The sequence below is a fragment of the Hypanus sabinus genome, chromosome 5 (genome assembly GCF_030144855.1).
Source record: "Hypanus sabinus isolate sHypSab1 chromosome 5, sHypSab1.hap1, whole genome shotgun sequence".
Taxonomy (NCBI): Eukaryota; Metazoa; Chordata; class Chondrichthyes; order Myliobatiformes; family Dasyatidae; genus Hypanus; species Hypanus sabinus.
Genome location: NC_082710.1, coordinates 73,888,196 through 73,960,103, shown reverse-complemented (window position 1 = coordinate 73,960,103; position 71,908 = coordinate 73,888,196).

Sequence of the window (71,908 nt, the reverse complement as noted above, 5' to 3'; positions counted from 1 at the left end):
GAAAATGGGGAACTACAATATTGTTGGGATAACGGAGACATGGCTGCAAGGGGATCAGGGCTGGGAATTGAGTGTACCAGGGTATACGTGCTATTGTAGGCCCTGTTGGTGAGGAATGAGATTCAGTCCTTAGCAAGGGGTGACTTAGGAACAGGGGAAGTAGAGTCTATGTGGATTGAGCTGAGGAACAGTAAGGGTAAAAAGACCCTAATGGGTGTTGTGTACAGGCCCCCAAACAGTAGCGTGGATATTGGGTACAAGTTGATTAGGGAGTTAACATTGGCATGTGCTAAAGATAATGCAGTCATTATGGGAGATTTCAATATGCAGGTGAACTGGGAGAATCAGGTAGGTGCTGGACCCCAGGATAGGGAGTTTGTGGAGTGTCTAAGTGATGTATTTTTGGAACAGCTTGTGCTTGAGCCAACCAGGAACGAGGCTATTTTGGACTTGGTGATGTGTAATGAACAGGAATTGATAAGTGATCTTGAAGTAAAGGAGCCATTAGGAAGTAGTGATCATAACATGAAAAGTTTTTATCTACAATTTGAGAGGGATAAGGCAGATCACAGGTGTCAGTGTGGCAATTAAATAAAGGAGACTACGGAGCCATGAGGGAAGAGCTGGCCAAAGTTAAATGGGCGGATGCCCTGGCAGGAAAGACAGTGGATCAGCAGTGGCAGATATTCTTGGGGATAATACAAAAGATGCAAAAGCAGTTCATTCCAATGAGAAGGAAGGATTCAAAGAGGTGGAAGGGGCCACAATAGTTGACAAAGGAACTCAGAGATTGTATAGCATTAAAGAAAAAGAAGTATGACAGGGCTAAGATGAGTGGGAATACAGATGATTGGGAAAGTTTTAAGGAACAGCAGACCTTAACTAAAAAAGCAATACGGAGAGAAAAAATCAGATATGAGCTCGGTCTAGCCAGGAATATAAAAGGGGATAGCAAAAGCTTTTTTAGCTATGTGAAGAGAAAGAAGATAGTTAAGAACAATGTTGGCCCCTTGAAGAATGAATTGGGAGAAATTGTTATGGGAAACAGGGAAATAGCAACAGAATATAATGCGTACTTTAGATCTGTCTTCACCAGGGAGGACACAAGCAATCTCCCAGATGTATGGATGGGCCAGGGTCATAAGATATCAGAGGAATTGAAACAGATTGACATTAGGAAAGAAACTGTGATGAGTAGACTGATAGGACTGAAGGCTAATAAATCCCCGGGTCCAGATGGTCTGCATCCGAGGGTTCTAAAAGAGGTGGCTCAGGAAATTGCGGATGCATTGGTAATCATTTTCCAATGTTCCTTAGATTCAGGATCAGTTCCTGAAGATTGGAGAGTGGCTAATGTTATCCCACTTTTCAAGAAGGGAGGGAAGGAGAAAACGGAGAACTATCGCCCTGTTCGCCTAACGTCAGTCGTGGGGAAGATGCTTGAGTCCATTATTAAGGACGAAATAGTGGCACATCTTGATGGCAGTAATAGGATTAGGCCGAACCAGCATGGATTTACCAAGGGCAAATTGTGCATGACTAATCTGTTGGAGTTTTTTGAGGGTGTAACAAGGATGTTAGACGAGGGTAAGCCAGTGGATGTAGTATACCTAGATTTTCAGAAGGCATTCGATAAGGTGCCACATAGGAGATTGGTGAGTAAAATCAGAGCTCATGGCATTGGGGCATGATATCAACATGGATAGAAAACTGGTTGGCAGATAGAAAGCAAAGGGTAGCAGTGAATGGGTGTTTCTCGGACTGGCTGGAGGTGACTAGTGGGGTACCACAGGGCTCTGTATTGGGACCACCGCTCTTTACAATTTATGTCAACGATTTAGATGAGGGCATTGAGAACTAAATCAACAAGTTTGCTGACGATACTAAACTGGGTGGCAGTGTGACATGCGAAGAGGACGTTAGGAGAATACAGGGAGACTTGGATAGGCTGGGTGAGTGGGCAGATACTTGGTAGATGTCATTCAATGTGAATAAATGCGAAGTTATCCACTTTGGAAGCAGGAACAAGAGGGCAGAGTATTGTCCGAACGGTGTAGAGTTAGGTAAGGGAGAAATGCAAAGAGACCTAGGAGTCCTAGTTCACCAGTCAATGAAGGTGAATGAGCAAGTGCAACAGGCAATGAAGAGGGCAAATGGAATGTTGGCCTTTATTACAAGGGGAATTGAGAACAAGAGCAAGGATGTCCTTTTGCATTTGTACAGGGCCCTGGTGAGACCACACCTGGAATATTGTGTACAGTTTTGGTCTCCAGGTTTAAGGAAGGACATTCTGGCAATTGAGGAAGTGCAGCGTAGATTCACTAGGTTGATTCCTGGGATGGCAGGGCTGTCTTACGCAGAGAGATTGGAGAGATTGGGCTTGTACACACTGGAATTGAGGAGATTGAGAGGGGATCTGATTGAAACGTTTAAGATAATTAAAGGATTTGATAGGATTGAGGCAGGAAATATGTTCCAGATGTTGGGAGAGTCCAGTACCAGAGGGCATGGATTGAGAATCAGAGGTCAGTTATTTAAAACAGAGTTGAGGAAAAACTTCTTCTCCCAGAGAGTTGTGGAGGTGTGGAATGCACTGCCTCGGAAGATGGTGGAGGCCAATTCTCTGGATGCTTTCAAGAAGGAGCTAGATAGATATCTGATGGATAGGGGAATCAAGGGATATGGGGACAAGGCAGGGACTGGGTATTGATAGTGAATGATCAGCCATGATCTCAGAATGGCGGTGCAGAATCGAGGGGCTGAATGGTCTACATCTGCACCCTTTGTCTATTGTTCAGAAGGATATAGATAAGCAAATCGAAGACTTGGCCAAAAGTTGTTCGGGATGCCAAGAAGTTCAAAATGCACCCCCATAAGCACCGTTACATCCGTGTGAGTAGCCATTGTCAACGTGGCATAGAGTATAGATTGACTTTGATGGGCCATTCATGGACTCCATACTTCTGATTGCTGTGAATGCTCATTCAAAGTGGCTGGAGGTTATACCACTGAAGTCAACCACCTCAGCAAAGACCATCTCCGCTCTGAGAACTACCTCCACCAGAAACGACTTACCAGAACAAATTGTGAGTGACAATTGACCACAATACACATCAGAAGAATTCTGACTGTTCATGAAGAAAAATGGCATCAGACATTTCAAGTTGGCTCCTCACCACCCAGCAATGAATGGGTTAGCTGAAAGATTTATCCAAGCCTTCAAGAAGTCCATTAAAGCTATGGACAAGGAGGACAATTTTCTACAGAACAAGGTGGACAATTTCCTTTTTGTGTATCGGAACACAGTTCATTTGACGACAGATCAAACACCTGCCATGCTGTTCATGAGCAGGAATCTGAGATCTTGCATAGACCTGCTGAAACCAGATCTACAGAGAGAAGTACAGAACAAACAGTTCAGCCAGTTGCCAAGTGAAAAATCAAGATGCTAGCTAGCATGATTACTGAGAAGACAAGTGGACACCCAGTAGGACAGCTACAAGAACTGGATCACTAATGTACACAGTAGATCAAACATGGAGATGTCATGTGGACCAGATACTGGATGCTCAACTGAAGAACACACCAGCATCGATTACATCCAACAAGACGGACACATTACAGTCACCAGGCTTACCTCTCAGTGATGGTGTCACTGAGAACAGCACTACACCAGAAACCAAGAACATTGTTTTAGATAAGACACCTACCAAACCTGATGCCACTCCACAGGTCCAGAGGCATGACAAGAACGTTATCATTGACAAGACACCTGCCAAAGCTGATACCACCCCAAAGGTCCAGAAATGCTATCCTGAAAGAAACAGAGTGCCACCCAAAAGACTGAACCTTTAGAAAAGTAAAGTTAGTCATGGACTGTTATAGTGAAAGCACGTTTATTGGGAATATGGGTTTATGAAAGAGAAATTAAATATTTTGTACATACACAATCTTATATTGCATTAATCTAAAGAGGGAGGAAGTGTACATATGGATCTATTTCTTTTAGAGCAATGACCTCCCCTTTAGCACTATGTATAGATTGTTGTCTATGCACATGTATTAATCTGTCTCCACATGTGTACTGATCTACTGTGTACACATGTCCATTGTTCTCTCTCTCTTTCTGCAATGTGAATGCACCAGTTAAAGCCATCTCCATGTGCACTTTTATTTAATTCATACATAGTTGTGTATAGACACAACAGCAAGTTCTCTTCTATGAGTTTATATTTTAAAGTGAGATTTTGGTGAATGGTGCTTTCTATTTGATTGCGCCTGTGTAACTGATCAGATTGAGTTAAGCAGCTGCACAATCCTGAAATGAGTTAGAGTGTTTCTGATTTCCCTTGGCATTTTCTGCATTTATCATCTTGAATTTGTTTGTCTTTTATTGTGTAATTTTGATCATTTTTCGTGTTAACTACCTGGTCCTGTCTGGTCAGAAGGACCCTCACTGTTTCTGAGAAGAGGTCTCCAACTCTGAGCCAGGTGTTCGATGTTTCCTTGTCAACATCTGGTCTGTTCAGATCATGGGGATGACTTCTGTGGAAGGTCATGCTCTTATTATTTTTCCTTCTTTTTGTACTTGCAGAGTTTGTTGTCTTTTACACAATGGTTGTCTATCCGTCCTGTTGTGTGCAGTCTTTCATTGATTCTATTGTATTCCTTGTATTTACTGTGAATGCCTATAGAAGACAAATCTCAGAATTGTGTATGGTGACAGACATGTACTTTGATAATAAATTTCCATTGAACTTTGAAGTGATCATCTCATCCCAAAATGAGATAACTTTCCTAACAACTTCACCTTGTGTAAGTTAATCCATAAGACCATTAGACGAACAGACATAGGAGCAGAATTAGGCCATTCAACCCACTGAGTCTGCTCCACCATGGCTGATCCTGGATCCCACTCAACCCCATACACCTGCCTTCTGGCTATATCCTTTGATGCCCTAACCCATCAGGAAACCATCAACTTCTGCCTTAAATATACCCATGAACTTGGCCATGCAGTCTGTGGCAGAGCATTCCACAGATTTGCTACTCTGGCTAAAAAATTCCTCCTTTAACTCTGTTCTAAAATGTCACCCCTCAATTTTGAGACTAGGACCTCTAGTTCTGGAGGCCACCACCTTTGGAAATATCCTCTCCACATCCATCCTATCCAGTCCTTCCAGCTTTTGGTAGGTTTCAATGAGATCCTCACACATTCCTAAATTCCAGCAAGTACAGGTCCAAAGCTGCTAGATGCTCCTCATATGTAACCCCTTCATTCTTGGAATCATCCTCGTGAACCTCCTCTGGACTCTCTCCAATGAGAGCACATCCTTTGAGATATGGTGCCCAAAACTTTTGATAACACTCCAAGTGTGGCCAGAGTAGTGCCTTATAAAACCCTAGCATTATTTCCTTGCTTTTATATCCTATTCCCCTTGAAATAAATGCCAACATTGCATTTACCTTCTTTACCACAGACTCAACCTGTCAGTTAACCTTCTGAAGTCTTGCACAAGGACTCCCAAATCCCTCTGCACTTCTGATGTTTGAACCTTCTCCCCAATCAGATAATAGTTCACAATGTTCCTTTACCAAAATGCATCATCATACATTTCCCAACACTGTATTCTATCTGCCACTATTTTGCCCATTCTTAAAATGTGTCTAAATCAGGCTGCAATTGCATTGCTTCCTCAGCACTATCTATCCCTCCACCGATCTTTGTATCATCCGCAATCTTTGTCACAAAACTATCAATCCCATTACTCAAATCATTGACAAACAATGTGAAAAGCAGCGGTCCCAATACTGACCTCTGAGGAACACCACTAGTCACCGGCAGCCAACCAGAAAAGGCTCCTTTTATTCACACTCACTGCCTCCTGCCTGTCAGCCATTTCTCTATCCACGCCAGTATTTTCCCTGTATTGCCATAGGATTTTATCTTGTCAAGCAGCCTCATCTGTGGCAGCTTATCAAACACCTTCTGAAAATCCAAGTAAATGACATCCACTGCCTCTCCTTTGTCCACCCTGCTTGTTACTTCCTCAAAGAATGCTAACAGATTTGTCAGGCAGGATTTCCCTTTACAGAAACCATGCTGATTTCAACTTATTTTATCATTAGTCCCCAAGTGCCCCAAAACCTTATCCTTAGTAATAGACTCCAACATTTTTCCAGCTACTGAGGTTAGGCTAATTGACCCATAATTTCCTTTCTTTAGTCTTCCTCCTTCCTTGGAGTGGAACGACATTTGCACCACAGATGGTCCTGCACTGTTAACCAGTTCACACTTGCATTACCTAAGAACTATTGCCTCTCATTGTATTCTTCCTTTAGAAAAACTTTCCCCACATGTATTGCACCCAAGTAGAACTTATCCTGAAATTGCTTTATCTGCATAGATCCCCTTGTTTCAGTTCCTTCCTTTTGAAGCACCCTACTTGACCTCATCTCCTTTAGCTCATTCACTGTAAGTACAAGGCTGCAGGGAATGGGGTACTTTTCCCTACATTAATCTGATAATGCAAATTTTTGCATGATAATATACAGCAGAAAGCCACAACTGTAATTATCAAGTGCCCAGGTAACCAAATGCAAAATTTGTCTGTTGAAGAACTTGACATCAGTTGTTGGACCAATTTGCCGATCTGAGCTGAGAAGTTACAGGTGGAGATCAACCCAGAAAAGTGTGAAGTGATTCACTTTAGAAGGTCATGGTTGAAGGCAGAGTGCAGGGTTAATGGCATGATTATTAGCACTGTGGAGGAATAGAGGCTTCTTGGGGCCCATATCCATAGGTCCCTCAATTTGCACACAAGTTGATAGGTTTCTTATGAAGGCATATGGTGTGCTGGTCTTTCGTTTGTCAGCAAATTGAGTTCAGAAGCCAAGATATAAAGTTGCAGCTCTATAAAATTCTGATTAGACCTCTCTTGGAACATTGTGTTCAGTTCAGATCACCTACTGATAGGAATGATGTGGAACCTTCGGAGATGGTGCGGAGGAGATTTACTAGAATGGTGCCTGGATTAAAGAATATGTCTTGAGAGTTTAGACTTCTCTCTTTGGAGTGAATGAGGGTAGGAGATGACTTTATAGAGGTGTACAGGAGGTATAAAGAGAATAACCAGAGCTTTTTCCAAGGATGGAAATGGATAAAATGAGGGTCATAATTCCAAAGTGATTGGAGGAAAGAATAGGGGAATGTCAGAGCTAAGATTTTGTTTAAATGCAGAGTGGTGGGTGTTGAACACCATTCTAGGGGTTTTGGTAAAGGCAGATACATTAGGGACATTTAAGAATCTCTTAAAAAAGCACATTGATGTTTGGAAGATGGAGGGTTAAGTCAGAAGTAATGGTTAGATTGATCTTAGAGATGGTTAAAAGATTGGTACAGTATCAACCACTGCAACCGGCTGGTGGTGTAGTGGCATCAGCACTGGACTTCAAAGCAGATGGTCCTGAGTCAGATGGTCCTGAGTTCAATCCCAGCCATGTCCCAAACTGGGCAACAGTATATGCGTGGAAGAAAGGCCTGGCAATCTATTTCTGTATCTTGCCATGTGGACCCTATGGTCCATGAGCTCAATGAGTTGAACTCGACTTAGTGACTGAACAACAAACAGCATCATAGGCTAAAGGTACATGTACTGTTCTGTAATGCTCTATGTTTAATTACCTTTCATCATTACTACAAGTGCCATTAGCTTTCAATTCAGTCCTTTGTTATTAGATCAAAGATGAAAGACATAAATACACAATAAAATGACTTCACTGCTACAGAATGCTGTTCCATCTCCTGCTGCCCAACAAGTCAGAACAGGAGACAATAGTGGACTGACTATAGATGCAGAAAGCTCCACACAGTATTTACTTTATACTCATTGGCTACATGATATACCCTTGTAAGGAAGGATAAAGCGGTATGTACTATGTGATTAACATAAGCAATAGAATATTTTATAGGGAACGTGTAACTTCATACTTCAGACAAGCAATGTCACTTGTAATTTCGTAAATTGAAGGTTAGGTGCAGGTGGCAGAAGCTACCTAGGCCTGTCTTTCCCAGAACAAATTGCAAATCCATTAGCTTGGATTGTCATAAGGTGGGCGTTGGGAATGGACCCAAATGCAAGACACAGACACTGAAGTACTAACGGAGAGAACTAGGTGAATAAAGAAAACAAGGGAAGAAGGGAAGAAGCGACACTGGAGAAGAAACAGGCCCTGGACGAGACTAGGAGACTGGGCATGGGCTAGGACTAGAGTAGGAAAGTGGGACCTGGACAAGGAACTAGGAACTGGGAACTAGGAACCTGGACAAGGACTCCAAGCCAGAGACTGAACACAGACCCGAAACCTGGGTCTTGACTTGGGGTCAGACTCCAGATCCAGGCGAGGACTGGACGTAGGGGCAGGATGCGGGACTCTAGGGCTGGACAAGGATATGAAGCTCAGACTAGGTCTTGGTTGAGGGAGAGAAGGCACACAAAGCTTCAGTCAAGGGAGAGCAAAGCAGAAGCAGGGAGAGGCGTAGCTGGACACAGACACTGGCCCTGGACGAGACCAAGATTCAGTGCCTGGGCTATGACTTGGACATGGACTGGAACCTCCTCAGAGCCTTGGACACAGACTTGTACACAGAATGACAAATAATAACAGTCGAGTGACAGTAAACAGCCTGCCTGTTGAGCTGGATATGAGACAACAAAACAACGACAGTCCATTCGAGTCAGAAGCAGCAAAACTCAGCTGTCCATGAAAATGGCAGAATTCATACCTTTGGCTTGGAGTGGCACAAATGGCAGTCAACTCAGCTGGTCACAAAAATGACCAAATCCACAACACAGCCCCAGGTAGCAAAGCCACTAAGAGTCCACAATGAACAGGGACCCAAATCAGGCACAACAGCACTTGCTCAGGTGCCTGTCCTGCCTGGGAGTTCTGACAGGAGTTACTGTCGAGGTAACAATTAGGGATATGGAACAGACAATCCAGCCGCAGGGTAACAGCAAAGATGGCCTGACTTACTCCACATACATGAGGACAGGGTACTGACAAGACAAGACAACCCCCACAGAGCTGAGGACAGGGTACTGACAAGACAAGACAACCCCCACAGAGCTGAGGATAGGGTACTGACAAGACAAACCAGCACCTACACTCAAACCCAGGGCCACTTATATTCCCGGCCTGTAGACGAGAATCAGGTGCTTATGATTAAGCCCAAATAGAACAAGGGACAACCAGAAGACCTGGAGTCTGGAGTCCACGGACCGGACTGTGAACCAGAATGCGGACTTTATGGACCGGACCATGACATAGGTGGTTCTGAACCAGGGGTTCCCAAACTTTTTTTTATGCCATGGGCCAATACAATTAAGCAACGGTTTGAAACCCTGTTGGAAGTAGATTGATGGAACATCTGAAAATGAATGCATTGAATTGCATGCTTAGACAATTGCAAGCTGAGCAATAAGTTACAAAAAACTTTTCAGGTTCAAGACAAGGTTTTTTAAAGTGAACAAGGCAAGTGTTCAAGGAACTAAATTTCAAACAAGCATTAATGGGAATGGGGAATGGGGAGCCACGGGGCAGAGGAATTTAAGCTAGATCTGTTGTTCAATACATTTATTTCTATAATCATTCCAAAGTGCATTTAGAGGCCAGATTCAATGAAATAGAGATAAAGTGAAAAACATGAGGGGTGTTGAGTGCCAAAATTGCCACAAGCTTAAACTGGGAATCCTAAAGAAGCCTTCAAATATTCACCTTGATTACATTTAATGGATGGCAGTTTACTCTGCAGTTGAAGTAGAGAATGCCAAAATTCACAAGAAGTTCACCTCAATTATGAAGTGAACAACTTTTGCAAAATGATGCTCCATAGATCTAAATATCTCCACTGGAAAATATCCTCAGTGTCTGCTTGTTAATCACTTCAGTAATACAGACCAAATCCACTTACATTAGTATCCAATTAGTAACTTAGTCTGGACTGCCTCTGATACAAGCAAATCCTTAAATATGGAGAATAATTTTCATGTGGAGTGCTATGATCTATTTCAGAATTATCCTGAAAAGTTGCACTAAAATGTAAAGTTTCCATATCAACAAAGGCAGAATAGCCTTAATTATGTGCTCTGCATTAATTGTCTTAACATTTTGAAAAAGTACTTTTTCAACAATCTTTGACACCAGAATAGTTCCATGAGGGCATTTGGAAATGGAATTTTTCCAACGGCAGATGTTAGGTTTACATTTCCCATATACCTTCTCCTTTAGTATATTGACTACTTTTGGAGCCACTTTCAGGACAACCTTTTACAGTTTAACCAGTACTCACCTACATTTTCTCCCTCTTTGGAATCACTTTATTATGTTGAATGTTTACACATCCACTATTTGGAATTCAGACTTCCTGCTATCTCTTACATTCCAGACTCATTCTTTAAGAAATAAAAAAAATACTTCCTTTATATACATCCAGAAGCTTTACTTATATCACTTGCTGGCTTGCCCCATGCATAATTTTACTATCTACAGTTTTATCAACGGGAAGAATCAGATGAATCTAGCAGAACTTTATGCTTATCTCTAGCAAGGGCTAGGGTTGAAATGGCAAGCTTATTTGAAGAAACCACTTACTCTGTTTGAACTCAAGACATCGATGAGTTATTTCCATTTCTCAAGCCTTCAAGCATGCTGTAGCCTTTGTTAGATGAATTAAGAGCAATAGGGAGAGTATAAAACAAAGGCAATTATAGCACAGAAATCCCAAGCATGCAATTTATTCTGTTTGGTGGTTAGGGTAAATCTTCACTAGTTTTAATAGCATTGTTTAAAACAAACATGGCTGCTTTAAATGCAATATTGGTTTCAATACTTCTAGTCTTTGAGGGAACTAGGAAGTTAATTCCTAGTGACAAATTAGTACAAATTAAGCATAATTTTCAAAAGCCTTAGATGGCAAATTTGATATGACTATAAATGATTAGATTGGGACAGAGGAGCCCGAATCAGTGCCTTGGGTTACAGAAACCAGAATATCTGGAAAAATACTTGTTTCACATTTCACACTGAAAAGTTTCCACAAGGACAAGTACACTTGTAACTTCAATGCTATGGCAGTCAAAACACACAATTGCCCTTGGAGTTAATACTACACAGTGTGTCAGTTGCAATAATAAGGAAAGCTCCAAGAAAATTTGCTCCTCCACCTATACTCACACGGCTACCTCTGCATACTAATTGTGGAGTTCTCTTTATACCAACCCAAGCTCAACACACCAAATCAATAACTGTACAGGCTGTGACTAGCTAATCATTAGCATCATAGTAACTTACCCACAACACTTTTAGAATGAACTAAACAGTTCGTAAATATCCCTAGGAGCAACCAGATTAACATGCAACACCCCATTCTCTTCTCCTATTTACCAGAGCTGGCACTCGAAAGACTGATTGCGACTCCCTCCGGCACTCTGCGTATAAACCCATTCATTGACACTGATTCCAATGGAATTCTGATACATGTCACATTTGTGGACCGCCTTGTAAACAATTAACAGCAATTAATGAACTTCAACTGTTTATTTTATTCCTTCTATGTTTAAAAATCACAGGCATTTGATTCCTGCGACCTTGATAACAATGATGTCCAGTGCTGTTTTCCTATTTCATGTTATTTGAAGGAAAAGTTAACAACTAGTTAAAGATTACCACATCCACAGGATTATTGCAATCATGTGCAAAGATATCCTATGGAACTGAACTGCAGCATATATAATTACTTAAAACTATAATGAATCAATAAATGACCTGATACAATGCAAGATTAATTAAAACAGCTTTAATAAAGTAATCCAAAAATTGGGTTGTGTTTTTTCTTGTTGTATTAAACTGTTGTTACCCTCGAAAGCCTCAGCATTTCCCCGGCAAAAGAAAGTTTAGGGAGTTGCCCTGGATGGACTCGAGCATCTTTCACCAAATGTTGCAGAAGCATGTCATCATTGTTGCAGCTTTGGAATATCAAAGTTTCCAATATGAACAACACAGGAAAGAAGGAGATTGATTTGTTTTATTATTTATTAATTTTCAGGTTGTTACATCACCAGTGTAGGTCTAAAGGAATTGGAAATTTGCGGAACAATTTAGCTGAAACAAGTCAAGGTCAGTGGATGAGTAGACACAACAAATACAGTATCTGTGGTCTTGCCAGCTGGTGGGAAAAGTAGAGGCTGTCATTTTCTGAATTAACTCTTTCTGGAATGAAGTACTTGAAAGCAGACAAAACGAAGGCCCTACCTTCCTCCAAACCAAGGGTGTAGCCATGGGCGCCCACATGGGTCCCAGTTATGCCTGTCTTTTTGTTGGCTTTGTGGAACAGTCCATGTTTCAAGTCTATACGGGGTTCTGTCCCCCTCTTTTCCTTCGCTACAACTGCATTGGTGCTGCCTCCTGCACGCATGCTGAGCTCGTTGACTTCATTAACTTTGCCTCCAACTTTCACCCGGCCCTCAAATTTACCTGGTCTATTTCTGACACCTCCCTCCCCTTTCTTGATCTTTCTGTCTCCATCTCTGGAGATGGCCTATCTACTGATATCTACTATAAGCCTACAGACTCTCACAGCTACCTGGACTATTCCTCTTCCCACGCTGTCTCTTGCAAAAATGCTATCCCCTTCTCACAATTCCTCTGTGTCCGCCGCATCTGCTCTCAGGATGAGACTTTGCATTCCAGGATGAGGGAGATGGCTTCCTTTTTTAAACAAAGGGGCTTCCCTTCTTCCACCATCAACTCTGCACTCAAACGCATCTCTCCCATTTCCCGACCATCTGCCCTCACCCCGTCCACCTGCCACCCCACTCGGGATAGGGTTCCCCTTGTCCTCACCTACCACCCCACCAGCCTCCGGATCCAACGTATAATTCTCCGTAACTTCTGCCACCTCCAACGGGATCCCACTACCAAGCACATCTTTCCCTCCCCCCATCTTTCTGCTTTCCACAGGAATCACTCCCTACGCTACTCCCTTGTCCATTCATCCCCCATCCCTTCCCACCGATCTCCCTCCTGGCACTTATCCTTGCAAGCAGAACAAGTGCTACACTTGCCCTTACACTTCCTCCCTCACCACCATTCAGGGCCCCAGACAGTCCTTCCAGGTGAGGCGACACTTCACCTGTGAGTCGGCTGGTGTGGTATACTGTGTCCAGTGCTCCCGGTGTGGCCTTTTATATATTGGTGAGACCTGACGCAGACTGGGAGACCATTTCGCTGAACATCTACAGTCTGTCCGCCAGAGAAAGCAGGATCTCCCAGTGGCCACACATTTTAATTCCACATCCCATTCCCATTCTATCCATGGCCTCCTCTACTGTCAAGATGAAGCCACACTCAGGTTGGAGGAACAACACCTTATACACTGGCTGGGTAGCCTCCAACCTGATGGCATGAACATTGATTTCTCTAACTTCCGTTAATGCCCCTCCCCTTCTTACCCCATCCCTGATATATTTAAACAACAACACACACAAAATGCTGGTAGAGCACAGCAGGCCAGGCAGCATCTGGTCTCGGCCCGAAATGTAAACATCGTTTCTCCCTATAGATGCTGCCTGGCCTGCTGTGTTCTACCAACATTTTGTGTGTGTTGTTGTTTGAATTTCCAGCATCTGCAGATTTCCTCATGTTTGCTCCTGATATAGTTAGTTTTTTTTTCTCTCTGCCCATCACTCTGCCTGATCGCCATCTCTCTCTGGTGCTCCCCTCCCCCTTTCTTTCTCCCTAGGCCTCCCGTCCCATGATCCTTTCCCTTCTCCAGCTGTGTATCACTTTTGCCAATCACCTTTCCAGCTCTCAGCTTCACCCCACCCCCTCCAGTCTTCTCCTATCATTTCGCATTTCCCCCTCCCCCCACTACTTTCAAATCTCTTACTATCTTTCAGTTAGTCCTGACGAAGGGTCTCGGCTCGAAACGTACCCTTTGGAGAAGGAAGCAAGGAAGAAAGGAAAACAAGGATCTGAACTGACATATTTATGAGATCAAGGTGGGCAGAGCACGTGGAAACGGAGTGCCACCATCATACTCAGCATACTGTATTTTCTCCTCTGACGAAGATATAGAAATGTTTTAATTGTAGACATGAAAAAAATTGCCCAAACCTGGACTGGTTTGCAATGTTCAGAATTTAACAACAGGTTCATTGTCTGTGTGACGTCCATCGTGTTGCACACAATATGCTTTAGGTGTAGAAGAGACATCACGACTGTATCCAGAGTTACCCACAGGGACTCCTGGTTTGCAACAATGGTTTCAGGCCTTGGTTACATGGGTGTGCACTGCATGGTGGGATAGTACAGACAGACTTCCTGTGGATGGTAGGGTAGGGGGCCATCCAGTAAAACTTCTTTTGGACACAAGATGCTCTCAAATCCATCCGCACTTAAAGTACCAGGTAGGGAAGTACATTCTTTAACTGAATTTACTAAACATTCACAAGTGGGGGAGTACGCCACTACTGAACATACGGTTAACGTAACTGAATGTTCTCCTCTCAGTTATGCTAATTGACTTGCTTGTCATTCTGGAAGTGATTTCACTTGAGTTTTGACTCAGTTGATTGTAGGATTTGGCAGCTCAGTATCGAAGGAGTACTCATACCTACAGACATTCCAGTGGGACAATGTGAGGAGAGAATAGATGGAGTTGGAGAGATGTGGATGAAAGCAAAGGAGCCAGCCGCCAAACAAAGTATACAGATTGCCTGTCAGTATTTCCTGAACATAAACATGATTGTGGCAGGTTATAAGTGCAGGGCCCTAATCCAAAATTCCAGAGCCAAGATGGCTTTCTGAAATGGGCAGAGGCAGATAGAGGGAAAATTGTCTGGAGCTTGTTAGCAGAGGGAGTTCTTTGAAAAATAATAACTACAAATAATTTGCCAATGTGGCCCGTCCTGATGGAAGTTGGAGATTTACCATTGATTACCAGGAACTGAATAAAGTTATTCCTTTAACTGCTTCTACCATAGCCACAGGTTTTGCAAACTACATTAGTGAAGTGGTTCATTGTACTAGGCCTAAGTGATGGATTTTGGTCCATATCTCTACAAAGAAGGTGTTTTCCATGTGAAATTTGCTTTCACATGGAAAAGACACCAGTTTACATGAACAGTTTTGCCACAAGGGGCTTTAAAACTTCTGGGGTCTGACCAGGGTCCTATATAGCTGTAACATTACCTCACAGCTCCTGAACTCAATCCCATGATTGATGAAGGCCATCACACCTTCACAACAACACTCAACCTGTGCAGCAGCTTTGAGTGGAAATGGACCCCAAGGTCTCGAATATCTTCCACACTGCCAAGAGCCTTACCATTAATATTATATTCTGACTTCAAATTTGACTTACTGAATGAATCACTTCATTCATTAGTGATTGAATGAATCACTATCTGGGTTGAACTCCATCTACTACTTCTCAGTCCAGTTCTGCATTGTATTGATGTTCAGCTGTAACCTCTGACAACCCTCCAGACTATCCACAACATCCCCAACCTTTGCGTCATTAGCAAACTTACTAACCCACCCTTCTGGATGAGGACTTCCTCATCCAGGTCATTTACAAAAACCCTAAGAGGAGGGGTCCCAGAAGAGATCCCTGTGGAACACCACTGGTCATAGTCTTCTATGCAGAATACAAACCATCTACAACCAGCCTTTGCCTTCTGTGGAAAAAATTCTGGTTCCACAAAGCAAATTCTCCTTTCTGACTATCCCTAATTAGATTATGCCTCTCCATATGCTCATAAATCCTGCCTTTCAGGATATTCTCCAATAACTTGCCCACCATTGAAGTGAGACTCACTGGTCTATAATTTCCTGGGTTATCTCTACTCTCTTTCTTGAGTAAAGGAACAACATTTGCAACCCTCCAATCCTCCAGTACTTCCCCTGTCCCCATTGATGATGCAAAGATCATCGCCAGAGGCACAGCAATCTCCTCCCTTGCCTCCCACAGTAGCCTAGGGTATATATCAGACAACATCACCTGACTGTGTGGGTGATGCCTCCCTCCCAGATGCGCTGAATAACTTCTACGCCCATTTTGAGGTGGAAAATGATGCGGCGGCGAGGAAGTCCACCCCTCCTACAAATGACCAGGAGCTGTGTCTCTCCATGGCTGATGTGAGAAGAACCCTGTGCAGGGTCAACCCATGGAAGGCTGCGAGACCAGACAATATTCCTGCTAGAGTGCTCAGAGGATGTGCAGACCAGCCAGCAGATGTTCTCACTGACATCTTCAAAATCTCCCTGAGCAGCGCCACCGTTCCAACGTGCTTCAAGGCCGCCACCATCGTCCCTGTGCTGAAGAGGTCTTCAGTGTCCTGCCTCAATGACTACCATCCCGTTTCACTCATATCCATCATCATGAAGTGTTTTAAGAGGCTCGTCATGAGGCATATCAAGACCTTTCTGCCCCCCCTCACTGGACACCCTGCAGTTTGCGTACGGTCCCAACTGTTCAACAGACGACACCATTGCCACCACCCTCCACCTGTCCCTACCCCATCTGGACAAAAAAGACACATACATTCGAGTGCTGTTCATAGACTTCAGTTCAGCATTCAACACAATCATCCTCCAGAAACTGATTGGAAAGCTGAGCCTACTGGGCCTGAACACCTCCTTCTGCACCTCCCTCTGTACCTCCCTCTGTAAGCTTTTCTTTTCTTCTTATCTAGATTTTCTATATCCTTTGTGCACCATGGTCCTATTGCCCTACCGTCCTTTCCCTGCCTTGAAAATTTGCAACATTTCTTTTGTGGATTTCCCTGAGGACATCTGCTCCCAATTTCTGTTCCCAAGTTTCTGCCTAATAGCATCATATTTCCTTCTACCCCGATTAAATATTTTCCCAAATTATCTGCTCCTATCCTCTCAAGCACTATGATAAAGGAGAGAGTTGTGATCACTACCTCCAAAATGTTCTCCCACCAAGAGATCTGACATCTAACCAGATTCATCTTCCAATGCCAGATCAAATACAGCCTCTCCTCTAGTTGACTTATCTACATATTGCGTCAGGAAACCTTCCTGAACACACCTAACAAACTCCGCCCCATCCAAACACATTGCTCTAAGGAGATGCCAGTCAATATTAGGAAAATTAAAGTCACCCATAACAGCAAGCCTATTCTAGAATCTGCTACCCTATCTGCTCTCGATGTCTCTGTTACTAATGGGGGGGGGGGTCTACAAAAAAACATTCAGTAGAGTTATTGCCCCCTTCCTGTTTCAGCCTTCCACCCACAATGACTCAATAGACAATCCCTCCATGACTTCCTCCTTTTCTGCAGTTGTGATATTTTCCCTGATTAGCAACGGCACTCTCCCACCTCTTTTGCCTCCCTCCTTGTCCTTTTGAAACACCTAAAGCCCAGCACGCTCAGCAGCTGGTCCTGCTCCCAGGACATCCAAATCTTTTGGAGTTCCATTTAGAAAGTACTTCATTAAATTCATATGTTTTAGTTACCTACAGAACTGCTCTTGGTGTTATTTTTTTCAGATATAAGAAAATAATCAGGATCTGAATACTGTTGTGATTACAGTCAAATCAATTTTAGTTCTCACCAGGTGGTGGAAGAAGTGGAGGCTGTCATTTTCTGAATTAACTCTTTCTGGATCGAAGTAATTGAAGTGAAATACAGAGAAAAGTAGCTTCGGTGAGCATTGCTCCAAAAAAGAACAATAAAATTCAGGAATTACTACATGGATACTTGTATTTAGAAACATAGAAACATAGAAAACCTACAGCACAATACAGGCCCTTTGGCCCACAAAGCTGTACTGAACATGACCCTATCCTAGAACTACTTAGGCTTTCCCCATAGCCCTCTATTTATTAAAACTCCCTGTACCCATCCAGGAGTCTCTTAAAAGACCCTATCGTTTCCGCCTCCACCACTGCTGCCGGCAGCCCATTCCACGCACTCACCACTCTCTGTGTGAAAAACTTACCCCTGACATCTCTGTACCCATTTCCAAGCACCTTAAACCTGTGTCCTCTCATGTTAGCCATTCAGCCCTGGGAAAAAGCCTCTTACTGTCCACACAATCAATGCCTCTCATTATCTTGTACACCTCTATTATCCTCTATCACTCCAAGGAGAAAAGGCTGAGTTCACTCAACCTATTCTCATAAAGCATGCTTCCTAATCCAGGCAACATCCTTGTAAATCTCCTCTGCACCCTTTCTATGGTTTCCACATCCTTCCTGTAGTGAGATGACGAGATCTGAGCACAGTACTCCAAGTGGGGTCTGACCAGGGTCCTATATAGCAGCAACATTACCTCTTGGCTCTTATTTGATATAATAAGTTGAAACAATAAAGATGGAAATGGTTTGAATTAATTAGGATTTGCGTTGTTCGGTTAGTTGTCCAATGTAAGGGTCAACACCAGCAAGGCCAGTATTCATTAGCCATCCCTAAATTTCCAGACGGGTAGAACTTTAGGTGGCACAGTGGTATGGGTAGTAGAGCTGCTGCCCTTAAGTTCAATCCTACCTTCTGGTGTAGAGTATATTGAGCTTGGAAATTCACCACGTTACTGTGTCACTTTCCCCTGGGCTGCTCTGGCTTCTTCTAACTTCATAAAGATGTGTGCAACAGACATCATTGTTGGAGGGACTCAGCAATTCAGGCATGGACAAAAAAATAGTGTCGATGTTGTGTGCTGAGACCTTCCCCTCACTAGGACTGGAAAGAGGGGGTGAAAGTTTAGAGAGGATTGGTTAGTAAATGTCAGAGAAATTGTTGTTTATGCCATTAGGTTGGAGACTACCCAAACAGAATAACACGTGTTGCTCCTCCAACCTGCATTTGGCCTTATGGTGGCAGTTGAGGAGGCTGTGGACCGACATGTTAGGTGGCTTTTGCAGTGGGCAGAGTGAAAATGTCCGACAAAGTGTTTCCCCATCTGAACCTTATCAGATGGATTGCAAGGACATGACCAGTATGATCACAGCTGATTGGTCACATGGAGAATTTATTGGGCTTCTTCTCTCTTTTGGCATGGATTTTGAGTGTGTGTGTTTTTATCTCAGCAACCTGGTTCGTCACTCATTTGCCCAACAGTTACCATGGCTAACATCACTCAGGAAAGTGATTAATCTTATTACCCCATTGTCATTCTTGCTCTGCACATACATAAACCAAACTGTGTTGGTCTACCAATGTAGGGGAGGAACTTAGGGAGAAGGAATAAAGGCACAGATTATTTTCTAAATGGGGAAATAATTTGGAAATTGGAGATGCAAACTGACTTGGGAGTCCTATTGCAGGATTCCATGGAGGTTAACTTGCAGGCTGAGTCAGTAGTAAGGAAGGCAAAAGCAATGTTAGTATTTATTCAGTTTTGGGCCCCTCATCTTAGAAAACATGTGCTGGCATTGGAGAGGGTGCAGAGGAGGTTCATGATGATGATTCTTGGGAATGAAAGGGTTATTATACGAGGAATGTTTGATGGCTCTGGGTCTGTATTTGCTGGAATTCAAAGTATGAAGGGGGATCTCATTGACACCTTTTGAATGTTGATAGGCCTAGACACAGTAGCTGTGGAAAGGATGTTTCCCATGGTGGAAGAGTCTAGGACAAGAGGGCCCAGCCTCAGGATAGAGGGGTGCCCTTTCGAAACAGAAATACGGAGAAATTTCTTTAGTTAAAGGGTGGTGAATTTTTGAAATTTGATGCCACATGCAACAGTGGAGGTCCAGATCGTTGCGCATATTCAAGGCAGTGATTGATAGGTTCTTGATTAGACATGGCATCAAAGGTTATGGGGAGAAAGCCGGACACTGGAGTTGAAGAGGAGAAAAACAAGGATCCACCATGATTGAATGGCAGAGCAGACTCAATAGATCAGAGGGCCTCATTCTTCTCTTATGTCTGATGGACTTACTTCAAGAGGAGTAGAATATGAAAACAAGGATGTACTGCTGAGGCTTGAAAAGGCACATGTCAGATCATATTTGGAGTATTGTGAACAGCTTTGGATCCCATATCTAAGAAAGGATGTGATGGTACTGGGGGGCTCCAGAGGAACTTTATGAGAATGATCCCAGGATAGAGGGAGCATTTGATGGCTCTGACCTGTGCTTCCTGGACTTTAGAAAAATGAGGGTGATCACATTGAAATCTACTGATTATTGAAAGGCTTAGATAGTGTGGACGTGGAGAGGATGTTTCCAATAGCAGGAGAAATCCACATTTCAGCATCTGCAGTCTCCCGTGTCTCCATAATCATTTGGTCTGCAATTAATTTGTTTCAATATAACCATAAGTGCTGGCTCAGCTCCCATGTCCCATGGTTCCCCAGCATATATAGGTTAGCTAATAGGCTTAATGGTGGTGGTTCTATTTAATAATTTTGAGTCAATTATCATGTGTCAGGCATCCTGACATTCTGGTGGTGCTCTGGGACTAATGTGTTCTCTTTGAAATGAATGTAAAATATCTTACAATACCATTGTAAAGGTAAGTGGCCATGGACATTTTAAATCTTTTAACAAACAGCATTAAAACAGAGTTTTGAATGGGAGAATGGGTAGTAGAATAGAAACAGCACATGATGACAATCTTCAAACCTTGGGAAACTATGCCAGATGTCTATAAGAGCAAATGAGGTGGGGCTGGGGAAGACAAATTTCACTTGGACCAGGTGCCAGGTGATAAAGACTGGAAAGAGGTGATCACAGTGGGGAAAGAATGAAATTGGAATAGAAGCATGATGTGAGGTTGTTAGGAGGAAGATAGCAGGTGAGCTAGGATCTCCCTCTCTCAAGGGAAGGTCAATGGCCGACACACTGGAATACGGTAACACTAGGTAATTTCTAAAGTAAGAACATGTTCGGCACAGAATTGTGGGCCGAAGGGCCTGCAGAGTGTTGTAAATTTTCTATGTTTCTATGAATGGGAATAAAAATTAAATGTTTGGCCATCAGGAAGTTCTGCTTTTGGCAGATGGAGCAAAGGTGCTCGATGAAGAGGTCTCCCAGTATTTGATGGGTCTCACCAAAGTAGAGAAGTCTGCATTGGAAAAACTGGATACAACAGATAACCCTAACAAATTTGCAGACATGGTGTTTCCTCACCTGGAAGGACTGCTTGTAACCTTGAATGGAGGTGAGGAGAATGTGAATGGGCAGGTGTAGCACGTTGGCCACTTGCACAGATAAGTGCAGAGAGAGATTATTGGGGAGGGGTGAATGGACAGGGAAAGCTTATGACTTATGCTTGTCTCTCTCAAATAGCAGTATGAACTCACCCATATTATCATCACTGCCTCTTAAGAGTTCTTTACATTAAGCTCCCTAATAAGATCTTTCAAAATAAGTCAGTCAACAGTTGTTCTCCAAAGATGAGACAGCGATAGAGAGAGGGGAGGGATGAGTCAGAAATAGACCAAGTGAATTAAAGGGGAGAGCGGAAGTTAGAGGCAAAATTGATAAAATTAATGAGCTCAGCATGGGGACATGAAGCAGTCCAATGCAGTTGTCAAAGTAGCTCAGGAAGTGTGGCGAAGCATTAGTGGGGATGTGAGAGAGTAAAGTCATGGAGAGAGGAGGAATGGGGCTGTCCTGTGGGCTTTGATGGGGTGTGAGAGAGTAATGACATGTGGAGAGTAGGAATGGGGTTGTGCTGGTGGGTTTTGATGGGGTATGAGAGAGTATTGACATGTGGAGAGTAGGAATGGGGTTGTCCTCTGGGTCCTGGTGGGTTTTGATGGGGTGTGATAGAGTAATGACATGTAGAGAGTAGGAATGAGGTTGTCCTGCTGGGTATTGATGGGGTGGGAGAGAGTAATGACATGTGGAGAGCAGGAATGGGGTTGTCCTCTGTGTCATGGTAGGTTTTGATGAGGTGTGAGAGAGTAATGACATGTGGAGAGTAGGAATGGGGTTGTGCTGGTGAGTTTTGATAGGGTGTAAGAGAGTAATGACATGTAAAGAGGAGGAATGGGGTTGTCCTGTGGGTTTTGATTGGGTGTGAGAGAGTAATGACATGTGGAGAGTAGGAATGGGGTTGTCCTCTGTGTCCTGGTGGGTTTTGATGGGGTGTGAGAGAGTAGTGACATGTGGAGAGTAGGAATGGGGCTGTGCTGGTGAGTTTTGATAGGGTGTGAGAGAGTAATGACATGTGAAGAGGAGGAATGGGGTTGTCCTGTGGGTTTTGATGGGGTGTGCGAGAGTAATAACATGTGGAGAGCAGGAATGGGATTGTCCTTGTGTCTTGGTGGGTTTTGATGGGTGTGAGAGAGTAATGACATGTGGAGAGTAGGAATGGAGTTCTACTGTTGGGTTTTGATGGGGTGTGAGAGAGTAATGACATATGAAGAGAAGGAATGGGGTTGTCCTGGTGGGTTTGACGGGTTGTGAGAGAGTAATGACATATGGAGAGAAGGAATGGGGTTGTCCTGGTGGGATTTGAAGGAGTGTCAAAGAGTAATGATATGTGGAGAAGGGGAGAGGGGTTCTCCAGGTGGGTTTTGATGGGGAGTGAGAGAGTAATGATATGTGGAGAGCAGGAATGGGGTTATCCTGGTGGGTTTTGATGGGGTGTGAGAGAGTAATGACATGTGGAGAGCAGGAATGGGGTTGTGCTGGTGAGTTTTGATATGGTGTGAGAGAGTAATGACATGTGAAGAGGAGGAATTGGCTTGTCCTGTGGGTTTTGATGGGTGTGAGAGAGTAATGACATGTGGAGAGTAGGAATGGGGTTGTCCTCTGTGTCCTGGTGGATTTTGATGTGGTGTGAGAGAGTAATGATATGTGGAGAGTAGGAATGGGGTTGTCCTGGAGGGTTTTGATGTGGTGTGAGAGAGTAATGACATGTGGAGAGTAGGAATGGGGTTATCCTGGTGCGTTTTGATGGGGTGTGAGAGAGTAATGACATGTGGACAGTAGGAATGGGGTTGTCCTCTGTGTCATGGTAGGTTTTGATGAGGTGTGAGAGAGTAATGACATGTGGAGAGTAGGAATGGGGTTGTGCTGGTGAGTTTTGATAGGGTGTAAGAGAGTAATGACATGTAAAGAGGAGGAATGGGGTTGTCCTGTGGGTTTTGATTGGGTGTGAGAGAGTAATGACATGTGGAGAGTAGGAATGGGGTTGTCCTCTGTGTCCTGGTGGGTTTTGATGGGGTGTGAGAGAGTAGTGACATGTGGAGAGTAGGAATGGGGTTGTGCTGGTGAGTTTTGATAGGGTGTGCGAGAGTAATAACATGTGGAGAGCAGGAATGGGATTGTCCTTGTGTCTTGGTGGGTTTTGATGGGTGTGAGAGAGTAATGACATGTGGAGAGTAGGAATGGAGTTCTACTGTTGGGTTTTGATGGGGTGTGAGAGAGTAATGACATATGAAGAGAAGGAATGGGGTTGTCCTGGTGGGTTTGATGGGTTGTGAGAGAGTAATGACATATGGAGAGAAGGAATGGGGTTGTCCTGGTGGGATTTGAAGGAGTGTCAGAGAGTAATGATATGTGGAGAAGGGGAGAGGGGTTCTCCTGGTGGGTTTTGATGGGGTGTGAGAGAGTAATGACATGTGGAGAGCAGGAATGGGGTTGTGCTGGTGAGTTTTGATATGGTGTGAGAGAGTAATGACATGTGAAGAGGAGGAATTGGCTTGTCCTGTGGGTTTTGATGGGTGTGAGAGAGTAATGACATGTGGAGAGTAGGAATGGGGTTGTCCTCTGTGTCCTGGTGGGTTTTGATGTGGAGTGAGAGAGTAATGATATGTGGAGAGTAGGAATGGGTTGTCCTGTGGGTGTTCATGGGTGTGAGAGAGTAATGATATGTAGAGAGTTCGAATAGGGTTGTCCTTTGTGTCCTGGTGGGTTTTGATGTGTGTGAGAGAGTAATGACATGCGGAGAGTAGGAATGGGGTTCTCCTGGTGGGTTTTGATGGGGTGTGAGAGAGCAATGATATGTGGAGAGATGCAATGGGGTTGTCCTGCTGGGTTTTGATGGGGTGTGAGAGAGTAATGACATGTGGACAGTAGGAATGGGGTTGTCCTGCTGGGTTTTGATGCGTGTGAGAGAGTAATGACATGTGGAGAGTAGGAATGGGGTTGTCCTGGTGGGTTTTGATGGGTGTGAGAAAGTAATGATATGCGGAGAGTTGGAATGGGGTTGTCCTGCTGGGTATTAATGGGATGTGAGAGAGTAATGACATGTGGACAGTAGGAATGGGCTTGTCCTCTCTGTCCTGGTGGGTTTTGTTGCGTTTGAGAGAGTAATGACATGTGGAGAGTTGGAATGGGGTTGTCCACTGTGTTCTGCTGAGTTTTGATGGGGTGTGAGAGAGTATTGACATGTGGGGAGTAGCAATGTGATTGTCCTGGTGGGTTTTGATGGGTGTGAGAGAGTAATGACATGTGTAGAGAAGGAATGGTGTTGTCCTGGCGGGTTTTGATGGGTGTGAGAGTGTAATGACATGTGGAGACTATGAATGTGGTTGTCCTGGTGGGTTTTGATGGGGTGTGTGAGAGTAATGACATGTGGAGAGGAGGATTAGGGTTCTCCTGGTGGGTTTTGATGGGGTGTGAGAGAGTAATGACATGTGGAGAGTAGGAATGGGTTGTCCTGTGGGTGTTCATGGGTGTGAGAGAGTAATGATATGTAGAGAGGTCGAATAGGGTTGTCCTTTGTGTCCTGGTGGGTTTTGATGTGTGTGAGAGAGTAATGACATGCGGAGAGTAGGAATGGGGTTCTCCTGGTGGGTTTTGATGGGGTGTGAGAGAGCAATGATATGTGGAGAGTTGGAATGGGGTTGTCCTGCTGGGTTTTGATGAGGTGTGAGAGAGTAATGACATGTGGGGAGTAGCAATGTGATTGTCCTGGTGGGTTTTGATGGGTGTGAGAGAGTAATGACATGTGTAGAGAAGGACTGGTGTTGTCCTGGCGGGTTTTGATGGGTGTGAGAGTGTAATGACATGTGGACAGTAGGAATGGGGTTGTCCTGGTGGGTTTTGATGGGTGTGAGAGAGTAATGATATGCGGAGAGTTGGAATGGGGTTGTCCTGCTTGGTATCGATGGGGTGTGAGAGAGTAATGACATGTGGACAGTAGGATTGGGATTGTCCTCTCTGTCTTGGTGGGTTTTGTTGCGTTTGAGAGAGTAATGACATGTGGAGATAAGGAATGGGGTTGTTCTCTGTGTCCTGCTGAGTTTTGATGGGGTGTGAGAGAGTAATGACATCTGGAGAGTAGCAATGTGATTGTCCTGGTGGGTTTTGATGGGTGTGAGAGTGTAATGACATGTGGAGAGTAGGAATGGAGTTGTCTTCTGTGTCCTGGTAGGTTTTGATGGGTGTAGTGTGAATAATGACATGTGGAGAGTAGGAATGGAGATGTCCTCAGTGTCCTGGTGCGTTTTGATGGGTGTGAGAGATTAATGACATGTGGAGAGTAGGAATGGGTTGTCCTGTGGGTGTTCATGGGTGTGAGAGAGTAATGATATGTAGAGAGGTGGAATAGGGTTGTCCTTTGTGTCCTTGTGGGTTTTGATGTGTGTGAGAGAGTAATGACATGCGGAGAGTAGGAATGGGGTTGTCTTCTGCGTCCTGGTGGATTTTGATGCGTGTGAGAGAGTAATGACATGTGGAGAGTAGGAATGGGGTTGTCCTGGTGGGTTTTGATGGGTGTGAGAGAGTAATGATATGCGGAGAGTTGGAATGGGGTTGTCCTGCTGGGTATTGATGGGGTGTGAGAGAGTAATGATATGCGGAGAGTTGGAATGGGGTTGTCCTGCTGGGTATTGATGGGGTGTCAGAGAGTAATGACATGTGTACAGTAGGAATGGGGTTGTCCTCTCTGTCCTGGTGGGTTTTGATCCGTGTGAGAGATAATGACATGTGGAGAGTAGGAAAGGGGTTGTCCTCTGTGTCCTGCTGAGTTTTGATGGGGTGTGAGAGTGTAATGACATGTGGAGAGTAGCAATGTGATTGTCCTGGTGGGTTTTGATGGGGTGTGAGAGAGTAATGACATGTGGAGAGTAGGAATGGGGTAGTCCTGTTGGGTTTTGATGGGTGTGAGAGAGTAATGAAATGTGCAGATTAGGAATGGGGTTGTCCTCTGTATCCTGGTGGGTTTTGATGGGTGTGAGAGAGTAATGACATGTGGAGAGTAGGAATGGGGTTTTCCTCTGTGTTCTGGTGGGATTTGATGGGGTGTGAGAGTGTAATGACATGTGGAGAGTAGCAATGTGATTGTCCTGGTGGGTTTTGATGGGGTGTGAGAGAGTAGTGACATGTGGAGAGTAGGAATGGGGTAGTCCTGGTGGGTTTTGATGGAGTGTGAGATAGTAATGACATGTGGAGTGTAGGAATGGGGATGTCCTGGTGGGACTTGATGGAGTGTGAGAGAGTAATTGCATGTGGAGTGTAGGAATGGGATTGTCCTCTGTGTCTTGGTGGGTTTTGATGGGTGTGAGAGAGTAATGACATATGGAGAGTAGGAATGGGGTTGTGCTGCTGAGTTTTGATAGGGTGTGAGAGAGTAATGACATATGGAGAGAAGGAATGGGGTTGTCCTGGTGGGTTTGATGGGTTGTGAGAATGTAATGACATATGGTGAGAAGGAATGGGGTTGTCCTGGTGGGATTTGAAGGTGTGTCAGAGAGTAATGATATGTGGAGAGTAGGAATGGGGTTATACTGGTGGGTTTTGATGGGGTGTGAGAGAGTAATGACATGTGAAGAGGAGGAATTGGCTTGTCCTGTGGGTTTTGATGGGTTTGTGAGAGTAATGATATGTGGAGAGTAGGAATGGGGTTGTCCTGGAGGGTTTTGATGTGGTGTGAGAGAGTAATGACATCTGGAGAGTAGGAATGGGGTTATCCTGGTGGGTTTTGATGGGGTGAGAGAGAGTAATGATATGTGGAGAGTAGGAATGGGGTTATCCTGGTGGGTTTTGATGGGGTGTGAGAGAGTAATGACTTGTGGAGAGTACGAATGGGGTTCTACTGGTGGGTTTTGATGGGGTGTGAGAGAGTAATGACATGTGGAGGGAAGGAATGGGGTTGTCCTGGTGGGATTTGATGGGGTGTGAGAGAGTAATAACATGTGGACAGTAGGAATGGGCTTGTCCTCTCTGTCCTGGTGGGTTTTGTTGCATTTGAGAGAGTAATGACATGTGGAGAGTTGGAATGGGGTTGTCCCCTGTGTTCTGCTGAGTTTTGATGGGGTGTGAGAGAGTATTGACATGTGGGGAGTAGCAATGTGATTGTCCTGGTGGGTTTTGATGGGTGTGAGAGAGTAATGACATGTGTAGAGAAGGAATGGTGTTGTCCTGGCGGGTTTTGATGGTTGTGAGAGTGTAATCACATGTGGAGACTATGAATGTGGTTGTCCTGGTGGGTTTTGATGGGGTGTGTGAGAGTAATGACATGTGGAGAGGAGGATTAGGGTTCTCCTGGTGGGTTTTGATGGGGTGTGAGAGTGTAATGACATGTGGAGACTATGAATGTGGTTGTCCTGGTGGGTTTTGATGGGGTGTGTGAGAGTAATGACATGTGGAGAGGAGGATTAGCGTTCTCCTGGTGGGTTTTGATGGGGTGTGAGAGAGTAATGACATGTGGACAGTAGGAATGGGGTTGTCCTGGTGGGTGTTGATGGGTGTGAGAGAGTAATGATATGCGAAGAGTTGGAATGGGGATGTCCTGCTTGGTATCAATGGGGTGTGAGAGAGTAATGACATGTGGACAGTAGGATTGGGATTGTCCTCTCTGTCTTGGTGGGTTTTGTTGCGTTTGAGAGAGTAATGACATGTGGAGATAAGGAATGGGGTTGTTCTCTGTGTCCTGCTGAGTTTTGATGGGGTGTGAGAGAGTAATGACATCTGGAGAGTAGCAATGTGATTGTCCTGGTGGGTTTTGATGGGTGTGAGAGTGTAATGACATGTGGAGAGTAGGAATGGAGTTGTCTTCTGTGTCCTGGTAGGTTTTGATGGGTGTAGTGTGAATAATGACATGTGGAGAGTAGGAATGGGTTGTCCTGTGGGTGTTCATGGGTGTGAGAGAGTAATGATATGTAGAGAGGTGGAATAGGGTTGTCCTTTGTGTCCTTGTGGGTTTTGATGTGTGTGAGAGAGTAATGACATGCGGAGAGTAGGAATGGGGTTGTCTTCTGCGTCCTGGTGGATTTTGATGCGTGTGAGAGAGTAATGACATGTGGAGAGTAGGAATGGGGTTGTCCTGGTGGGTTTTGATGGGTGTGAGAGAGTAATGATATGCGGAGAGTTGGAATGGGGTTGTCCTGCTGGGTATTGATGGGGTGTGAGAGAGTAATGATATGCGGAGAGTTGGAATGGGGTTGTCCTGCTGGGTATTGATGGGGTGTCAGAGAGTAATGACATGTGTACAGTAGGAATGGGGTTGTCCTCTCTGTCCTGGTGGGTTTTGATCCGTGTGAGAGATAATGACATGTGGAGAGTAGGAAAGGGGTTGTCCTCTGTGTCCTGCTGAGTTTTGATGGGGTGTGAGAGTGTAATGACATGTGGAGAGTAGCAATGTGATTGTCCTGGTGGGTTTTGATGGGGTGTGAGAGAGTAATGACATGTGGAGAGTAGGAATGGGGTAGTCCTGTTGGGTTTTGATGGGTGTGAGAGAGTAATGAAATGTGCAGATTAGGAATGGGGTTGTCCTCTGTATCCTGGTGGGTTTTGATGGGTGTGAGAGAGTAATGACATGTGGAGAGTAGGAATGGGGTTTTCCTCTGTGTTCTGGTGGGATTTGATGGGGTGTGAGAGTGTAATGACATGTGGAGAGTAGCAATGTGATTGTCCTGGTGGGTTTTGATGGGGTGTGAGAGAGTAGTGACATGTGGAGAGTAGGAATGGGGTAGTCCTGGTGGGTTTTGATGGAGTGTGAGATAGTAATGACATGTGGAGTGTAGGAATGGGGATGTCCTGGTGGGACTTGATGGAGTGTGAGAGAGTAATTGCATGTGGAGTGTAGGAATGGGATTGTCCTCTGTGTCTTGGTGGGTTTTGATGGGTGTGAGAGAGTAATGACATATGGAGAGTAGGAATGGGGTTGTGCTGCTGAGTTTTGATAGGGTGTGAGAGAGTAATGACATATGGAGAGAAGGAATGGGGTTGTCCTGGTGGGTTTGATGGGTTGTGAGAATGTAATGACATATGGTGAGAAGGAATGGGGTTGTCCTGGTGGGATTTGAAGGTGTGTCAGAGAGTAATGATATGTGGAGAGTAGGAATGGGGTTATACTGGTGGGTTTTGATGGGGTGTGAGAGAGTAATGACATGTGAAGAGGAGGAATTGGCTTGTCCTGTGGGTTTTGATGGGTTTGTGAGAGTAATGATATGTGGAGAGTAGGAATGGGGTTGTCCTGGAGGGTTTTGATGTGGTGTGAGAGAGTAATGACATCTGGAGAGTAGGAATGGGGTTATCCTGGTGGGTTTTGATGGGGTGAGAGAGAGTAATGATATGTGGAGAGTAGGAATGGGGTTATCCTGGTGGGTTTTGATGGGGTGTGAGAGAGTAATGACTTGTGGAGAGTACGAATGGGGTTCTACTGGTGGGTTTTGATGGGGTGTGAGAGAGTAATGACATGTGGAGGGAAGGAATGGGGTTGTCCTGGTGGGATTTGATGGGGTGTGAGAGAGTAATAACATGTGGACAGTAGGAATGGGCTTGTCCTCTCTGTCCTGGTGGGTTTTGTTGCATTTGAGAGAGTAATGACATGTGGAGAGTTGGAATGGGGTTGTCCCCTGTGTTCTGCTGAGTTTTGATGGGGTGTGAGAGAGTATTGACATGTGGGGAGTAGCAATGTGATTGTCCTGGTGGGTTTTGATGGGTGTGAGAGAGTAATGACATGTGTAGAGAAGGAATGGTGTTGTCCTGGCGGGTTTTGATGGTTGTGAGAGTGTAATCACATGTGGAGACTATGAATGTGGTTGTCCTGGTGGGTTTTGATGGGGTGTGTGAGAGTAATGACATGTGGAGAGGAGGATTAGGGTTCTCCTGGTGGGTTTTGATGGGGTGTGAGAGTGTAATGACATGTGGAGACTATGAATGTGGTTGTCCTGGTGGGTTTTGATGGGGTGTGTGAGAGTAATGACATGTGGAGAGGAGGATTAGCGTTCTCCTGGTGGGTTTTGATGGGGTGTGAGAGAGTAATGACATGTGGACAGTAGGAATGGGGTTGTCCTGGTGGGTGTTGATGGGTGTGAGAGAGTAATGATATGCGAAGAGTTGGAATGGGGATGTCCTGCTTGGTATCAATGGGGTGTGAGAGAGTAATGACATGTGGACAGTAGGATTGGGATTGTCCTCTCTGTCTTGGTGGGTTTTGTTGCGTTTGAGAGAGTAATGACATGTGGAGATAAGGAATGGGGTTGTTCTCTGTGTCCTGCTGAGTTTTGATGGGGTGTGAGAGAGTAATGACATCTGGAGAGTAGCAATGTGATTGTCCTGGTGGGTTTTGATGGGTGTGAGAGTGTAATGACATGTGGAGAGTAGGAATGGAGTTGTCTTCTGTGTCCTGGTAGGTTTTGATGGGTGTAGTGTGAATAATGACATGTGGAGAGTAGGAATGGGTTGTCCTGTGGGTGTTCATGGGTGTGAGAGAGTAATGATATGTAGAGAGGTGGAATAGGGTTGTCCTTTGTGTCCTTGTGGGTTTTGATGTGTGTGAGAGAGTAATGACATGCGGAGAGTAGGAATGGGGTTGTCTTCTGCGTCCTGGTGGATTTTGATGCGTGTGAGAGAGTAATGACATGTGGAGAGTAGGAATGGGGTTGTCCTGGTGGGTTTTGATGGGTGTGAGAGAGTAATGATATGCGGAGAGTTGGAATGGGGTTGTCCTGCTGGGTATTGATGGGGTGTGAGAGAGTAATGATATGCGGAGAGTTGGAATGGGGTTGTCCTGCTGGGTATTGATGGGGTGTCAGAGAGTAATGACATGTGTACAGTAGGAATGGGGTTGTCCTCTCTGTCCTGGTGGGTTTTGATCCGTGTGAGAGATAATGACATGTGGAGAGTAGGAAAGGGGTTGTCCTCTGTGTCCTGCTGAGTTTTGATGGGGTGTGAGAGTGTAATGACATGTGGAGAGTAGCAATGTGATTGTCCTGGTGGGTTTTGATGGGGTGTGAGAGAGTAATGACATGTGGAGAGTAGGAATGGGGTAGTCCTGTTGGGTTTTGATGGGTGTGAGAGAGTAATGAAATGTGCAGATTAGGAATGGGGTTGTCCTCTGTATCCTGGTGGGTTTTGATGGGTGTGAGAGAGTAATGACATGTGGAGAGTAGGAATGGGGTTTTCCTCTGTGTTCTGGTGGGATTTGATGGGGTGTGAGAGTGTAATGACATGTGGAGAGTAGCAATGTGATTGTCCTGGTGGGTTTTGATGGGGTGTGAGAGAGTAGTGACATGTGGAGAGTAGGAATGGGGTAGTCCTGGTGGGTTTTGATGGAGTGTGAGATAGTAATGACATGTGGAGTGTAGGAATGGGGATGTCCTGGTGGGACTTGATGGAGTGTGAGAGAGTAATTGCATGTGGAGTGTAGGAATGGGATTGTCCTCTGTGTCTTGGTGGGTTTTGATGGGTGTGACAGAGTAATGACATATGGAGAGTAGGAATGGGGTTGTGCTGCTGAGTTTTGATAGGGTGTGAGAGAGTAATGACATATGGAGAGAAGGAATGGGGTTGTCCTGGTGGGTTTGATGGGTTGTGAGAATGTAATGACATATGGTGAGAAGGAATGGGGTTGTCCTGGTGGGATTTGAAGGTGTGTCAGAGAGTAATGATATGTGGAGAGTAGGAATGGGGTTATACTGGTGGGTTTTGATGGGGTGTGAGAGAGTAATGACATGTGAAGAGGAGGAATTGGCTTGTCCTGTGGGTTTTGATGGGTTTGTGAGAGTAATGATATGTGGAGAGTAGGAATGGGGTTGTCCTGGAGGGTTTTGATGTGGTGTGAGAGAGTAATGACATCTGGAGAGTAGGAATGGGGTTATCCTGGTGGGTTTTGATGGGGTGAGAGAGAGTAATGATATGTGGAGAGTAGGAATGGGGTTATCCTGGTGGGTTTTGATGGGGTGTGAGAGAGTAATGACTTGTGGAGAGTACGAATGGGGTTCTACTGGTGGGTTTTGATGGGGTGTGAGAGAGTAATGACATGTGGAGGGAAGGAATGGGGTTGTCCTGGTGGGATTTGATGGGGTGTGAGAGAGTAATAACATGTGGACAGTAGGAATGGGCTTGTCCTCTCTGTCCTGGTGGGTTTTGTTGCATTTGAGAGAGTAATGACATGTGGAGAGTTGGAATGGGGTTGTCCCCTGTGTTCTGCTGAGTTTTGATGGGGTGTGAGAGAGTATTGACATGTGGGGAGTAGCAATGTGATTGTCCTGGTGGGTTTTGATGGGTGTGAGAGAGTAATGACATGTGTAGAGAAGGAATGGTGTTGTCCTGGCGGGTTTTGATGGTTGTGAGAGTGTAATCACATGTGGAGACTATGAATGTGGTTGTCCTGGTGGGTTTTGATGGGGTGTGTGAGAGTAATGACATGTGGAGAGGAGGATTAGGGTTCTCCTGGTGGGTTTTGATGGGGTGTGAGAGTGTAATGACATGTGGAGACTATGAATGTGGTTGTCCTGGTGGGTTTTGATGGGGTGTGTGAGAGTAATGACATGTGGAGAGGAGGATTAGCGTTCTCCTGGTGGGTTTTGATGGGGTGTGAGAGAGTAATGACATGTGGACAGTAGGAATGGGGTTGTCCTGGTGGGTGTTGATGGGTGTGAGAGAGTAATGATATGCGAAGAGTTGGAATGGGGATGTCCTGCTTGGTATCAATGGGGTGTGAGAGAGTAATGACATGTGGACAGTAGGATTGGGATTGTCCTCTCTGTCTTGGTGGGTTTTGTTGCGTTTGAGAGAGTAATGACATGTGGAGATAAGGAATGGGGTTGTTCTCTGTGTCCTGCTGAGTTTTGATGGGGTGTGAGAGAGTAATGACATCTGGAGAGTAGCAATGTGATTGTCCTGGTGGGTTTTGATGGGTGTGAGAGTGTAATGACATGTGGAGAGTAGGAATGGAGTTGTCTTCTGTGTCCTGGTAGGTTTTGATGGGTGTAGTGTGAATAATGACATGTGGAGAGTAGGAATGGGTTGTCCTGTGGGTGTTCATGGGTGTGAGAGAGTAATGATATGTAGAGAGGTGGAATAGGGTTGTCCTTTGTGTCCTTGTGGGTTTTGATGTGTGTGAGAGAGTAATGACATGCGGAGAGTAGGAATGGGGTTGTCTTCTGCGTCCTGGTGGATTTTGATGCGTGTGAGAGAGTAATGACATGTGGAGAGTAGGAATGGGGTTGTCCTGGTGGGTTTTGATGGGTGTGAGAGAGTAATGATATGCGGAGAGTTGGAATGGGGTTGTCCTGCTGGGTATTGATGGGGTGTGAGAGAGTAATGATATGCGGAGAGTTGGAATGGGGTTGTCCTGCTGGGTATTGATGGGGTGTCAGAGAGTAATGACATGTGTACAGTAGGAATGGGGTTGTCCTGCTGGGTATTGATGGGGTGTCAGAGAGTAATGGCATGTGTACAGTAGGAATGGGGTTGTCCTCTCTGTCCTGGTGGGTTTTGATCCGTGTGAGAGATAATGACATGTGGAGAGTAGGAAAGGGGTTGTCCTCTGTGTCCTGCTGAGTTTTGATGGGGTGTGAGAGTGTAATGACATGTGGAGAGTAGCAATGTGATTGTCCTGGTGGGTTTTGATGGGGAGTGAGAGAGTAATGACATGTGTAGAGAAGGAATGGTGTTGTCCTGGCGGGTTTTGATGGGTGTGAGAGTGTAATGACATGTGGAGACTATGAATGTGGTTGTCCTGGTGGGTTTTGATGGGGTGAGTGAGAGTAATGACATGTGGAGAGTAGGAATGGGGTAGTCCTGTTGGGTTTTGATGGGTGTGAGAGAGTAATGAAATGTGCAGATTAGGAATGGGGTTGTCCTCTGTATCCTGGTGGGTTTTGATGGGTGTGAGAGAGTAATGACATGTGGAGAGTAGGAATGGGGTTTTCCTCTGTGTTCTGGTGGGATTTGATGGGGTGTGAGAGTGTATTGACATGTGGAGGGAAGGAATGGGGTTGTCCTGGTGGGATTTGATGGGGTGTGAGAGAGTAATAACATGTGGAGAGCAGGAATGGGATTGTCCTCTGTGTCTTGGTCGGTTTTGATGGGTGTGAGAGAGTAATGACATGTGGAGAGTAGGAATGGGCTTGTGCTGCTGAGTTTTGATAGGGTGTGAGAGAGTAATGACATGTGAAGAGGAGGAATGGGGTTGTCCTGTGGGTTTTGATGGGTGTGAGAGAGTAATGACATGTGGAGAGTAGGAATGGGTTTGTCCTGTTGGGTTTTGATGGAGTGTGACAGAGTAATGACATGTGGAGATTCGGAATGGGGATGTCCTGGTCGGATTTGATGGAGTGTGAGAGAGTAATGACATGTGGAGTGTAGGAATGGGGTTTTCCTGGTGGGATTTGATGGGGTGTGAGAGATTAATGACATGTGGAGAGCAGGAATTGGATTGTCCTCTGTGTCTTGGTGGGATTTGATGGGTGTGAGAGATTAATGACATGTGGAGAGTAGGAATGGAGTGTGCTGCTGGGTTTTGATGGGGTGTGAGAGAGTAATGACATGTGAAGAGGAGGAATGGGGTTGTGCTGGTGAGTTTTGATAGGGTGTGAGTGAGTAATGACATGTGAAGAGGAGGAATGGGGTTGTCCTGGTGGGTTTGATGGGTTGTGAGAGAGTAATGACATGTGGGGAGTAGGAATGGGGTTGTGCTGGTGAGTTTTGATAGGGTGTGAGTGAGTAATGACATGTGAAGAGGAGGAATGGGGTTGTCCTGTGGGTTTTGATGGGTGTGAGAGAGTAATGACATGTGGAGAGTTTGAATGGGGTTGTTCTCTGTGTCCTCGTGGGTTTTGATGGGGTATGAGATAGTAATGACATGTGGAGTGTAGGAATGGGATGTCCTGGTGGGATTTGATGGGGTGTGAGAGAGTAATAACATGTGGAGAGCAGGAATGGGATTGTCCTCTGTGTCTTGGTGGGTTTTGATGGGTGTGAGAGAGTATTGACATGTGGAGGGAAGGAATGGGGTTGTCCTGGTGGGATTTGATGGGGTGTGAGAGAGTAATAACATGTGGAGAGCAGGAATGGGATTGTCCTCTGTGTCTTGGTGGGTTTTGATGGGTGTGAGAGAGTAATGACATGTGGAGAGTAGGAATGGGGTTGTCCTGCTGGGTTTTGATGCGTGTGAGAGAGTAATGACATGTGGAGAGTAGGAATGGGGTTGTCCTGGTGGGTTTTGATGGGTGTGAGAGAGTAATGATATGCGGAGAGTTGGAATGGGGTTGTCCTGCTGGGTATTGATGGGATGTGAGAGAGTAATGACATGTGGACAGTAGGAATGGGCTTGTCCTCTCTGTCCTGGTGGGTTTTGTTGCATTTGAGAGAGTAATGACATGTGGAGAGTTGGAATGGGGTTGTCCCCTGTGTTCTGCTGAGTTTTGATGGGGTGTGAGAGAGTATTGACATGTGGGGAGTAGCAATGTGATTGTCCTGGTGGGTTTTGATGGGTGTGAGAGAGTAATGACATGTGTAGAGAAGGAATGGTGTTGTCCTGGCGGGTTTTGATGGGTGTGAGAGTGTAATGACATGTGGAGACTATGAATGTGGTTGTCCTGGTGGGTTTTGATGGGGTGTGTGAGAGTAATGACATGTGGAGAGGAGGATTAGGGTTCTCCTGGTGGGTTTTGATGGGGTGTGAGAGAGTAATGACATGTGGACAGTAGGAATGGGGTTGTCCTGGTGGGTTTTGATGGGTGTGAGAGAGTAATGATATGCGAAGAGTTGGAATGGGGATGTCCTGCTTGGTATCAATGGGGTGTGAGAGAGTAATGACATGTGGACAGTAGGATTGGGATTGTCCTCTCTGTCTTGGTGGGTTTTGTTGCGTTTGAGAGAGTAATGACATGTGGAGATAAGGAATGGGGTTGTTCTCTGTGTCCTGCTGAGTTTTGATGGGGTGTGAGAGAGTAATGACATCTGGAGAGTAGCAATGTGATTGTCCTGGTGGGTTTTGATGGGTGTGAGAGTGTAATGACATGTGGAGAGTAGGAATGGAGTTGTCTTCTGTGTCCTGGTAGGTTTTGATGGGTGTAGTGTGAATAATGACATGTGGAGAGTAGGAATGGAGATGTCCTCAGTGTCCTGGTGCGTTTTGATGGGTGTGAGAGATTAATGACATGTGGAGAGTAGGAATGGGTTGTCCTGTGGGTGTTCATGGGTGTGAGAGAGTAATGATATGTAGAGAGGTGGAATAGGGTTGTCCTTTGTGTCCTTGTGGGTTTTGATGTGTGTGAGAGAGTAATGACATGCGGAGAGTAGGAATGGGGTTGTCTTCTGCGTCCTGGTGGATTTTGATGCGTGTGAGAGAGTAATGACATGTGGAGAGTAGGAATGGGGTTGTCCTGGTGGGTTTTGATGGGTGTGAGAGAGTAATGATATGCGGAGAGTTGGAATGGGGTTGTCCTGCTGGGTATTGATGGGGTGTGAGAGAGTAATGATATGCGGAGAGTTGGAATGGGGTTGTCCTGCTTGGTATTGATGGGGTGTCAGAGAGTAATGACATGTGTACAGTAGGAATGGGGTTGTCCTCTCTGTCCTGGTGGGTTTTGATCCGTGTGAGAGATAATGGCATGTGGAGAGTAGGAAAGGGGTTGTCCTCTGTGTCCTGCTGAGTTTTGATGGGGTGTGAGAGTGTAATGACATGTAGAGAGTAGCAATGTGATTGTCCTGGTGGGTTTTGATGGGGTGTGAGAGAGTAATGACATGTGGAGAGTAGGAATGGGGTAGTCCTGGTGGGTTTTGATGGGTGTGAGAGAGTAATGAAATGTGCAGATTAGGAATGGGGTTGTCCTCTGTATCCTGGTGGGTTTTGATGGGTGTGAGAGAGTAATGACATGTGGAGAGTAGGAATGGGGTTTTCCTCTGTGTTCTGGTGGGATTTGATGGGGTGTGAGAGTGTAATGACATGTGGAGAGTAGCAATGTGATTGTCCTGGTGGGTTTTGATGGGGTGTGAGAGAGTAGTGACATGTGGAGAGTAGGAATGGGGTAGTCCTGGTGGGTTTTGATGGAGTGTGAGATAGTAATGACATGTGGAGTGTAGGAATGGGGATGTCCTGGTGGGACTTGATGGAGTGTGAGAGAGTAATTGCATGTGGAGTGTAGGAATGGGATTGTCCTCTGTGTCTTGGTGGGTTTTGATGGGTGTGAGAGAGTAATGACATATGGAGAGTAGGAATGGGGTTGTGCTGCTGAGTTTTGATAGGGTGTGAGAGAGTAATGACATATGGAGAGAAGGAATGGGGTTGTCCTGTTGGGTTTGATGGGTTGTGAGAGAGTAAGGACATGTGGAGAGCAGGAATGGGGTTGTGCTGGTGAGTTTTGATATGGTGTGAGAGAGTAATGACATGTGAAGAGGAGGAATTGGCTTGTCCTGTGGGTTTTGATGGGTTTGTGAGAGTAATGATATGTGGAGAGTAGGAATGGGGTTGTCCTGGAGGGTTTTGATGTGGTGTGAGAGAGTAATGACATCTGGAGAGTAGGAATGGGGTTATCCTGGTGGGTTTTGATGGGGTGAGAGAGAGTAATGATATGTGGAGAGTAGGAATGGGGTTATCCTGGTGGGTTTTGATGGGGTGTGAGAGAGTAATGACATGTGGAGAGTACGAATGGGGTTCTACTGGTGGGTTTTGATGGGGTGTGAGAGAGTAATGACATGTGGAGGGAAGGAATGGGGTTGTCCTGGTGGGATTTGATGGGGTGTGAGAGAGTAATAACATGTGGAGAGCAGGAATGGGATTGTCCTCTGTGTCCTGGTGGGTTTTGATGGGTGTGAGAGAGTAGTGACATGTGAAGAGGAGGAATGGTGTTGTCCTGTGGGTTTTGATGGGTGTGAGAGAGTAATGACATGTGGAGAGTAGGAATGGGTTTGTCCTGTTGGGTTTTGATGGAGTGTGACAGAGTAATGACATGTGGAGATTCGGAATGGGGATGTCCTGGTCGGATTTGATGGAGTGTGAGAGAGTAATGACATGTGGAGTGTAGGAATGGGGTTTTCCTGGTGGGATTTGATGGGGTGTGAGAGATTAATGACATGTGGAGAGCAGGAATTGGATTGTTCTCTGTGTCTTGGTGGGATTTGATGGGTGTGAGAGATTAATGACATGTCGAGAGTAGGAATGGAGTGTGCTGCTGGGTTTTGATGGGGTGTGAGAGAGTAATGACATGTGAAGAGGAGGAATGGGGTTGTGCTGGTGAGTTTTGATAGGGTGTGAGTGAGTAATGACATGTGAAGAGGAGGAATGGGGTTGTCCTGGTGGGTTTGATGGGTTGTGAGAGAGTAATGACATGTGGGGAGTAGGAATGGGGTTGTGCTGGTGAGTTTTGATAGGGTGTGAGTGAGTAATGACATGTGAAGAGGAGGAATGGGGTTGTCCTGTGGGTTTTGATGGGTGTGAGAGAGTAATGACATGTGGAGAGTTTGAATGGGGTTGTTCTCTGTGTCCTCGTGGGTTTTGATGGGGTATGAGATAGTAATGACATGTGGAGTGTAGGAATGGGATGTCCTGGTGGGATTTGATGGGGTGTGAGAGAGTAATAACATTTGGAGAGCAGGGATGGGATTGTCCTCTCTGTCTTGGTGGGTTTTGATCGGTGTGAGAGAGTACTGACATGTGGAGAGTAGGAATGGGGCTGTGCTGCTGAGTTTTGATAGGGTGTGAGAGAGTAATGACATGTGAAGAGGAGGAATGGGGTTGTCCTGTGGGTTTTGATGGGTGTGAGAGAGTAATGACATGTGGAGAGTAGGAATGGGTTTGTCCTGTTGGGTTTTGATGGAGTGTGACAGAGTAATGACATGTGGAGATTCGGAATGGGGATGTCCTGGTCGGATTTGATGGAGTGTGAGAGAGTAATGACATGTGGAGTGTAGGAATGGGGTTTTCCTGGTGGGATTTGATGGGGTGTGAGAGATTAATGACATGTGGAGAGCAGGAATTGGATTGTCCTCTGTGTCTTGGTGGGATTTGATGGGTGTGAGAGATTAATGACATGTGGAGAGTAGGAATGGAGTGTGCTGCTGGGTTTTGATGGGGTGTGAGAGAGTAATGACATGTGAAGAGGAGGAATGGGGTTGTGCTGGTGAGTTTTGATAGGGTGTGAGTGAGTAATGACATGTGAAGAGGAGGAATGGGGTTGTCCTGGTGGGTTTGATGGGTTGTGAGAGAGTAATGACATGTGGGGAGTAGGAATGGGGTTGTGCTGGTGAGTTTTGATAGGGTGTGAGTGAGTAATGACATGTGAAGAGGAGGAATGGGGTTGTCCTGTGGGTTTTGATGGGTGTGAGAGAGTAATGACATGTGGAGAGTTTGAATGGGGTTGTTCTCTGTGTCCTCGTGGGTTTTGATGGGGTATGAGATAGTAATGACATGTGGAGTGTAGGAATGGGATGTCCTGGTGGGATTTGATGGGGTGTGAGAGAGTAATAACATGTGGAGAGCAGGAATGGGATTGTCCTCTGTGTCTTGGTGGGTTTTGATGGGTGTGAGAGAGTATTGACATGTGGAGGGAAGGAATGGGGTTGTCCTGGTGGGATTTGATGGGGTGTGAGAGAGTAATAACATGTGGAGAGCAGGAATGGGATTGTCCTCTGTGTCTTGGTGGGTTTTGATGGGTGTGAGAGAGTAATGACATGTGGAGAGTAGGAATGGGGTTGTCCTGCTGGGTTTTGATGCGTGTGAGAGAGTAATGACATGTGGAGAGTAGGAATGGGGTTGTCCTGGTGGGTTTTGATGGGTGTGAGAGAGTAATGATATGCGGAGAGTTGGAATGGGGTTGTCCTGCTGGGTATTGATGGGATGTGAGAGAGTAATGACATGTGGACAGTAGGAATGGGCTTGTCCTCTCTGTCCTGGTGGGTTTTGTTGCATTTGAGAGAGTAATGACATGTGGAGAGTTGGAATGGGGTTGTCCCCTGTGTTCTGCTGAGTTTTGATGGGGTGTGAGAGAGTATTGACATGTGGGGAGTAGCAATGTGATTGTCCTGGTGGGTTTTGATGGGTGTGAGAGAGTAATGACATGTGTAGAGAAGGAATGGTGTTGTCCTGGCGGGTTTTGATGGGTGTGAGAGTGTAATGACATGTGGAGACTATGAATGTGGTTGTCCTGGTGGGTTTTGATGGGGTGTGTGAGAGTAATGACATGTGGAGAGGAGGATTAGGGTTCTCCTGGTGGGTTTTGATGGGGTGTGAGAGAGTAATGACATGTGGACAGTAGGAATGGGGTTGTCCTGGTGGGTTTTGATGGGTGTGAGAGAGTAATGATATGCGAAGAGTTGGAATGGGGATGTCCTGCTTGGTATCAATGGGGTGTGAGAGAGTAATGACATGTGGACAGTAGGATTGGGATTGTCCTCTCTGTCTTGGTGGGTTTTGTTGCGTTTGAGAGAGTAATGACATGTGGAGATAAGGAATGGGGTTGTTCTCTGTGTCCTGCTGAGTTTTGATGGGGTGTGAGAGAGTAATGACATCTGGAGAGTAGCAATGTGATTGTCCTGGTGGGTTTTGATGGGTGTGAGAGTGTAATGACATGTGGAGAGTAGGAATGGAGTTGTCTTCTGTGTCCTGGTAGGTTTTGATGGGTGTAGTGTGAATAATGACATGTGGAGAGTAGGAATGGAGATGTCCTCAGTGTCCTGGTGCGTTTTGATGGGTGTGAGAGATTAATGACATGTGGAGAGTAGGAATGGGTTGTCCTGTGGGTGTTCATGGGTGTGAGAGAGTAATGATATGTAGAGAGGTGGAATAGGGTTGTCCTTTGTGTCCTTGTGGGTTTTGATGTGTGTGAGAGAGTAATGACATGCGGAGAGTAGGAATGGGGTTGTCTTCTGCGTCCTGGTGGATTTTGATGCGTGTGAGAGAGTAATGACATGTGGAGAGTAGGAATGGGGTTGTCCTGGTGGGTTTTGATGGGTGTGAGAGTGTAATGACATGTGGAGAGTAGGAATGGAGTTGTCTTCTGTGTCCTGGTAGGTTTTGATGGGTGTAGTGTGAATAATGACATGTGGAGAGTAGGAATGGAGATGTCCTCAGTGTCCTGGTGCGTTTTGATGGGTGTGAGAGATTAATGACATGTGGAGAGTAGGAATGGGTTGTCCTGTGGGTGTTCATGGGTGTGAGAGAGTAATGATATGTAGAGAGGTGGAATAGGGTTGTCCTTTGTGTCCTTGTGGGTTTTGATGTGTGTGAGAGAGTAATGACATGCGGAGAGTAGGAATGGGGTTGTCTTCTGCGTCCTGGTGGATTTTGATGCGTGTGAGAGAGTAATGACATGTGGAGAGTAGGAATGGGGTTGTCCTGGTGGGTTTTGATGGGTGTGAGAGAGTAATGATATGCGGAGAGTTGGAATGGGGTTGTCCTGCTGGGTATTGATGGGGTGTGAGAGAGTAATGATATGCGGAGAGTTGGAATGGGGTTGTCCTGCTTGGTATTGATGGGGTGTCAGAGAGTAATGACATGTGTACAGTAGGAATGGGGTTGTCCTCTCTGTCCTGGTGGGTTTTGATCCGTGTGAGAGATAATGACATGTGGAGATTCGGAATGGGGATGTCCTGGTCGGATTTGATGGAGTGTGAGAGAGTAATGACATGTGGAGTGTAGGAATGGGGTTTTCCTGGTGGGATTTGATGGGGTGTGAGAGATTAATGACATGTGGAGAGCAGGAATTGGATTGTCCTCTGTGTCTTGGTGGGATTTGATGGGTGTGAGAGATTAATGACATGTGGAGAGTAGGAATGGAGTGTGCTGCTGGGTTTTGATGGGGTGTGAGAGAGTAATGACATGTGAAGAGGAGGAATGGGGTTGTGCTGGTGAGTTTTGATAGGGTGTGAGTGAGTAATGACATGTGAAGAGGAGGAATGGGGTTGTCCTGGTGGGTTTGATGGGTTGTGAGAGAGTAATGACATGTGGGGAGTAGGAATGGGGTTGTGCTGGTGAGTTTTGATAGGGTGTGAGTGAGTAATGACATGTGGAGAGGAGGAATGGGGTTGTCCTGTGGGTTTTGATGGGTGTGAGAGAGTAATGACATGTGGAGAGTTTGAATGGAGTTGTTCTCTGTGTCCTCGTGGGTTTTGATGGGGTATGAGATAGTAATGACATGTGGAGTGTAGGAATGGGATGTCCTGGTGGGATTTGATGGGGTGTGAGAGAGTAATAACATGTGGAGAGCAGGAATGGGATTGTCCTCTGTGTCTTGGTGGGTTTTGATGGGTGTGAGAGAGTATTGACATGTGGAGAGTAGGAATGGGGTTGTCCTGATGGGTTTTGATGGAGTGTGAGATAGTAATGACATGTGGAGTGTAGGAATGGGGATGTCCTGGTGGGATTTGATGGGGTGTGAGAGAGTAATAACATGTGGAGAGCAGGAATGGGATTGTCCTCTGTGTCTTGGTGGGTTTTGATGGGTGTGAGAGAGTATTGACATGTGGAGGGAAGGAATGGGGTTGTCCTGGTGGGATTTGATGGGGTGTGAGAGAGTAATAACATGTGGAGAGCAGGAATGGGATTGTCCTCTGTGTCTTGGTGGGTTTTGATGGGTGTGAGAGAGTAATGACATGTGGAGAGTAGGAATGGGGTAGACCTGGTGGGTTTTGATGGGTGTGAGAGAGTAGTGAAATGTGGAGAGTAGGTATGTGGTTGTCCTGCTTGGTATTGATGGGGTGTGAGAGAGTAATGACATGTGGAGAGGAGGAATGGTGTTGTCCTGGTGGATTTTGATGGGGTTTGAGAGAGTTAATGACATGTGGAGAGTAGGAATGGGTTTGGCCTGGTTGGTTTTGATGGAGTGTGAGCGAATAATGATATGTAGAGAGTAGGAATGGGGTTGACCTGATGGATTTTGATAGGGTGTGAGAGAGTAATGATATGCGGAGAGTTGGAATTGGGTTGTCCTGCTGGGTATTGATGGGGTGTCAGAGAGTAATGACATGTGGAGAGAGGAATGGGGTTGTCCTCTGTGTCCTGGTGGGTTTTGATGCGTGTGACAGATAATGACATGTGGAGAGTAGGAATGGGGTTGTCCTCTGTGTCCTGCTGAGTTTTGATGGGGTGTGAGAGTGTAATGACATGTGGAGAGTAGCAATGTGATTTTCCTGGTGGGTTTTGATGGGTGTGAGAGAGTAATGACATGTGCAGATTAGGAATGAGGTTGTCCTCTGTATCCTGGTGGGTTTTGATGGGTGTGAGCGAATTATGATATGTGGAGAGTAGGAATGGGGTTGTCCTGATGGATTTTGATAGGGTGTGAGATAGTAATGACATGTGGAGATGAGGATTAGGATTCTCCTGGTGGGTTTTGATGGGGTGTGAGAGAGTAATGACATGTGGACAGTAGGAATGGGGTTGTCCTGGTCGATTTTGATGGGTGTGAGAGAGTAATGATATGCGGAGAGTTGGAATGGGGTTGTCCTCCTTGGTATCGATGGGGTGTGAGAGAGTAATGACATGTGGACTGTAGGAATGGGGTTGTCCTCTCTGTCCTGTTGGGTTTTGTTGCGTTTGACAGTGTAATGACATGTGGAGATAAGGAATGGGGTTGTCCTCTGTGTCCTGCAGAGTTTTGATGGTGTGTGAGAGAGTAATGACATGTGGAGAGTAGCAATGTGATTGTCCTGGTGGGTTTTGATGGGTGTGAGAGAGTAATGTCATGTGTAGAGTAGGAATTGTGTTGTCCTGGTGGGTTTTGATGGGTGTGAGAGAGTAATGACATGTGCAGATTAGGAATGGGGTTGTCCTCTGTATCCTGGTGGGTTTTGATGGGTGTGAGAGAGTAGTGAAATGTGGAGAGTAGGTATGTGGTTGTCCTGCTTGGTATTGATGGGGTGTGAGAGAGTAATGACAGGTGGACAGTAGGAATGGGGTTGTCCTATCTGTCCTGTTGGGTTTTGTTGCGTTTGACAGAGTAATGACATGTGGAGATAAGGAATGGGGTTGTCCTCTCTGTCCTGCTGAGTTTTGATGGGGTGTGAGAGAGTAATGACATGTGGAGAGTAGGTATGGGGTTGTCCTGGTGGGTTTTGATGTGGTGTGAGAGAGTAATGACATGTGGAGTGTAGGAATGGGGTAGTTCTGGTGGGTGTTGATGGGTGTGAGAGTGTAATGACATGTGGAGAGTAGGAATGGAGTTGTCGTCCGTGTTCTGCTGGGTTTTGATGGGTGTGAGAGAGTAATGACATATGGAGAGAAGGAATGGGTTGTCCTGATGGATTTTGATGGGTGTGAGAGAGTAATGACATGTGGAGAGGAGGAATGGTGTTATCCTGGTGGATTTTGATGTGGTGTGAGAGAGTAATGACATGTGGAGAGTAGGAATGGGGTAGTTCTGGTGGGTTTTGATGGGTGTGAGAGTGTAATGACATGTGGAGAGTAGGAATGGAGTTGTCGTCCGTGTTCTGCTGGGTTTTGATGGGTGTGAGAGAGTAATGACATATGGAGAGAAGGAATGGGTTGTCCTGATGGATTTTGATGGGTGTGAGAGAGTAATGACATGTGGAGAGGAGGAATGGTGTTATCCTGGTGGATTTTGATGGGATTTGAGAGAGTTAATGACATGTGGAGAGTAGGAATGGGTTTGGCCTGGTTGGTTTTGATGGAGTGTGAGCGAATAATGATATGTAGAGAGTAGGAATGGGGTTGATCTGATGGATTTTGATAGGGTGTGAGAGAGTAATGACATGTGGAGAGCAGGAATGGGGTTGTGCTGGAGGGTTTTGATGGGTGTGAGAGAGTAATGATATGCGGAGAGTTGGAATGGGGTTGTCCTGCTTGGTATCGATCGGATGTGAGAGAGTAATGACATGTGGACAGTAGGAATGGGCTTGTCCTCTCTGTCCTGGTGGGTTTTGTTGCGTTTGAGAGAGTAATGACATGTGGAGAGTTGGAATGGGGTTGTCCCCTGTGTTCTGCTGAGTTTTGATGGGGTGTGAGAGAGTAATGACATGTGGAGAGTAGCAATGTGATTGTCCTGGTGGGTTTTGATGGGTGTGAGAGAGTAATGACAAGTGTAGAGAAGGAATGGTGTTGTCCTGGCGGGTTTTGATGGGTGTGAGAGTGTAATGACATGCGGAGACTATGAATGTGGTTGTCCTGGTGGGTTTTGATGGGGTCTGTGAGAGTAATGACATGTGGAGAGGAGGATTAGGGTTCTCCTGGTGGGTTTTTATGGGTGTGAGAGAGTAATGACATGTGCAGATAAGGAATGGGGTTGTCCTCTGTATCCTGGTGGGTTTTGATGGGTGTGAGCGAATAATGATATGTGGAGAGTAGGAATGGGGTTGTCCTGATGGATTTTGATAGGGTGTGAGAGAGTAATGACATGTGGAGAGGATGATTAGGGTTCTCCTGGTTGGTTTTGATGGGGTGTGAGAGAGTAATGACATGTGGACAGTAGGAATGGGGTTGTCCTGGTTGGTTTTGATGGGTGTGAGAGAGTAATGATATGCGGAGAGTTGGAATGGGGTTGTCCTCCTTGGTATCGATGGGGTGTGAGAGAGTAATGACATGTGGACGGTAGGAATGGGGTTGTCCTCTCTGTCCTGTTGGGTTTTGTTGCGTTTGACAGAGTTAAGACATGTGGAGAAAAGGAATGGGGTTGTCCTCTGTGTCCTGCTGAGTTTTGATGGGGTGTGAAAGAGTAATGACATGTGGAGAGTAGCAATGTGATTGTCCTGGTGGGTTTTGATGGGTGTGAGAGAGTAATGACATGTGTAGACTATGAATGTGGTTGTCCTGGTGGGTTTTGATGGGGTGTGAGAGAGTAGTGACATGTGGAGAGCAGGTATGGGGTTGTCCTGGTGGGTTTTGATGTGGTGTGAGAGAGTAATCACATGTGGAGAGTAGGAATTGGGTAGTCCTGGTGATTTTGATGGGTGTGAGAGAGTAATGACATATGGAGAGAAGGAATGGGTTGTCCTGATGGATTTTGATGGGTGTGAGAGAGTAATGACATGTGGAGAGGAGGAATGCAGTTGTGCTTGTGGGTTTTGATGGGGTGCAAGAGAGTAATGACATTGGAGAGTAGGAATGGTGTTGTCCTGGTGGATTTTGATGGGGTTTGAGAGAGTTAATGACATGTGGAGAGTAGGAATGGGTTTAGCCTGGTTGGTTTTGATGGAGTGTGAGCGAATAATGATATGTGGAGAGTAGGAATAGGGTTTTCCTGATGGATTTTGATAGGGTGTGAGAGAGTAATGACATGTGGAGAGGAGGATTAGGGTTCTCCTGGTGGGATTTGATGGGGTGTGAGAGAGTAATGATATGTAGACAGTAGGAATGGGGTTGTCCTGGCGGGTTTTGATCGGTGTGAGAGTGTAATGACATGTGGAGACTATGAATGTGGTTGTCCTGGTGGGTTTTGATTGGGTGTGAGAGAGTAATGATATGTGGGAGAGTAGGAATGGGGTTGTCCTCTGTGTTCTGGTGGGATTTGATGGGGTGTGAGAGAGTAATGACATGTGTAGAGTAGGAATGGGGTAGTCCTGGTGGGTTTTGATGGGTGTGAGAGTGTAATGACATGTGGAGAGTAGGAATGGAGTTGTCCTCCGTGTCCTGCTGGGTTTTGATGGGTGTGAGAGAGTAATGATATGTGGAGAGGAGGAATAATGTTGTCCTTTGTGTCCTGATGGGTTTTGATGAGGTGTGAGAGAGTAATGACATCTGGAGAGGAAGATTGGGGTTCTCCTGGTGCTTTTTGATGGGGTGTGAGAGAGTAATGATATGCGGAGAGCTGGAATGGTGTTGTCCTGCTGGGTATAGATGGGGTGTCAGAGAGTAATGACATGTGTACAGTAGGAATGGGGTTGTCCTCTCTGTCCTGGTGGGTTTTGATGCGTGTGAGAGATAATGACATGTGGAGAGTAGGAATGGGGTTGTCCTCTGTGTCCTGCTGAGTTTTGATGGGGTGTGAGAGTGTAATGACATGTGGAGAGTAGCAATGTGATTGTCCTGGTGGGTTTTGATGGGTGTGAGAGAGTAATGACATGTGTAGAATAGGAATGGTGTTGTCCTGGTGGGTTTTGATGGGTGTGAGAGTGTAATGACATGTGGAGACTATGAATGTGGTTGTCCTTGTGGGTTTTGATGGGGTGTGAGAGAGTAGTGACATGTGGAGAGCAGGTATGGGGTTGTCCTGGTGGGTTTTGATGTGGTGTGAGAGAGTACTGACATGTGGAGAGTAGGAATTGGGTAGTCCTGGTGCTTTTGATGGGTGTGAGAGAGTAATGACATATGGAGAGAAGGAATGGGTTGTCCTGATGGATTTTAATGGGAGTGAGAGAGTAATGACATGTGGAGAGGAGGAATGCAGTTGTGCTTGTGGGTTTTGATGTGGTGCAAGAGAGTAATGACATTGGAGAGTAGGATTGGTGTTGTCCTGGTGGATTTTGATGGGGTTTGAGAGAGTTAATGACATGTGGAGAGTAGGAATGGGTTTAGCCTGGTTGGTTTTGATGGAGTGTGAGCGAATAATGATATGTGGAGAGTAGGAATGGGGTTGTCCTGATGGATTTTGATAGGGTGTGAGAGAGTAATGACATGTGGAGAGGAGGATTAGGGTTCTCCTGGTGGGATTTGATGGGGTGTGAGAGAGTAATGATATGTAGACAGTAGGAATGGGGTTGTCCTGGTGGGTTTTGATGGGTGTGAGAGTGTAATGACATGTGGAGAATAGGAATGGAGTTGTCCTGGCGGGTTTTGATCGGTGTGAGAGTGTAATGACATGTGGAGACTATGAATGTGGTTGTCCTGGTGGGTTTTGATTGGGTGTGAGAGAGTAATGATATGTGGGAGAGTAGGAATGGGGTTGTCCTCTGTGTTCTGGTGGGATTTGATGGGGTGTGAGAGAGTAATGACATGTGTAGAGTAGGAATGGGGTAGTCCTGGTGGGTTTTGATGGGTGTGAGAGTATAATGACATGTGGAGAGTAGGAATGGAGTTGTCCTCCGTGTCCTGCTGGGTTTTGATGGGTGTGAGAGAGTAATGATATGTGGAGAGGAGGAATAGTGTTGTCCTTTGTGTCCTGATGGGTTTTGATGAGGTGTGAGAGAGTAATGACATCTGGAGAGGAAGATTGGGGTTCTCCTGCTGGTTTTTGATGGGGTGTGAGAGAGTAATGATATGCGGAGAGCTGGAATGGTGTTGTCCTGCTGGGTATAGATGGGGTGTCAGAGAGTAATGACATGTGTACAGTAGGAATGGGGTTGTCCTCTTTGTCCTGGTGGGTTTTGATGCGTGTGAGAGATAATGACATGTGGAGAGTAGGAATGGGGTTGTCCTCTGTGTCCTGCTGAGTTTTGATGGGGTGTGAGAGTGTAATGACATGTGGAGAGTAGCAATGTGATTGTCCTGGTGGGTTTTGATGGGTGTGAGAGAGTAATGACATGTGTAGAATAGGAATGGTGTTGTCCTGGTGGGTTTTGATGGGTGTGAGAGTGTAATGACATGTGGAGACTATGAATGTGGTTGTCCTTGTGGGTTTTGATGGGGTGTGAGAGAGTAGTGACATGTGGTGAGCAGGTATGGGGTTGTCCTGGTGGGTTTTGATGTGGTGTGAGAGAGTAATGACATGTGGAGTGTAGGAATTGTGTAGTCCTGGTGGGTTTTGATGGGTGTGAGAGAGTAATGACATGTGCAGATTAGAAATGGGGTTGTCCTCTGTATCCTGGTGGGTTTTGATGGGTGTGAGCGAATAATGATAAGTGGAGAGTAGGAATGGGGTTGTCCTGATGAATTTTGATAGGGTGTGAGAGAGTAATGACATGTGGAGAGGAGGATTAGGGTTCCCCTGGTGGGTTTTGATGGGGACAGTAGGAATGGGGTTGTCCTGGTCGGTTTTGATGGGTGTGAGAGAGTAATGATATGCGGAGAGTTGGAATGGGGTTGTCCTCCTTGGTATCGATGGGGTGTGAGAGAGTAATGACATGTGGACGGTAGGAATGGGGTTGTCCTGCTGGGTATTGATGGGGTGTCAGAGAGTAATGACATGTGTACAGTAGGAATGGGGTTGTCCTCTCTGTCCTGGTGGGTTTCGATGCGTGTGAGAGATAATGACATGTGGAGAGTAGGAATGGGGTTGTCCTCTGTGTCCTGCTGAGTTTTGATGGGGTGTGAGAGTGTAATGAGATGTGGAGAGTAGCAATGTGATTGTCCTGGTGGGTTTTGAAGTGTGTGAGAGAGTAGTGACATGTGGAGAGTAGGTGTGGGGTTGTCCTGGTGGGTTTTGATGTGGTGTGAGAAAGTAATAACATGTGGAGAGTAGGAATGGGGTAGTCCTGGTGCGTTTTGATGGCTGTGAGAGAGTAATGACATGTGGAGAGTAGGAATGGGTTGTCCTGTGGGTGTTCATGGGTGTGAGAGAGTAATGATATGTAGAGAGGAGTAATAGGGTTGTCCTTTGTGTCCTGGTGGGTTTTGATGGGTGTGAGAGAGTAATGATATTTGGAGAGTTGGAATGGTGTTGTCCTGCTGGGTTTTGATGGGGTGTGAGTGAGCAATGGCATGTGGACAGTAGGAAGCGGGTTGTCCTCTCTGTCCTGGTGGGTTTTGATGGGTGTGAGAGTGTAATGTCATGTGGAGACTATGCATGTGGTTGTCCTGGTGGGATTTGATGGGGTGTGAGAGAGTAGTGACATGTGGAGAGTAGGAATTGGGTAGTCCTGGTGGGTTTTGATGGGTGTGAGAGAGTAATGACATATGGAGAGAAGGAATGGGTTGTCCTGATGGATTTTGATGGGTGTGAGAGTGTAATGACATGTGGAGAGGAGGAATGCAGTTGTCCTTGTGGGGTTTGATGGGGTGTAAGAGAGTAATGACATTGGAGAGTAGGAATGGTGTTGTCCTGCTGGATTTTGATGGGGTTTGAGAGAGTTAATGACATGTGGAGAGTAGGAATGGGTTTGGCCTGGTTGGTTTTGATGGAGTGTGAGCGAATAATGATATGTGGAGAGTAGCAATGGGGTTGTCCAGATGGATTCTGATAGGGTGTGAGAGAGTAATGACATGTGTAGAGGAGGATTACGGGTCTCCTGGTGGGATTTGATGGGGTGTGAGAGAGTAATGATATGTAAACAGTAGGAATGGGGTTGTCCTGGTGGGTTTTGATGGGCGTGAGAGTGTAATGACATGTGGAGGGGAGGAATGGAGTTGTCCTCCGTGTCCTGCTGGGTTTTGATGCGTGTGAGAGAGTAAAGATATGTGGAGAGTAGGAATGGGGTAGTCCTGGTGGGTTTTGATGGGTGTGAGAGAGTAATGACATGTGCAGATTAGGAATGGGGTTGTCCTCTGTATCCTGGTGGGTTTTGAAGGGTGTGAGAGAGTAGTGACATGTGGAGAGTAGGTGTGGGGTTGTCCTGATGGGTTTTGATGGGGTGTGAGAGAGTAATGACATCTGGAGAGGAAGATTCGGGTTCTCCTGGTGGGTTCTGATGGGCTGTGAGAGAGTAATGACATGCGGAGAGTTGGAATGGGGTTTTCCTGCTGGGTATTGATGGGGTGTCAGAGAGTAATGACATGTGTACAGTAGGAATGGGGTTGTCCTCTCTGTCCTGGTGGGTTTTGATGCGTGTGAGAGATAATGATATGTGGAGAGTAGGAATGGGGTTGTCCTCTGTGTCCTGCTCAGTTTTGATGGGGTGTGAGAGTGTAATGACATGTGTACAGTAGGAATGGGGTAGTCCTCTCTGTCCTGGTGGGTTTTGATGCGTGTGAGAGATAATGACATGTGGAGAGTAGGAATGGGGTTGTCCTCTGTGTCCTGCTGAGTTTTGATGGGGTGAGAGAGTGTAATGACATGTGGAGAGTAGCAATGTGATTGTCCTGGTGGGTTTTGATGGGGTGTGAGAGAGTAATGACATCTGGAGAGTAGGAATGGGGTAGTCCTGGTGGGTTTTGATGGGTGTGAGAGTGTACTGACATGTGGAGAGTAGGAATGGAGATGTCCTCAGTGTCCTGGTGCGTTTTGATGGCTGTGAGAGAGCAATGACATGTGGAGAGTAGGAATGGGTTGTCCTGTGGGTGTTCATGGGTGTGAGAGAGTAATGATATGTAGAGAGGAGTAATAGGGTTGTCCTTTGTGTCCTGGTGGGTTTTGATGGGTATGAGAGAGTAATGATATTTGGAGAGTTGGAATGGGATTGTCCTGCTGGGTTTTCATGGGGTGTGAGTGAGCAATGGCATGTGGACAGTAGGAATCGGGTTGTCCTCTCTGTCCTGGTGGGTTTTGATGCGTGTGAGAGAGTAATGACATGTGGAGAGCAGGAATGGGGTAGTCCTGGTGGGTTTTGATGGGTGTGAGAGTGTAATGACATGTGGAGATTAGGAATGGAGATGTCCTCAGTGTCCTGGTGCGTTTTGATGGCTGTGAGAGAGCAATGACATGTGGAGAGTAGGAATGGGTTGTCCTGTGGGTGTTCATGGGTGTGAGAGAGTAATGATATGTAGAGAGGAGTAATAGGGTTGTCCTTTGTGTCCTGGTGGGTTTTGATGTGTGTGAGAGAGTAATGATATTTGGAGAGTTGGAATGGGGTTGTCCTGCTGGGTTTTGATGGGGTGTGAGTGAGCAATGGCATGTGGACAGTAGGAATCGGGTTGTCCTCTCTGTACTGGTGGGTTTTGATGGGTGTGAGAATGTAATGACATGTGGAGACTATGAATGTGGTTGTTCTGGTGGGTTTTCATGGGGTGTGAGAGAGTAGTGACATGTGGAGAGCAGGTATGGGGTTGTCCTGGTGGGTTTTGATGTGGTGTGAGAGAGTAATGACATGTGGAGAGTAGGAATTGGGTAGTCCTGGTGGGTTTTGATGGGTGTGAGAGAGTAATGACATATGGAGAGAAGGAATGGGTTGTCCTGATGGATTTTGATGGGTGTGAGAGAGTAATGACATGTGGAGAGGAGGAATGCAGTTGTCCTTGTGGGTTTTGATGGGGTGTAAGAGAGTAATGACATTGGAGAGTAGGAATGGTGTTGTCCTGGTGGATTTTGATGGGGTTTGAGAGAGTTAATGACATGTGGAGAGTAGGAATGGGTTTGGCCTGGTTGGATTTGATGGAGTGTGAGCGAATAATGATATGTGGAGAGTAGCAATGGGGTTGTCCTGATGGATTTTGATAGGGTGTGAGAGAGTAATGACATGTGGAGAGGAGGATTAGGGTTCTCCTGGTGGGATTTGATGGGGTGTGAGAGAGTAATGATATGTAGACAGTAGGAATGGGGTTGTCCTGCTGGGTTTTGATGGGTGTGAGAGAGTAATGATATGTGGAGAGTTGGAATGGGGTTGTCCTGCTGGGTTTTGATGGGGTGTGAGTGAGCAATGGCATGTGGACAGTAGGAATCGGGTTGTCCTCTCTGTCCTGGTGGGTTTTGATGGGTGTGAGAGAGTAATGACATGTGGAGAGGAGGAATGCAGTTGTCCTTGTGGGTTTTGATGGGGTGTAAGAGAGTAATGACATTGGAGAGTAGGAATGGTGTTGTCCTGGAGGGTTTGGATGGGGTTTGAGAGAGTTAATGACATGTGGAGAGTAGGAATGGGTTTGGCCTGGTTGGTTTTGATGGAGTGTGAGCGAATAATGATATGTGGAGAGTAGCAATGGGGTTGTCCAGATGGATTCTGATAGGGTGTGAGAGAGTAATGACATGAGTAGAGGAGGATTAGGGGTCTCCTGGTGGGATTTGATGGGGTGTGAGAGAGTAATGATATGCAGACAGTAGGAATGGGGTTGTCCTGGTGGGTTTTGTTGGGCGTGAGAGTGTAATGACATGTGGAGAGTAGGAATGGAGTTGTCCTCCGTGTCCTGCTGGGTTTTGATGGGTGTGAGAGAGTAATGATATGTGGAGAGGAGGAATAGGGTTGTCCTTTGTGTCCTGATGGGTTTTGATGGGGTGTGAGAGAGTAATGACATCTGGAGAGGAAGATTCGGGTTCTCCTGGTGGGTTTTGATGGGCTGTGAGAGAGTAATGATATGCGGAGAGTTGGAATGGGGTTGTCCTGCTGGGTATTGATGGGGTGTCAGAGAGTAATGACATGTGTACAGTAGGAATAGGGTTGTCCTCTCTGTCCTGGTGGGTTTTGATGCATGTGAGAGATAATGACATGTGGAGAGTAGGAATGGGGTTGTCCTCTGTGTCCTGCTGAGTTTTAATGGGGTGTGAGAGTGTAATGACATGTGGAGAGTAGCAATGTGATTGTCCTGGTGGGTTTTAATGGGGTGTGAGAGAGTAATGACATGTGGAGAGTAGGAATGGGGTAGTCCTGGTGGGTTTTGATGGGTGTGAGAGAGTAATGACATGTCCAGATTAGGAATGGGGTTGTCCTCTGTATCCTGGTGGGTTTTTTAGAGTGTGAGAGAGTAGTGACATGTGGAGAGTAGGTGTGGGGTTGTCCTGGTGGGTTTTGATGTGGTGTGAGAAAGTAATGACATGTGGAGAGTAGGAATGGGGTAGTCCTGGTGGGTTTTGATGGGTGTGAGAGTGTAATGACATGTGGAGAGTAGGAATGGAGTTGTCCTCCATGTCCTGCTGGGTTTTGATGGGTGTGAGAGAGTAATGATATGTGGAGAGGAGTAATAGGGTTGTCCTTTGTGTCCTGGTGGGTTTTGATGGGTGTGAGAGAGTAATGATATTTGGAGAGTTGGAATGGGGTTGTCCTGCTGGGTTTTGATGGGGTGTAAGAGAGTAGTGACATTGGAGAGTAGGAATGGTGTTGTCCTGGTGGATTTTGATGGGGTTTGAGAGAGTTAATGACATGTGGAGTGTAGGAATGGGTTTGGCCTCGTTGGTTTTGATGGAGTGTGAGCGAATAATGATATGTGGAGAGTAGCAATGGTGTTATCCTGATGGATTTTGATAGGGTGTGAGAGAGTAATGACATGTGGAGAGGTGGATTAGTGTTCTCCTGGTGGGATTTGATGGTGTGTGAGAGAGTAATGATATGTGGAGAGGAGTAATAGGGTTGTCCTTTTTGTCCTGGTGGGTTTTGATGGGTGTGAGAGAGTAATGACATGTGGAGACTATGCATGTGGTTGTCCTGGTGGGATTTGATGGGGTGTGAGAGAGTAGTGGCATGTGGAGAGCAGGTATGGGGTTGTCCTGGTGGGTTTTGATGTGGTGTGAGAGAGTACTGACATGTGGAGAGTAGGAATTGGTTAGTCCTGGTGGGTTTTGATGGGTGTGAGAGAGTAATGACATATGGAGAGAAGGAATGGGTTGTCCTGATGGATTTTGATGGGTGTGAGAGAGTAATGACATTGGAGAGTAGGAATGGTGTTGTCCTGGTGGATTTTGATGGGGTTTGAGAGAGTTAATGACATGTGGAGAGTAGGAATGGGTTTGGCCTGGTTGGTTTTGATGGAGTGTGAGCGAATAATGACATGTGGAGAGTAGCAATGGGGTTGTCCAGATGGATTTTGATAGGGTGTGAGAGAGTAATGACATGTGGAGAGGAGGATTAGGGTTCTCCTGGTGGGATTTGATGGGGTGTGAGAGAGTAATGATATGTAGACAGTAGGAATAGGGTTGTCCTGGTGGGTTTTGATGGGCGTGAGAGTGTAATGACATGTGGAGAGTAGGAATGGAGTTGTCCTCCATGTCCTGCTGGGTTTTGATGGGTGTGAGAGAGTAATGATATGTGGAGAGGAGGAATAGGGTTGTCCTTTGTGTGCTGATGGGTTTTGATGGGGTGTGAGAGAGTAATGACATCTGGAGAGTAGGAATGGGGTAGTCCTGGTGGGTTTTGATGGGTGTGAGAGAGTAATGACATGTGCAGATTAGGAATGGGGTTGTCCTCTGTATCCTGGTGGGTTTTGAAGGGTGTGAGAGAGTAGTGACATGTGGAGAGTAGGTGTGGGGTTGTCCTGGTGGGTTTTGATGTGGTGTGAGAAAGTAATAACATGTGGAGAGTAGGAATCGGGTTGTCCTCTCTGTACTGGTGGGTTTTGATGGGTGTGAGAATGTAATGACATGTGGAGACTATGAATGTAGTTGTTCTGGTGGGTTTTCATGGGGTGTGAGAGAGTAGTGACATGTGGAGAGCAGGTATGGGGTTGTCCTGGTGGGTTTTGATGTGGTGTGAGAGAGTATTGACATGTGGAGAGTAGGAATTGGGTAGTCCTGGTGGGTTTTGATGGGTGTGAGAGAGTAATGACATATGGAGAGAAGGAATGGGTTGTCCTGATGGATTTTGATGAGTGTGAGAGAGTAATGACATGTGGAGAGGAGGAATGCAGTTGTCCTTGTGGGTTTTGATGGGGTGTAAGAGAGTAATGACATTGGAGAGTAGGAATGGTGTTGTCCTGGTGGATTTTGATGGGGTTTGAGAGAGTTAATGACATGTGGAGAGTAGGAATGGGTTTGGCCTGGTTGGTTTTGATGGAGTGTGAGCGAATAATGATATGTGGAGAGTAGCAATGGGGTTGTCCTGATGGATTTTGATAGGGTGTGAGAGAGTAATGACATGTGTAGAGGAGGATTAGGGTTCTCCTGGTGGGATTTGATGGGGTGTGAGAGAGTAATGATATGTAGACAGTAGGAATGGGGTTGTCCTGGTGGGTTTTGATGGGTGTGAGAGTGTAATGACATGTGGAGAGTAGGAATGGAGTTGTCCTCCATGTCCTGCTGGGTTTTGATGGGTGTGAGAGAGTAATGATATGTGGAGAGGAGTAATAGGGTTGTCCTTTGTGTCCTGGTGGGTTTTGTTGTGTGTGAGAGAGTAATGATATTTGGAGAGTTGGAATGGGGTTGTCCTGCTGCGTTTTGATGGGGTGTGAGTGAGCAATGGCATGTGGACAGTAGGAATCGGGTTGTCCTCTCTGTCCTGGTGGGTTTTGATGGGTGTGAGAGTGTAATGACATGTGGAGACTATGCATGTGGTTGTCCTTCTGGGATTTGATGGGGTGTGAGAGAGTAGTGACATGTGGAGAGCAGGTATGGGGTTGTCCTGGTGGGTTTTGATGTGGTGTGAGAGAGTACTGACATGTGGAGAGTAGAAATTGGGTAGTCCTGGTGGGTTTTGATGGGTGTGAGAGAGTAATGACATATGGAGAGAAGGAATGGGTTGTCCTGATGGATTTTGATGGGTGTGAGAGAGTAATGACATGTGGAGAGGAGGAATGCAGTTGTCCTTGTGGGTTTTGATGGGGTGTAAGAGAGTAATGACATTGGAGAGTAGGAATGGTGTTGTCCTGGTGGATGTTGATGGGGTTTGAGAGAGTTAATGACATGTGGAGAGTAGGAATGGGTTTGGCCTGGTTGGTTTTGATGGAGTGTGAGCGAATAATGATATGTGGAGAGTAGCAATGGGGTTGTCCAGATGGATTCTGATAGGGTGTGAGAGAGTAATGACATGTGTAGAGGAGGATTAGGGGTCTCCTGGTGGGATTTGATGGGGTGTGAGAGAGTAATGATATGTAGACAGTAGGAATGGGGTTGTCCTGGTGGGTTTTGATGGGCGTGACAGTGTAATGACATGTGGAGAGTAGGAATGGAGTTGTCCTCCGTGTCCTGCTGGGTTTTGATGGGTGTGAGAGAGTAATGATATGTGGAGAGGAGGAATAGGGTTGTCCTTTGTGTCCTGATGGGTTTTGATGGGTGTGCGAGAGTAATGACATCTGGAGAGGAAGATTCGGGTTCTCCTGGTTGGTTTTGATGGGCTGTGAGAGAGTAATGATATGCGGAGAGTTGGAATGGGGTTGTCCTGCTGGGTATTGATGGGGTGTCAGAGAGTAATGACATGTGTACAGTAGGAATGGGGTTGTCCTCTCTGTCCTGGTGGGTTTTGATGCGTGTGAGAGATAATGACATGTGGAGAGTAGGAATGGGGTTGTCCTCTGTGTCCTGCTGAGTTTTGATGGGGTCTGAGAGTGTAATGAGATGTGGAGAGTAGCAATGTGACTGTCCTGGTGGGTTTTGATGGGGTGTGAGAGAGTAAAGACATGTGGAGAGTAGGAATGGGGTAGTCCTGGTGGGTTTTGATGGGTGTGAGAGAGTAATGACATGTGCAGATTAGGAATGGTGTTGTCCTCTGTATCCTGGTGGGTTTTGAAGGGTGTGAGAGAGTAGTGACATGTGGTGAGTAGGTGTGGGGTTGTCCTGGTGGGTTTTGATGTGGTGTGAGAAAGTAATAACATGTGGAGAGTAGGAATCGGGTTGTCCTCTCTGTACTGGTGGGTTTTGATGGGTGTGAGAATGTAATGACATGTGGAGACTATGAATGTGGTTGTTCTGGTGGGTTTTCATGGGGTGTGAGAGAGTAGTGACATGTGGAGAGCAGGTATGGGGTTGTCCTGGTGGGTTTTGATGTGGTGTGAGAGAGTAATGACATGTGGAGAGTAGGAATTGGGTAGTCCTGGTGGGTTTTGATGGGTGTGAGAGAGTAATGACATATGGAGAGAAGGAATGGGTTGTCCTTGTGGGTTTTGATGGGGTGTAAGAGAGTAATGACATTGGAGAGTAGGAATGGTGTTGTCCTGGTGGATTTTGATGGGGTTTGAGAGAGTTAATGACATGTGGAGAGTAGGAATGGGTTTGGCCTCGTTGGTTTTGATGGAGTGTGAGCGAATAATGATATGTGGAGAGTAGCAATGGGGTTGTCCTGATGGATTTTGATAGGGTGTGAGAGAGTAATGACATGTGGAGAGGAGGATTAGGGTTCTCCTGGTGGGATTTGATGGTGTGAGAGAGTAATGATATGTAGACAGTAGGAATGGGGTTGTCCTGGTGGGTTTTGATGGGTGTGAGAGTGTAATGACATGTGGAGAGTAGGAATGGAGTTGTCCTCCATGTCCTGCTGGGTTTTGATGGGTGTGAGAGAGTAATGATATGTGGAGAGGAGTAATAGGGTTGTCCTTTGTGTCCTGGTGGGTTTTGATGGGTGTGAGAGAGTAATGACATGTGGAGAGTAGGAATTGGGTAGTCCTGGTGGGTTTTGATGGGTGTGAGAGAGTAATGACATATGGAGAGAAGGAATGGGTTGTCCTTGTGGGTTTTGATGGGGTGTAAGAGAGTAATGACATTGGAGAGTAGGAATGGTGTTGTCCTGGTGGATTTTGATGGGGTTTGAGAGAGTTAATGACATGTGGAGAGTAGGAATGGGTTTGGCCTCGTTGGTTTTGATGGAGTGTGAGCGAATAATGATATGTGGAGAGTAGCAATGGGGTTGTCCTGATGGATTTTGATAGGGTGTGAGAGAGTAATGACATGTGGAGAGGAGGATTAGGGTTCTCCTGGTGGGATTTGATGGGGTGTGAGAGAGTAATGATATGTAGACAGTAGGAATGGGGTTGTCCTGGTGGGTTTTGATGGGTGTGAGAGTGTAATGACATGTGGAGAGTAGGAATGGAGTTGTCCTCCATGTCCTGCTGGGTTTTGATGGGTGTGAGAGAGTAATGATATGTGGAGAGGAGTAATAGGGTTGTCCTTTGTGTCCTGGTGGGTTTTGATGGGTGTGAGAGAGTAATGATATTTGGAGAGTTGGAATGGGGTTGTCCTGCTGGGTTTTGATGGGGTGTGAGTGAGCAATGGCATGTGGACAGTAGGAATCGGGTTGTCCTCTCTGTCCTGGTGGGTTTTGATGGGTGTGAGAGTGTAATGACATGTGGAGACTATGCATGTGGTTGTCCTTGTGGGATTTGATGGGGTGTGAGAGAGTAGTGACATGTGGAGAGCAGGTATGGGGTTGTCCTGGTGGGTTTTGATGAGGTGTGAGAGAGTACTGACATGTGGAGAGTAGAAATTGGGTAGTCCTGGTGGGTTTTGATGGGTGTGAGAGAGTAATGACATATGGAGAGAAGGAATGGGTTGTCCTGATGGATTTTGATGGGTGTGAGAGAGTAATGACATGTGGAGAGGAGGAATGCAGTTGTCCTTGTGGGTTTTGATGGGGTGTAAGAGAGTAATGACATTGGAGAGTAGGAATGGTGTTGTCCTGGTGGATGTTGATGGGGTTTGAGAGAGTTAATGACATGTGGAGAGTAGGAATGGGTTTGGCCTGGTTGGTTTTGATGGAGTGTGAGCGAATAATGATATGTGGAGAGTAGCAATGGGTTTGTCCAGATGGATTCTGATAGGGTGTGAGAGAGTAATGACATGTGTAGAGGAGGATTAGGGGTCTCCTGGTGGGATTTGATGGGGTGTGAGAGAGTAATGATATGTAGACAGTAGGAATGGGTTTGTCCTGGTGGGTTTTGATGGGTGTGAGAGAGTAATGATATGTGGAGAGGAGGAACAGGGTTGTCCTTTGTGTCCTGATGGGTTTTGATGGGGTGTGCGAGAGTAATGACATCTGGAGAGGAAGATTCGGGTTCTCCTGGTGGGTTTTGATGGGCTGTGAGAGAGTAATGATATGCGGAGAGTTGTAATGGGGTGTCCTGCTGGGTATTGATGGGGTGTCAGAGAGTAATGACATGTGTACAGTAGGAATGGGGTTGTCCTCTCTGTCCTGGTGGGTTTTGATGCGTGTGAGAGATAATGACATGTGCAGAGTAGGAATGGGGTTGTCCTCTGTGTCCTGCTGAGTTTTGATGGGGTGTGAGAGTGTAATGACATGTGGAGAGTAGCAATGTGATTGTCCTGGTGGGTTTTGATGGGTGTGTGAGAGTAATGACATGTGCAGATTAGGAATGGGGTTGTCCTCTGTATCCTGGTGGGTTTTGAAGAGTGTGAGAGAGTAGTAACATGTGGAGAGTAGGTGTGGGGTTGTCCTGGTGGGTTTTGATGTGGTGTGAGAAAGTAATGACATGTGGAGAGTAGGAATGGGGTAGTCCTGGTGGGTTTTGATGGGTGTGAGAGTGTAATGACATGTGGAGAGTAGGAATGGAGTTGTCCTCCATGTCCTGCTGGGTTTTGATGGGTGTGAGAGAGTAATGATATGTGGAGAGTAGTAATAGGGTTGTCCTTTGTGTCCTGGTGGGTTTTGATGGGTGTGAGAGAGTAATGATATTTGGAGAGTTGGAATGGGGTTGTCCTGCTGGGTTTTGATGGGGTGTAAGAGAGTAATGACATTGGAGAGTAGGAATGGTGTTGTCCTGGTGGATTTTGATGGGGTTTGAGAGAGTTAATGACATGTGGAGTGTAGGAATGGGTTTGGCCTCGTTGGTTTTGATGGAGTGTGAGCGAATAATGATATGTGGAGAGTAGCAATGGTGTTGTCCTGATGGATTTTGATAGGGTGTGAGAGAGTAATGACATATGGAGAGGAGGATTAGTGTTCTCCTGGTGGGATTTGATGGGGTGTGAGAGAGTAATGATATGTGGAGAGGAGTAATAGGGTTGTCCTTTTTGTCCTGGTGGGTTTTGAAGGGTGTGAGAGAGTAATGACATGTGGAGACTATGCATATGGTTGTCCTGGTGGGATTTGATGGGGTGTGAGAGAGTAGTGACATGTGGAGAGCAGGTATGGGGTTGTCCTGGTGGGTTTTGATGTGGTGTGAGAGAGTACTGACATGTGGAGAGTAGGAACTGGGTAGTCCTGGTGGGTTTTGATGGGTGTGAGAGAGTAATGACATATGGAGAGAAGGAATGGGTTGTCCTGATGGATTTTGATGGGTGTGAGAGAGTAATGACATTGGAGAGCAGGAATGGTGTTGTCCTGGTGGATTTTGATGGGGTTTGAGAGTGTTAATGACATGTGGAGAGTAGGAATGGGTTTGGCCTGGTTGGTTTTGATGGAGTGTGAGCGAATAATGACATGTGGAGAGTAGCAATGGGGTTGTCCAGATGGATTTTGATAGGGTGTGAGAGAGTAATGACATGTGGAGAGTAGGAATGGAGTTGTCCTCCATGTCCTGCTGGGTTTTGATGGGTGTGAGAGAGTAATGATATGTGGAGAGGAGGAATAGGGTTGTCCTTTGTGTCCTGATGGGTTTTGATGGGGTGTGAGAGAGTAATGACATCTGTAGAGGAAGATTCGGGTTCTCCTGGTGGGTTTTGATGGGCTGTGAGAGTGTAATGATATGTGGAGGGGAGGAATGGAGTTGTCCTCCGTGTCCTGCTGGGTTTTGATGCGTGTGAGAGAGTAAAGATATGTGTAGAGTAGGAATGGGGTAGTCCTGGTGGGTTTTGATGGGTGTGAGAGAGTAATGACATGTGCAGATTAGGAATGGGGTTGTCCTCTGTATCCTGGTGGGTTTTGAAGGGTGTGAGAGAGTAGTGACATGTGGAGAGTAGGTGTGGGGTTGTCCTGGTGGGTTTTGATGCGGTGTGAGAGAGTAATGACATCTGGAGAGGAAGATTCGGGTTCTCCTGGTGGGTTTTGATGGGCTGTGAGAGAGTAATGATATGCGGAGAGTTGGAATGGGGTTGTCCTGCTGGGTATTGATGGGGTGTCAGAGAGTAATGACATGTGTACAGTAGGAATGGGGTTGTCCTCTCTGTCCTGGTGGGTTTTGATGCGTGTGAGAGATAATGACATGTGGAGAGTAGGAATGGGGTTGTCCTCTGTGTCCTGCTGAGTTTTGATGGGGTGTGAGAGTGTAATGACATGTGGAGAGTAGCAATGTGATTGTCCTGGTGGGCTTTGATGGGGTGTGAGAGAGTAAAGACATGTGGATAGTAGGAATGGGGTAGTCCTGGTGGGTTTTGATGGGTGTGAGAGAGTAATGACATGTGCAGATTAGGAATGGGGTTGTCCTCTGTATCCTGGTGGGTTTTGAAGGGTGTGAGAGAGTAGTGACATGTGGAGAATAGGTGTGGGGTTGTCCTGGTAGGTTTTGATGTTTTGTGAGAAAGTAATGACATCTGGAGAGTAGGAATGGGGTAGTCCTGGTGGGTTTTGATGGGTGTGAGAGTGTAATGACATGTGGAGAGTAGGAATGGAGATGTCCTCAGTGTCTTGGTGCGTTTTGATGGCTGTGAGAGAGCAATGGCATGTGGACAGTAGGAATCGGGTTGTCCTCTCTGTCCTGGTAGGTTTTGATGCGTGTGAGAGAGTAATGACATGTGGAGAGTAGGAATGGGGTAGTTCTGGTGGGTTTTGATGGGTGTGAGAGTGTAATTTCATGTGGAGATTAGGAATGGAGATGTCCTCAGTGTCCTGGTGGGTTTTGATGGCTGTGAGAGAGCAATGACATGTGGAGAGTAGGAATGGGTTGTCCTGTGGGTGTTCATGGGTGTGAGAGAGTAATGATATGTAGAGAGGAGTAATAGGGTTGTCCTTTGTGTCCTGGTGGGTTTTGATGGGTGTGAGAGAGTAATGATATTTGGAGAGTTGGAATGGGGTTGTCCTGCTGGGTTTTGATGGGGTGTGAGTGAGCAATGGCATGTGGACAGTAGGAATCGGGTTGTCCTCTCTGTACTGGTGGGTTTTGATGGGTGTGAGAATGTAATGACATGTGGAGACTATGAATGTGGTTGTTCTGGTGGGTTTTCATGGGGTGTGAGAGAGTAGTGACATGTGGAGAGCAGGTATGGGGTTGTCCTGGTGGGTTTTGACGTGGTGTGAGAGAGTAATGACAATTGGAGAGTAGGAATTGGGTAGTCCTGGTGGGTTTTGATGGGTGTGAGAGAGTAATGACATATGGAGAGAAGGAATGGGTTGTCCTGATGGATTTTGATGGGTGTGAGAGTGTAATGACATGTGGAGAGGAGGAATGCAGTTGTCCTTGTGGGTTTTGATGGGGTGTAAGAGAGTAATGACATTGGAGAGTAGGAATGGTGTTGTCCTGGTGGATTTTGATGGGGTTTGAGAGAGTTAATGACATGTGGAGAGTAGGAATGGGTTTGGCCTCGTTGGTTTTAATGGAGTGTGAGCGAATAATGATATGTGGAGAGTAGCAATGGGGTTGTCCTGATGGATTTTGATAGGGTGTGAGAGAGTAATGACATGTGGAGAGGAGGATTAGGGTTCTCCTGGTGGGATTTGATGGGGTGTGAGAGAGTAATGATATGTAGACAGTAGGAATGGGGTTGTCCTGGTGGGTTTTGATGGGTGTGAGAGTGTAATGACATGTGGAGAGTAGGAATGGAGTTGTCCTCCATGTCCTGCTCGGTTTTGATGGGTGTGAGAGAGTAATGATATGTGGAGAGGAGTAATAGGGTTGTCCTTTGTGTCCTGGTGGGTTTTGATGGGTGTGAGAGAGTAATGATATTTGGAGAGTTGGAATGGGGTTGTCCTGCTGGGTTTTGATGGGGTGTGAGTGAGCAATGGCATGTGGACAGTAGGAATCGGGTTGTCCTCTCTGTCCTGGTGGGTTTTGATGGGTGTGAGAGTGTAATGACATATGGAGAGAAGGAATGGGTTGTCCTGATGGATTTTGATGGGTGTGAGAGAGTAATGACATGTGGAGAGGAGGAATGCAGTTGTCCTTGTGGGGTTTGATCGGGTGTAAGAGAGTAATGACATTGGAGAGTAGGAATGGTGTTGTCCTGGTGGATTTTGATGGGGTTTGAGAGAGTTAATGACATGTGGAGAGTAGGAATGGGTTTGGCCTGGTTGGTTTTGATGGAGTGTGAGCGAATAATGATATGTGGAGAGTAGCAATGGGGTTGTCCAGATGGATTCTGATAGGGTGTGAGAGAGTAATGACATGTGTAGAGGAGGATTAGGGGTCTCCTGGTGGGATTTGATGGGGTGTGAGAGAGTAATGATATGTAGACAGTAGGAATGGGGTTGTCCTGGTGGGTTTTGAATGGCGTGAGAGTGTAATGACATGTGGAGGGGAGTAATGGAGTTGTCCTCCGTGTCCTGCTGGGTTTTGATGCGTGTGAGAGAGTAAAGATATGTGGAGAGTAGGAATGGGGTAGTCCTGGTGGGTTTTGATGGGTGTGAGAGAGTAATGACATGTGCAGATTAGGAATGGGGTTGTCCTCTGTATCCTGGTGGGTTTTGAAGGGTGTGAGAGAGTAGTGACATGTGGAGAGTAGGTGTGGGGTTGTCCTGGTGGGTTTTGATGCGGTGTGAGAGAGTAATGACATCTGGAGAGGAAGATTCGGGTTCTCCTGGTGGGTTTTGATGGGCTGTGAGAGAGTAATGATATGCGGAGAGTAGGAATGGGGTAGTCCTGGTGGGTTTTGAAGGGGGTTGAGAGAGTAATGACATGTGCAGATTAGGAATGGGGTTGTCCTCTGTATCGTGGTGGGTTTTGATGGGTGTGAGAGAGTAGTGACATGTGGAGAGTAGGTATGGGGTTGTCCTGGTGGGTTTTGATGGGTGTGAGAGTGTAATGACATGTGGAGAGTAGGAATGGAGTTGTCCTCCATGTCCTGCTGGGTTTTGATGGGTGTGAGAGAGTAATGATATGCGGAGAGTAGGAATGGGGTTGTCCTCTGTGTCCTGGTGGGTTTTGATGGGTGTGAGAGAGTAGTGACATGTGGAGATTAGGAATGGGTTTCGCCTGGTTGGTTTTGATGGTGTGTGAGCGAATAATGACATGTGGAGAGTAGGAATGGGGTTGTCCTGATGGATTTTGATAGGGTGTGAGAGAGTAATGACATGCGGAGAGGAGGATTAGGGTTCTCCTGGTGGGTTTTGATGGGGTGTGAGAGAGTAATGACATGTGGACAGTAGGAATGGGGTTGTCCTGCTTGGTATCGATGGGGTGTGAGAGAGTAATGACATGTGGACAGTAGGAATGGGGTTGTCCTCTCTGTCCTGTTGGGTTTTGTTGCATTTGACAGAGTAATGACATGTGGAGATAAGGAATGGGGTTGTCCTCTGTGTCCTGCTGAGTTTTGACGGGGTGTGAGAGAGTAATGATATGTGGAGAGTTGCAATGTGATTGTCCTGGTGGGTTTTGATGGGGTGTGAGAGAGTAATGACATGTGGAGAATAGGAATAGGGTAGTCCTGGTGGGTTTTGATGGGTGTCAGAGTGTAATGACATGTGGAGACTATGAATGTGGTTGTCCTGGTGGGTTTTGATGGGGTGTGAGAGAGTAATGATATGTGGGAGAGTAGGAATGGGGTTGTCCTCTCTTTCCTGGTGGGTTTTGATGCGTGTGAGAGATAATGACATGTGGAGAGTAGGAATGGGGTTGTCCTCTGTGTCCTGCTGAGATTTGATGGGGTGTGAGAGTGTAATGACATGTGGAGAGTTGCAATGTGATAGTCCTGGTGGGTTTTGATGGGGTGTGAGAGAGTAATGACATGTGGAGAGTAGGAATGGGGTAGTCCTGGTGGGTTTTGAAGGGGGTTGAGAGAGTAATGACATGTGCAGATTAGGAATGGGGTTGTCCTCTGTATCGTGGTGGGTTTTGATGGGTGTGAGAGAGTAGTGACATGTGGAGAGTACGTATGGGGTTGTCTTGCTTGGTATTGATGGGGTGTGAGAGAGTAATGACATGTGGACAGTAGGAATGGGGTTGCCCTCTCTGTCCTGTTGGGTTTTGTTGCGTTTGACAGAGTAATGACTTGTGGCGATAAGGAATGGGGTTGTCCTCTGTGTCCTGCTGAGTTTTGATGTGGTGTGAGAGAGTAATGACATGTGGAGCGTAGCAATGTGATTGTCCTGTTGGGTTTTGATGGGTGTGAGAGTGTAATGACAAGTGGAGACTATGAATGTGGTTGTCCTGGTGGGTTTTGATGTGGTGTGAGAGAGTAATGATATGTGGGAGAGTAGGAATGGGGTTGTCCTCTCTTTCCTGGTGGGTTTTGATGCGTGTGAGAGATAATGACATGTGGAGAGTAGGAATGGGGTTGTCCTCTGTGTCCTGCTGAGATTTGATGGGGTGTGAGAGTGTAATGACATGTAGAGAGTTGCAATGTGATAGTCCTGGTGGGTTTTGATGGGGTGTGAGAGAGTAATGACATGTGGAGAGTAGGAATGGGGTAGTCCTGGTGGGTTTTGAAGGGGGTTGAGAGAGTAATGACATGTGCAGATTAGGAATGGGGTTGTCCTCTGTATCGTGGTGGGTTTTGATGGGTGTGAGAGAGTAGTGACATGTGGAGAGTAGGTATGGGGTTGTCCTGCTTGGTATTGATGGGGTGTGAGAGAGTAATGACATGTGGACAGTAGGAATGGGGTTGCCCTCTCTGTCCTGTTGGGTTTTGTTGCGTTTGACAGAGTAATGACTTGTGGCGATAAGGAATGGGGTTGTCCTCTGTGTCCTGCTGAGTTTTGATGGGGTGTGAGAGAGTAATGACATGTGGAGCGTAGCAATGTGATTGTCCTGTTGGGTTTTGATGGGTGTGAGAGTGTAATGACATGTGGAGACTATGAATATGGTTGTCCTGGTGGGTATTGATGGGGTGTGAGAGAGTAATGACATGTGGACAGTAGGAATGGGGTTGCCCTCTCTGTCCTGTTGGGTTTTGTTGCGTTTGACAGAGTAATGACTTGTGGCGATAAGGAATGGGGTTGTCCTCTGTGTCCTGCTGAGTTTTGATGGGGTGTGAGAGAGTAATGACATGTGGAGCGTAGCAATGTGATTGTCCTGGTGGGTTTTGATGGGGTGTGAGAGAGTAATGACATGTGGAGAGTAGGAATGGGGTAGTCCTGGTGGGTTTTGAAGGGGGTTGAGAGAGTATTGACATGTGCAGTTTAGGAATGGGGTTGTCCTCTGTATCGTGGTGGGTTTTGATTGGTGTGAGAGAGTAGTGACATGTGGAGAGTAGGTATGGGGTTGTCCTGGTGGGTTTTGATGTGGTGTGAGAGAGTAATGACATGTGGAGAGTAGGAATGGGGTTGTCCTCTGTGTTCTGGTGGGATTTGATGGGGTGTGAGAGAGTAATGACATGTGGAGAGTCAGAATGGGGTAGTCCTGGTGGGTTTTGATGGGTGTGAGAGAGTTTTGACATGTGGAGAGTAGGTATAGGGTTGTCCTGCTTGGTATTGATGTGGTGTGAGAGAGTAATGACATGTGGACAGTAGGAATGGGGTTGCCCTCTCTGTCCTTTTGGGTTTTGTTGCGTTTGACAGAGTAATGACTTGTGGCGATAAGGAATGGGGTTGTCCTCTGTGTCCTGCTGAGTTTTGATGGGGTGTGAGAGAGTAATGACATGTGGAGCGTAGCAATGTGATTGTCCTGTTGGGTTTTGATGGGTGTGAGAGTGTAAAGACATGTGGAGACTATGAACATGGTTGTCCTGGTGGGTTTTGATGGGGTGTGAGAGAGTAATGATATGTGGAGAGTAGGAATGGAGTTCTCCTCCGTGTCCTGCTGGGTTTTGATGGGTGTGAGAGAGTAATGATATGTGGAGAGGAGGAATGCAGTTGTCCTGGAGGGTTTTGATGGGTGTGAGAGAGTAATGACATGTGCAGATTAGGAATGGGGTTGTCCTCTGTATCCTGGTGGGTTTTGATGGGTGTGAGAGAGTAGTGACATGTGGAGAGTAGGTATGGGGTTGTCCTGGTGGGTTTTGATGTGGTGTGAGAGAGTAATGACATGTGGAAAGTAGGAATGGGGTAGTTCTGGTGGGTTTTGATGGGTGTGAGAGTGTAATGACATGTAGAGAGCAGGAATGGAGTTGACTTCTGTGTCCTTGTAGGTTTTGATGGGTGTAGTGTGAATAATGACATGTGGAGAGTAGGAATGGAGATGTCCTCAGTGTCCTGGTGCATTTTGATGGGTGTGAGAAAGTAATGACATGTGGAGAGTAGGAATAGGTTGTCCTGTGGGTGTTCATGGGTGTGAGAGAGTAATGACATGTGGAGAGGAGGAATGCAGTTGTCCTGGTGGGTTTTGATGGGAGTGAGAGAGTAATGATATGCGGAGAGTAGGAATGGGGTTGTCCTCTGTGTCCTGGTGGGTTTTGATGGGTGTGAGAGAGTAGTGACATGTGGAGAGTAGGTATCGGGTTGTCCTGGTGGATTTTGATTGGGTTTGAGAGAGTTAATGACATGTGGAGATTAGGAATGGGTTTCGCCTGGTTGGTTTTGATGGTGTGTGAGCGAATAATGACATGTGGAGAGTAGGAATGGGGTTGTCCTGATGGATTTTGATAGGGTGTGAGAGAGTAATGACATGCGGAGAGGAGGATTAGGGTTCTCCTGTTGGGTTTTGATGGGGTGTGAGAGAGCAATGATATGTGGAGAGATGCAATGGGGTTGTCCTGCTGGGTTTTGATGGGGTGTGAGAGAGTAATGACATGTGGACAGTAGGAATGGGGTTGTCCTGCTTGGTATCGATGGGGTGTGAGAGAGTAATGACATGTGGACAGTAGGAATGGGGTTGTCCTCTCTGTCCTGTTGGGTTTTGTTGCATTTGACAGAGTAATGACATGTGGAGATAAGGAATGGGGTTGTCCTCTGTGTCCTGCTGAGTTTTGACGGGGTGTGAGAGAGTAATGATATGTGGAGAGTTGCAATGTGATTGTCCTGGTGGGTTTTGATGGGGTGTGAGAGAGTAATGACATGTGGAGAGTAGGAATAGGGTAGTCCTGGTGGGTTTTGATGGGTGTCAGAGTGTAATGACATGTGGAGACTATGAATGTGGTTGTCCTGGTGGGTTTTGATGGGGTGTGAGAGAGTAATGATATGTGGGAGAGTAGGAATGGGGTTGTCCTCTCTTTCCTGGTGGGTTTTGATGCGTGTGAGAGATAATGACATGTGGAGAGTAGGAATGGGGTTGTCCTCTGTGTCCTGCTGAGATTTGATGGGGTGTGAGAGTGTAATGACATGTGGAGAGTTGCAATGTGATAGTCCTGGTGGGTTTTGATGGGGTGTGAGAGAGTAATGACATGTGGAGAGTAGGAATGGGGTAGTCCTGGTGGGTTTTGAAGGGGGTTGAGAGAGTAATGACATGTGCAGATTAGGAATGGGGTTGTCCTCTGTATCGTGGTGGGTTTTGATGGGTGTGAGAGAGTAGTGACATGTGGAGAGTACGTATGGGGTTGTCTTGCTTGGTATTGATGGGGTGTGAGAGAGTAATGACATGTGGACAGTAGGAATGGGGTTGCCCTCTCTGTCCTTTTGGGTTTTGTTGCGTTTGACAGAGTAATGACTTGTGGCGATAAGGAATGGGGTTGTCCTCTGTGTCCTGCTGAGTTTTGATGTGGTGTGAGAGAGTAATGACATGTGGAGCGTAGCAATGTGATTGTCCTGTTGGGTTTTGATGGGTGTGAGAGTGTAATGACAAGTGGAGACTATGAATATGGTTGTCCTGGTGGGTTTTGATGGGGTGTGAGAGAGTAATGATATGTGGAGAATAGGAATGGAGTTCTCCTCCGTGTCCTGCTGGGTTTTGATGGGTGTGAGAGAGTAATGATATGTCGATAGGAGGAATGCAGTTGTCCTTGTGGGTTTGGATGGGGTGTAAGAGAGTAATGACATGTGGAGAGTAGGAATGGTGTTGTACTCTTGGATTTTGATGGGGTTTGAGAGAGTAATGACATGTGGACAGTAGGAATGGGGTTGTCCTGCTTGGTATCGATGGGGTGTGAGAGAGTAATGACATGTGGACAGTAGGAATGGGGTTGTCCTCTCTGTCCTGTTGGGTTTTGTTGCATTTGACAGAGTAATGACATGTAGAGATAAGGAATGGGGTTGTCCTCTGTGTCCTGCTGAGTTTTGACGGGGTGTGAGAGAGTAATGATATGTGGAGAGTTGCAATGTGATTGTCCTGGTGGGTTTTGATGGGTGTGAGAGAGTAATGACATGTGTAGAGTAGGAATGGTGTTGTCCTGGCGGGTTTTGATGTGTGTCAGAGTGTAATGACATGTGGAGACTATGAATGTGGTTGTCCTGGTGGGTTTTGATGTGGTGTGAGAGAGTAATGATATGTGGGAGAGTAGGAATGGGGTTGTCCTCTCTTTCCTGGTGGGTTTTGATGCGTGTGAGAGATAATGACATGTGGAGAGTAGGAATGGGGTTGTCCTCTGTGTCCTGCTGAGATTTGATGGGGTGTGAGAGTGTAATGACATGTGGAGAGTTGCAATGTGATAGTCCTGGTGGGTTTTGATGGGGTGTGAGAGAGTAATGACATGTGGAGAGTAGGAATGGGGTAGTCCTGGTGGGTTTTGAAGGGGGTTGAGAGAGTAACGACATGTGCAGATAAGGAATGGGGTTGTCCTCTGTGTCCTGCTGAGTTTTGATGGGGTGTGAGAGAGTAATGACATGTGGAGCGTAGCAATGTGATTGTCCTGTTGGGTTTTGATGGGTGTGAGAGTGAAATGACATGTGGAGACTATGAATATGGTTGTCCTGGTGGGTATTGATGGGGTGTGAGAGAGTAATGACATGTGGACAGTAGGAATGGGGTTGCCCTCTCTGTCCTGTTGGGTTTTGTTGCGTTTGACAGAGTAATGACTTGTGGCGATAAGGAATGGGGTTGTCCTCTGTGTCCTGCTGAGTTTTGATGGGGTGTGAGAGAGTAATGACATGTGGAGCGTAGCAATGTGATTGTCCTGGTGGGTTTTGATGGGGTGTGAGAGAGTAATGACATGTGGAGAGTAGGAATGGGGTAGTCCTGGTGGGTTTTGAAGGGGGTTGAGAGAGTAATGACATGTGCAGATTAGGAATGGGGTTGTCCTCTGTATCGTGGTGGGTTTTGATTGGTGTGAGAGAGTAGTGACATGTGTAGAGTAGGTATGGGGTTGTCCTGGTGGGTTTTGATGTGGTGTGAGAGAGTAATGACATGTGGAGAGTAGGAATGGGGTTGTCCTCTGTGTTCTGGTGGGATTTGATGGGGTGTGAGAGAGTAATGACATGTGGAGAGTCAGAATGGGGTAGTCCTGGTGGGTTTTGATGGGTGTGAGAGAGTTTTGACATGTGGAGAGTAGGAATAGGGTTGTCCTGCTTGGTATTGATGTGGTGTGAGAGAGTAATGACATGTGGATAGTAGGAATGGGGTTGCCCTCTCTGTCCTGTTGGGTTTTGTTGCGTTTGACAGAGTAATGACTTGTGGCGATAAGGAATGGGGTTGTCCTCTGTGTCCTGCTGAGTTTTGATGGGGTGTGAGAGAGTAATGACATGTGGAGCGTAGCAATGTGATTGTCCTGTTGGGTTTTGATGAGTGTGAGAGTGTAATGACATGTGGAGACTATGAACATGGTTGTCCTGGTGGGTTTTGATGGGGTGTGAGAGAGTAATGATATGTGGAGAGTAGGATTGGAGTTCTCCTCCGTGTCCTGCTGGGTTTTGATGGGTGTGAGAGAGTAATGATATGTGGAGAGGAGGAATGCAGTTGTCCTTGTGGGTTTGGATGGGGTGTAAGAGAGTAATGACATGTGGAGAGTAGGAATGGGGTAGTCCTGGAGGGTTTTGATGTGTGTGAGAGAGTAATGACATGTGCAGATTAGGAATGGGGTTGTCCTCTGTATCCTGGTGGGTTTTGATGGGTGTGAGAGAGTAGTGACATGTGGAGAGTAGGTATGGGGTTGTCCTGGTGGGTTTTGATGTGGTGTGAGAGAGTAATGACATGCGGAAAGTAGGAATGGGGTAGTTCTGGTGGGTTTTGATGGGTGTTAGAGTGTAATGACATGTAGAGAGCAGGAATGGAGTTGACTTCTGTGTCCTTGTAGGTTTTGATGGGTGTAGTGTGAATAATGACATGTGGAGAGTAGGAATGGAGATGTCCTCAGTGTCCTGGTGCATTTTGATGGGTGTGAGAAAGTAATGACATGTGGAGAGTAGGAATGGGTTGTCCTGTGGGTGTTCATGGGTGTGAGAGAGTAATGACATGTGGAGAGGAGGAATGCAGTTGTCCTGGTGGGTTTTGATGGGTGTGAGAGAGTAATGATATGCGGAGAGTAGGAATGGGGTTGTCCTGTGTGTCCTGGTGGGTTTTGATGGGTGTGAGAGAGTAGTGATATGTGGAGAGTAGGTATCGGGTTGTCCTGGTGGATTTTG